This window comes from Silurus meridionalis, chromosome 18, assembly GCF_014805685.1.
Source record: "Silurus meridionalis isolate SWU-2019-XX chromosome 18, ASM1480568v1, whole genome shotgun sequence".
Classification (NCBI taxonomy): domain Eukaryota; kingdom Metazoa; phylum Chordata; class Actinopteri; order Siluriformes; family Siluridae; genus Silurus; species Silurus meridionalis.
Window position 1 is genome coordinate 20947184 of NC_060901.1, and position 59144 is coordinate 21006327.

Genomic DNA, 59144 nt, shown 5'->3' on the forward strand with positions numbered 1-59144 from the left:
AGCCTGCCAACCTCGACTCTGAACACGAACAGTTGGGCATTACGGCTGAAAGTCATTCCATTCACCTGCTTTTTCTAACTGCTGGTCCATAATAAGGTCTAACTGAGCTGCACTGAGCTGCACTGAGCTGCAGGTTCGAGAAGAATGAAACATCCACTCTAAATGAAAATTTATATTTACAAATTATCCTGTGATCTTCATTGAAAGATTTATTTGAGATTTATATTTAATTCCATTCATGAAAAAAAATCAATGCAACATAGGCACATCTGCACCCCTGCACAATGCACACTGTACTCCTGAAACACGACACACCTGTAACACTGTACTCCTGCAACAACACACCTGTAACATGGAACACGTAACACGGCACACCTGTAACATTGTATTCCTGTAACACCACAAATGTAATACGGCACACCTGTAACACGGCACACCTTTAACAACACACCTGTAACACAGTCCTTTTTTAACAACACACCTGTAATACGGCACACCTGTAACAACACACCTGTAACATGGCACAAATGTAGCACGGCACACTTGTAACACTGCATTTCTGTAACACCACTCCTGTAATACGGCACACCTCTAACACAGTACACCTGTAACAACAGACCCGTAACATATCCAACATTGCACATCTGCAACAACACATCTGTAACACTGCATAACCATGACAGTGCAAACCTCTAATGCAACAACAATAACATGGCACACCTGTAACACACATGTAACACTGCACACCTGTAACAGGCCACAGTTCAACATTACATATGTAACATGGCAGATCTGTAACAAGGCACAGCTGTAACACTGCACATCTGTAACACTCCTTAACCGCAGCTACAGCTCTTGCGCCATCTTCACCTAAAGAAAGAGATGCAGCAGAGCTTTATTCCTATAATCTGTCCGATCTCATGTGTGTGCTCAGATTCAACAGATCAAACATCCAAACCCCTTCAGCTTTGAGACTAGTCTCATAGTCTTGTTCATCGATGACTACGGATCATATTTCCTTTCACATCGCTGGAAACCGAGCAGCAGATTCACACCGGAATTGTTTAACACCTACAAATATTTATTTTCATCGATCCAGTCGTTAAACCAAGAACGGATCCATTTTTGTTAAGGAAAGAAAACTAAGCATTAAATTCCGACATTTCTCATGCATAGCTCCTGAAAGAAATATTGTAGATTTGCGGTTTGTCATGAATAGGTTTTAGTGATCATGTGCGTATGCTTTACTTTAGGTTCCTATAGAAGCGCCATGTGGTTTTGTGTGAAAGTTGTAAGTAGATTTAGATCACGGCTCCATGCTGTCCCTGAAGGGAGAAAAAATCGGTCCATTTGAATTCCCAGTGATGGAGGAGATCCAATTATTTATTTAAGCTCTCTGTAATTTGAGGGGTTTTTTTTATTATCTGTATAAAGTATAAAGCAGCCTTGGGGTCTGCACTAACCTCCTGCTCCATCACCATCACCGAGATGAGAATAGAAAGAGACAAGAAAAAGAAGAGGAAAAAAAAAGAAGAAGGGATGCAATTCCCGAAAAAAATGCAACTTCTTTCATCTCGTTATTTATTTTTTTTCGTTGTTGTTTTTTCACAGGGTCGCTCGTGTATCGATCTCGCTTTGTTTGGAGACGTCGGTTATGTTGCGGCTTGTGGATTGTGTACACGCTGCGTTAGACTTCGAGGACCCTATCAAGCGAGAACCCTTTGCCATCCTTCGTGCGAAGGCTCACGTCCGATCGCTGCAGCTTCAGATCTTTTAGTTCATTGATTTCCTTTCAAGGCACAACAACTAATGTGTCACTTTATTGTCTGTCCGATGTCCTGTTAGGTAGCTGCCATCATCTTGCCAGCTTCCTCTTCCTGTGTGTGTGTGTGTGTGTGTGTGTATGTATCAGGTATGGGGTTTTTAGTTTCGATTTGCGCTTCTAATGAGCTCCACTCCTCTGAGAAGATGTTCCACTAGACTTTGGCACTTTGCGAGATTTCAAAGACCATTTTCACGTTGGAACATGACAATGCTGCTTTCAATGGCTTCATTCTCATTCCACATTCCATGAGCAGGATTGAAGCAGGCCAGAATCGAGTTTGGAATTGAGCTTCAAGATCTGCATTGGCTTTTAGATATTTTGATTAATGGTTGCGATTTGTTTCTAAAGCAAATTATAAGAATGTAATCTGACAAAAAGATTTCCTTCTTGAAGATCATTTAGTCTCCATTTGCTCCATAAGTTCCATTCTTCTGTAGATTTTGTGAGATTTTATTCAGCCACAGGTAGAGGTAGGTGAGAAAGTGAGAAGGTCCGATGTGGTGTTCACATTCATCCCAAAGTTGTCCAATAGGTTTTGAGCTCTATAGCTCAAGCTCAAGATCTTCCACACAAATCCAACTCATTGGAAAAAGTATGTCTTCAAGGAACTAGCTTTGTGCAGAGGAGCACAGGTTTGAGTCTTCTAGTTTGGTGCTCCCTGTGACTGTGCGTGAAGCCTTCTGCTGCCATCTGTTGGCATGTTACAAAACTAGTCGAGACTTTTTGATACCACCACGTATCATGAATTTGTATATAATGAAATCGAAGCTGTCGGCTTTAATCACGCTGATAAGGAGCACAAGATCTTGGCCGTGAAGCTGTGGATCTCCACGGAGGAATTTTCACCCGATTATTCTTCGGCTATGCAAAATGAATCGGCTTGCTCTCTCAAACACAAGCCATAAACATCTCTCTCGGAATTCTCTCGTCTGTACTTCACTTGAGGACTGAATGGGGACGATGACACTCGGGGTAAGAGGACCTTAAGAGCTGCACCGAGTCCCTGCAGTGCAGAAGAATCACATCCTCACACCCGTCGTGCCACAAATTATCAATGCGACTCAGTTCCAATGAATTTCTCTCCGTTGCTTTTTTCGCCCCGAAACTCGGAGCTTCAGCTTGAACTGCGAGCTCGTTTAACTTCGCTGAAGATGATGTAACGGAAAAGCAACCGCATCGATCCCGAGCACCTTAGCATCCTTTTCACACACATCAAATACGCTGTTGGATTAGACAGTGAGTGTTTATTGATCCAGGATAAAGAACACGATTGTCCTTTAAATGCTCCAACCTGCTTTTCTTTCTGCAGGAGAATAAAATATGGCATGTAGATTTCTCATTATTGGAATTAGACTGTAGATTGAATCTTCTGTAGATGTTTCCCCAGAATGTTGATCTGATGGAGGGCAGGTTTCCTGGAATATTCCTCTCAATCATGGATGTTTTGCTTGCCAGCTAACCAGAGCCAGGAGTGGCCATGAAACATGTGTAACAAATTCAATCCATGTTTTGTTTTCTCACAAACATTAAGTGGCAGACCTCAAGTTTGTTTAGTCTCCGCCTCGTGTCACTGCGGCTACTCGACCCGTAACGTTAAACACATTAAAACATTACCAATTCCTGTCATCCCCAACGTTTTTACGGCATTCTAGCGATATGGATTTGTTTTGTGTTTTATTAACAGCTGGGGTTAATTTAACATAATAATTGTATGACACACACACACACACACACACACACCTGTATTACCTAAATGGGGTCTAAAAAATTTTAACTTAAATTAATTCAATTGGCACAAAGTAAATTGTTTAAATAAAATTAAATAAATTGAAAAATCACTCAATTTAATAAAAAAGAAACAAACAATTATTGCATTAATTCAATTTATTTAATTGTAAAAAAATTGTAAAAAAAAATTTTGATTGTTGATGTTCATAATTGTTAATATTATAAAAAAAAACAACAACAAAAAAATAATCATTTGTTTTGCATGTCGCTCCCTAGCTGTACCGAAATTGTCGAGGACCGTGACTTAAAACCGAGGTACATACCAAATGGTGAATTTTGTGTAAATCTAACCAGGTTATTTATTCATATAAATTCTGCTTAATGTAGATAACTGAATATCATGATACATGACCAGTATCTGCCAGATGTTCCTCCAGCTCATTTAGGTTTCTTGGAGGCCGATGGACATCCTGATTTTGGGAATGTCGCATCTATGATGCATCTATTTTCTTTCACAATGATACATATTCTCGAGCTCTTGATGGACCACGCTTTAGCATCAGGATTAAACGAAAGCGAGATGTTTTCAAAAGATTCCTACAGAATTGCAGCAGATATATAGGATTATTAAGTGTTCATATGCTTGAACGTAATTGGTGGATTCAGAAAGTGGACTCATGGCTTATTATGGAACCAGATTATGACATGCAAACCTTTTTCTGGTCCTCAATTGATCATTTGTGGTCGTTAGCTCACATTAACAATGCTGATTTTTGGGATCCTGTGTGTCGATATATATTGCTAAAATGAATACAAATACAAATTAAGTACTTTGAATCGATAAACCCGATCGTATTGCCCTGCGTCGAGAATCGCGGCAGAGAAACACGTTTCGAATGCAGTCTTTATGCGAGCGGAGCAGAAGAGAGTCCACCGCTTTCCTTCTCGTCATCGTGAGCCGGCTCATTTGATTAAAAAAAGCAGAGAACTCGGCCCAATTTCACAGCACCGTGACCCCGTATGCGCCATTAATGCAGAGCCCGTAGCATCTTCTACGTGGTGCGCACTCAATTTATCCAGCGAGTTCTGGCCTGACGGAGAAAATCAGCTTTCTCTACAACACCCCCACAACCCTAAAACCCCCCAACCCTTCGTCATAGAGGCAGAAAATTAACGGTTTAATTTCCGCTGAGCTCGTAGTGAAGGAGGAGGAAGAAAAAAAAAAACGTGCAGCTACAGATCGACAGTCAGCACTTTTTCCTGCTACAGCGTTAGAATATCCAAACGGAAAACGAAGGATTGCTGGCAATAGAATCCACGCTGGCGGGATGGATTTATAGCTTTATAATAATTATAATAATAATATCATTATCAGATAAGAAGACGGAGCTCTGCGAGGATGAAATGAAACTCTGATCATGAAGTAATAGTTTTTTAGAGGATAGTGATGCATGAAGGACAATGGATCCTTCAGAATTTTCTCTGAACCTCAAGATGATGTTCCACTAAATTTTGTGGAGATTCGCAAGATTTCGTTCAACCACATAGTGAAGTACTGATGTAGGCGAGGAAGTAAGAAGGTGGCATTCCAATTTACATTAATGGCATTTTAAAGACACCAATATGCCAAAGGGCCCAACAGTGACCCTTGGTGGTGCTGAGATTCGAATTTGTGACCTTCCAATCCAGAATCCAAAGCTGAGCTGCCACCTTCCACCCTAAACCATCCCAAAGATGTTCAATAGCATGCCACTCAAGATCTTTCACACACATTTAACCCATGGAAAGCAGATCTTCATGGAGCTGGATTTGTGCACAGGGTGTATTGTCAACTTGTCTCCAAGTTCACATGAAGGGAACATGTCAAGCTCCTGCAACCAGAGATGTCCTACACGACTGTGTGGCTCTAAAATTGTAGTTAGGAGGACATATTGCTGGAAAAATCAGGCGTCTGCATACTTTTCGCAAAACCGCGTAGGTCTTTTAGCTTCTCCGGGCTGCGTTTCTGCAGCTGCATTCATCTCGTTACGTCTTCATCCTGGACTGTAAGCTTTAATTGCTTCATATTGATTTTGTCCTCGAGCTGTGCTGCTTTTCTTACCTGTGTTTGTTTATTACTTTCTCCAGGACGCTGTGTTACTGCTTAACAGTCTGCCCAGGAACGGGAACAGCTGCGATGGTATGCTAACTGCGAACCGAATTGTATACACACACACAACGTGACCAATTACAATCCCGAGATATTGACGTCGGGAAGCCAAGCGTGGAAGCACGGAGTGAATCAAGAGGGCGTAGGGAACAATCCATGATTTTATTTATTTATCTCTTTTTTTTCTTCTTCTTCAATGGCATCAATACAAATGAAGATGTAATTGCGTCTCTCATTTGCAGGGGTCTGATGGAGGTGTGTTGTCCACAGGAGCATATTTTCTTTTCCTTTTTTTTCTTAGTGTTATTTAAATAAAAACCTCAGCTTTTTTATGTTTGCGCATAAATTCAGGTTTCGTATCTCGATCGTGGGAAATAAACATCGTGTAAAGTAAATATAATGTTTATTTCAGCCTCTGGCTAAAAGAGTTAATTAGCTATGCTTTAGAAATAAATATATAAATAAATTTGTAAAGGCTTCAGATTTGACACGGTTTTCCCCGCAGAAAAAGGATTCCTAACGTAGATGTGCCTTTTTTTCGTCTGAAAGTTTCTTCCGTTTAAACACAGAGACCTACAACTTATATATTAAAGCCTAAAAGTATTAGGACACCTGCGTTTTTCTTCCCATATATGCTCTTCTCCAAACTGTTCCCACAAAGTTGTAGGTACACAATTGTATTAGAGGTCTTATGGATGCAGGAGCATGACATTTTCCCTTCACTTGAGATGACTAGGAGCACAAAGGCAGCTTAATGAAGATATTGACAAATCTACACAAAAATCTATTGAAACATCTTCCCAGAAGAGTGGAGCTCATTATAAAAGCAAATGTAGAATAGGATGATCAAAAAGAAACAATTGTATGGTCAGTTGTCACACAAGTTTTTGGCAAAATATAGTGTATAATGATATAAAATTAATATCTAATGAACAAATGCATTTCCATTTTGGTTCCGCAGAGGTTCTTCATTCTTTTTTTTATCCATCTTAGGCTGCCCCCAGGTATGGCGCTGTCCAGGACAAAGTGCTGAAAATGAATAAATGTATAAATGTTATTCCTCTGTGGGTGTAAAGAACCTGGTGAGATTTCTACAGCGGCGTGTGAAACATTTTACTGTAAAAAGATTTCAACGTGACAACCCGCAAACTCAAACGCGTTCGCAATTCACACCTGATCTCATTTGCAGGCTCATTCTTACAACCTTTCATGGATTAGTTTTACCAGGTGAGTTCAAAGCGGGAAAAAAAATGTTCAGGCAAATTTTCAGTCCCTGGACTACGAGTGAGAACAAGCGCATTAATTAATCGAACAACGTCTCCTAATTGCAGAATTTTGTAAAGTCGGGTTGTGTGAAGACAGCGACGTAGAAACGCTTGTAAAGCTAAAATTGCGGTGAGATGGAGCCGCCTCATTAACATTTCTGCAAGTCAGTGAATAAACGCTGTCAGATTAAAACAATGCAATGCTCAATGGATGGCTTTTCTGAAGACCACTTCCTTCTTGCTTCTTCCTCTCTCACCACTGCCTCATTTCTCACACCAAAGCCTCATTGTCTCACACCACTGCCTCATTTCTTTACTGCCTCATCCTCTGCCAAACCCACTTCCACACCACTGTCTCCTCCTCCTTCTGTACCACCCCCTTTCTCACCATTGCCATACCTCCACTTGCACCACTGCCTCCTCCTCTCATCCTCTCACACCACTGTCTTATCATCTCACTTCACTGTCCTATCTCCCCTAGCATCACTGCCTCCTCCTCCTCTTGCACCAAACCAAACTTCCTCTAGCACCACTGCCTCATCTCCCCTCGCACCACTGCCTCGTCCCCTCACACGTCTAAAATGTCTGGAAATCCTGTTTCATCTGAACAGTACCTGAGCCCAACACTGTTAAAAGTCCTAAATAAGCATTTCTTCAAGCAATGCTGCCATTTTAAATCGGCATCACCACACACACACGAGTCTGACAGCATGACTTCCGTATGACTTATTCTCATTCTCTCCATCTTTTCCTATTTACGTACAATCATCCGTGCGCTCGCTGCCGAGCGAAACGTTTCAATATAAAACTCCACAATTTCCTGCAGCTCAACTTGGACCCAAATAAGTGCGAAATATCTTGAGCGCCGTCAGCATTTTTCATTGCTTTAATATTCATCTCTTTAGTTACCAGCTTTTTTTCCCCATATAGTAAATCAGATTCTGTACGTCTCAGCAAGCAGAAGTATAAATGCTTCAATTCTTTGGTTGCCATATTGCTTTAAATGAGGTATAGTATGTTTGCTAGTAAAGAAGTTGGCACTAGGACCATGAAAACTCATTATAGGGCACAGTGCTAGCTTTTTATTTTGAAGGTTATTGAAAGTTTTATTTACTGTGCGCTCCTGAATTAGTTGCTGTATTCTATACAGCACAGTAAAATCTATTTGCATACCCCAGTGATGTTAGGAAGCTGGGGTCAGAGTGGAGGATCAAGCCATGATGCAGCTCCCCTGGAGCACAGAGGCTTAAGGGACTTACTTAAGGGCCAGAAAAAATGGCAGCTTGGAGATACTGAGGCTTAAACCTTTGACCTTCCATTTAGTTAACCAAAGACTGGGTTTCTGCCCAGGTCTGGAACTTTCTAAACCAGTTGTTGCATTCAGTTAATTTTTCTCTTGCCAATTATCCATTACAAGTGACGGCCACAACCAGAGCTCTTTTATCTAGACACTTATCTAATGAATAATGGTTCAATAAACTTTTGAGCTCAAAAGTATATATATATATATATATATATATATATACTATAAGTATATATATATATATATATATATATATATATATATATACTATATATATATATATATATATATATATATATATATATATATATATATATATATATATATATATATATATATATATATATATATAGTCTTCACAATTTTAGTATTTTGACATTATGAGCATCTTTTATTTGTTTGCCACCTACCTACAGACTCCAGGACTGGGTTAAACACGCACAGCATCCTCAGGTGCTGGATTTAGGCTCCTGAAGTTGTTCACATCAGGTCTTCACCGAATCCTAAAGGTTTCTTCTAAAAAAAAAAGGGCATCGTATGGCAGTTGGCAGACGTCCTTATCCTGACATTTATCTCAAAATAAATAGAAATAAAGACTCATGTGAAACAGAGTGTGTGTATGTTATATTTAAAAAGCATTACTGCCGTTACGATGTTCGAGTGTGAGAGACGCGTCACAGGGACACTAAACATAGTAGGCTTAATTAGCGGATGCTGTAAACATCAACCCATTCGATTTAGTTCACGCAAAACACTGCAGTTTTAGAGAAAATAAGAGAAGAAAGAAAAGAAGCTGGAAATATATAAATAAACTCAAACCAAAACATACCATAGATTTATACCTGTTTGTATGGGGTGTATACGGTGTGTGCGTGTGTATATATATATATATATATATATATATATATATATATATATATATATATATATATATATATATCAGGTTAGTGATACTACAATACCAATGGAGTAAATATAATATTTACAGTAGTCACAGTAGGTGAAAACATATGAACCCATTTCGCACGTGTGTGTGTGTGTGTGTATGCAAGTGTTAATATTAAGTGTAAGCAGTAGCTGTGAGAAGAAAACAATGGTGCCATATTCGTTGAATATACACTTAGAGTTCCCAGTGCTCACCTCCCACTGTGTTTGTTTATAAAAAAAAAAATTAAAAAAAAGGAAAGAAAAAAAAAAAAAAAGAACAGAGAGGCAGAACTTCATCTGTAGCTCTCATAAAAAATACAATTCAACAAGTGTTAAACAAGTGTTTTCCTCCAGGTAAGTCATCTTATTACATCACACACTTTGATGCAGGAGATGTTCAGTTTAAACAAACTAGCTTGCTAGCCAGAAAAAAAAATAAAAATAATAATAATAATAGGCATTTTATAGAATTTCAATGGCTTTACATTTTCATTTACAGCATTTAGAAGACACTTTTATCCAGAGCGACTTACAACTGAGCAGGTGAGTGCTAATGGAAGCTCAAGGGATTTGAACTCACAACCTTCAGATCACAAGTTCAGCGACTGAGCTACCATCTGCTCTTTCTAGGAGTTTTACATTGTAGCGGTTTTTATGGAAGTGTCTACCAGGATCATGCCATTGGAAACCCAAACTTGCTCCAGCTACAGGAAGATCTGCTCCTCAGGGGTTGGATGTGTGTGAAGGATTTCAAATGGTGTATCTGCTATAGAGCTCAAACCCTATTAAACACCTTTGGGATGAACTGGAACGCTAAGACCCAGGCTTCCTTAAATCTCCACAAAATCTCAAGGAACATCATTCAAGAAGAGTGGAGTTAATTATGAGTACATAGGAATGTGGAATAGGATTTTCAAACTGCAATGAGTAGAAGATCTTGAGTGACCTGCTATAGAGCGCAAACCCTATTGAGCACATTTGGATGAATGCTGAATGAAATCTTCAGAAAAATCCAGTGGAACACCTTCCAGGAAGAGTGGAGCTTTTATTAGAAAAGCGAATGGAGACTTAACGTGGAATGGGATTTTCCAGGAGGAGCACATAGCAATCTTATGGTCAGGTGTCCACAAAAGGTTTTTCATATATTGTACAATCAGAATTCAAAAACATCTACAAGCCAAAACAAATCTCAAGACCAACCTGAAATTCTTGGCCTGAGGTCTACACAACAAGCACATACCCTCACGCTCTCCATCATCTGTGGAGTGAGAATGAAGCCATGAAGAACCGCGTCGTCTTGTCCCACCGTGAAAACGGTCTGCAGCGTACCTTTAATCTGCTCGCTCTTTCACTTTGGCTTTTCATCTCATCCTGGTGCTTTTCCCGCCACCGCATTTCAGTCGCCGTAACACGTATCATCCTGACATCTCCATCGGTTTCTAGTCGGGATCCGCAGCTTCTTCGCTGTAGAGAGCGTTTTATGTGGGAGCCATTTTTCACGCTTCGGCTGCTTTGTTGATACAAAACCTCCTGTCTTTTACCATCTGCGTTCAGATGCATAAGACTTTTCATTTTGTTCCTCAGATCGAAGCTCAGTTATGAAGCCACTGGCAGATGAAGAACATCGATTATCTTGTTACGAAGGCACGAGTCACCGCATGGGATATCAAGTCAACTGTCACTTCTCAAAATTGTGAGCAGCAAAAATGAGTGAACATGAGGATCTGAGCGACATTGAGATTTCTCGAGCATTGGGTCAGAGAATCTTCAAAAAGAGAGGTCTTGTGCAAGAGTTAGTATCTAACAAAGGTTCTTCAGAGAACTGGTGCAATTCTGACTTTATTGTTTGCAATTCTGAATGTATTTCAAAATTCCAAGAAAAAGTCTGAATTGGTATAAATAATGTCGGAATTACAAGGAAAAAAAAATTTGGATTGTAAGAAGTCAGATTTGCGAGAAATAAGGTCAATTTTGATAAAAAAAATTAAGATTGGGAGATAACAAAAATCAAGACAAAGAAAAAAAAAAAAAACAAGGATTGTGAGTAAAAAAATATGAATTGCAAGAAATAAAATCAAGATTGCGAGAAATAAATTCGAAATTGCAATAAAAAAGTCAAAATTGTAAGTCGGAATTGTGTGAAAAAAAAATCAGAATTTTAAGAAAAAGTCGAAATTGCAAGAAAAAAAGTCGGAATTGTGAAAAATAAAGTTGGAATTGCGAGGGGGGAAAAAATCTGTATTGTGAGAACTAGAGTATGAAATGCGAGAAACAAAGTCGGAATTAAGAAAGAAAAATCAGGATTGCGAGAAATAAAGTAGGAATTGCGAGAAATAAAGAATTGGAGTTCATTTGAGCTGGTTTTCAATTAATGATGACAAAATCGAATGCGGAATACAGAATAAGGAGCATTTGATGGTGCTGAGGTAAAGACCTGGTAAAAACATCAACAAAGGAAACGTAGCAAACTTTAGACTTTTCCTGACGTTTACAAAAAAAAAAAAAACGAGCATCTGTTATCCGATATCCGAGTTGTTTTAAATCAATTTTCTTTCTGTCAGCATTAACAACTATATGTTTTTGTATGGCCCGGCCCTGAAAGCACTCTTTGAGGGGGAAAAAAACCCTGACATGTACTTTGACGTACTTCTGAAGGAGAACATGCGAGAGGCTGTCGATAAATAAAAGGCATCGAGTCGGAAAATATGGTGTGGAAAAGCAATAAGTTTCCATCGAAATCACAGGGGTCCGATTGCAGCAGTGCGTCAAAACAAGACTGCGGTGAAGAGCGCTGAAAAGGCATGACGGCACTATCGAAATGAAATCTGCTGTGAGTCATTAGAGCTGGTTTAATATTTCACCATGAAGGTGCTGCATTAACATCTGCTAGTGAGATAAGTGTCTACTGGTGGGATACACAATATTTCAGTCATTTACTAATAATATTCTGTTCATTAGTGGAGAGATTGTGGTTATTTCCCAAACAGTATTAGACGTCTTTGGATGATAAGCTTAACATTTTCCATTCAGTTGAACCAGTAGGTTGTAGCACTTTGGATCCGAAAGTCATGAGTTCAAATCCCATCCACACCAAGCTGCCACTTCTAGGCCCCTGAACAAGGCATTTAAATAAAATGTTTGCTTGGTTAAATGATATATAAAATAATATTTGATAATACTTTATAGAATAAAATTGGATAATTCAAATAAATGCAACACACATTTTTATTATTTTGATTAAACCAAGTTATCAATTAAATTGGCACAAATCACATTAATTAAATACAATTAATAAATAGAAAAATTCAATTAAATCGTTTACCCCCACGTAGACCCCCATTTGGGTAATACAGATGTGCATGTGTGTGTTTCACATTTATTATTAAACATTCTGAAGATATGATCTACTTAACCGTTCTACTTATTTCAGCAAACTTAGACAAACGTCTTCATTCCTTCCATTAATCATTCATTCACTCCCTCGATATGTGGGTTTAACAGGATTTTCTCCTTTTAAGAGAAATTCATGAAGCTGGACATAAAACACGAAAGAATCCATAGATCTAGCATTAGCCGTTGTCCGCCATTTAATACGTTCCTGAAGAAAATCAGACCCGTAAAAAGGACCGCATTCTGTATACATGTACCAAACTGAAAGCCCTGTTCTGGAAAGGTTCTGTATGAATACTTGTACCCTTACACCCCTAGAGAATATACATACAGGGGTGCATGTATGAAGATTTATATGCCACAAAGTATATAGCAAAAAATTATATAGGTTATAAAACATGTTATACATTACAGGGGTTTTAGAAAATATGAATTATAGTCATATCCCATTTTAAAAATTTTAAAGTTATACAGTGTAGGTAAATGTGTAGCAATGAAGATTATACAGTATAGTATATTTACACATTATATAATGGAATGTATGAAGGTTTTAATATATATATATATATATATATATATATATATATATATATATATATATATATATATATATATATATATATAGTAATGTATAGAGGTTATACAATGTATATGTATATAGAGTATATGCATGATGTCTAAATGGGTAAGGAGATAGATAGATAGATAGATAGATAGATAGATAGATAGATAGATAGATAGATAGATAGATAGATAGATAGATAGATAGATAGATAGAGACAGACAGACAGACAGACAGACAGATATAGTATAGAAAGAAAAAAAAATATATAGGATTTATAGAGCATATGTATGACTACTGTAGACAGACAGACAGACAGACAGGCAACTGTAGACAGACAGACAGACAGACACAGACAGACTACTGTAGACAGACAGACAGACAGATAGATTACTGTAGACAGACAGACAGACAGACTACTGTAGACAGACTGACAGACAGATACTTTATTCATCCCAATGGGAAATGTATAATTTATAATTGTGTGCAGGTTATACAGAATATATGAAGGCTGTATATGTTGTGATATAAAGGACATGTATGAAGGTTATATCAGTTATAAAAACTATATGAATGTTAATTTTCATTTTGTAAATGCTTTAGTACATGTTTATTCTGCAGTGGACCGGCGCTGCCTAAATTAATATATTCTAGTAAGACGTGTTTAGTGTACCGGCGAAAGCTGTTTGTAATCAACAGGTTTTCATATTCATGAGACGTGACAGTACATAAAGTGAACAAAATGTTTTAGCATTGAAGTGGGATTGTATAAAAGCCTCAGTGAAGTGTTGACTCTTCAAAGCCTTGACTGCGTACGTCCGCTTAAAATGTTCTTCCCTCCTGTTAGCAAGCAGTTGTCAGATTTTGTACATATCTTTAAGCAGCAGTTTATGCAGCGGAGGATTTTGTTTATGTTTTATGAATGAGCACTGGTCATTAGCACGGCCTGTTGTTTTTAGTTCAGAAGAAATTGTTTTTCGTTTGTTGAAATGAAGTGCTAATGTAAGGTAATGGGAAGAGGGATGGGAGGATGAGCTTTCATCAGAAAACAAAATTGCACTCAACAATTCAAGCAAATATCATTTCCCATCTAATACAGCTGCCTTTCAAGATTAATCATGACTACAATGACCCTATCATGGACAGTGGAGCTTCTCCTGGACATTGTGCTGAACTCATTATTACACTCAACAGAATTCATTCTACTTTAAGTCCTGAGGATCGGCTACACTTCAGATGGAGGCACATGCATTTCAGAACATTCCAGAGAATCTCAGGTACGCTCGATCCAGCGGTATTTTAGGTGTTAATCCAGACAAAATGTATGCACATAACTATGACCTGAAACTTTTATATAACCTTCCACTCTGCTCAACATATTCCGTTTAGAGGGTTTTCCCTCCGTCCTTTAGCTCTAGGAAATAAATCTCTGCACTGTAACAGACACAAGAATGAACAAAGCGAGAGCCAAAAAGCTAACGAGTACAAGAAAGTGAATTAATTGGACAATCTGAAACAAAGACTCGGAAACATTAATCACTTTTGTCTTCTGCGCTCAGATTTTTCTTTGCACCACTTATTCGAACTTCTTCCAGCTCCGTTTTCCTCCATCTGATTTTAACTGTTTCTCATGTAGCTGCTGTTTACGTAAGCTGTACCATCAGAAATGATCAGATTCCATTTGCAGATCGGGAGTTACCACACTGTCTGGACAAAAGTATTTGGACACCTGACTTTTCTAGCCGTATGTGGTTCTTCTTCGAACTGTTACCATAAAGACAGAGGCACACAATTAAACCTGTTCCAGCATGACTCCAAGCTCCATGAAGATCTGCTACCCATGGGTTGGGTGTTTGTGGAAGCTCTTGAGTGGCCTCCTATATAATATATTCAACAATCTTGACAATTTCACTGCTAAAGCCTTAATATTTATTTGCTGTACATATATTTGAATATATTAACATATTTATCTGCACTTGCCAATTTGCAAAATTGCCACAATTTGCATTTCTGGTAGATGCTAAACTGCATTTTGTTGCTGTGCACCTGTACAATGCAATGACTAAGTTTTATCAGTCTATCCATCTATCCAGCACTTTACTAAGTGGCTGAATTAAATCTTAAACAAATCTCCACAAAATCTAGTGGAACATCTTCACTTCTTCTAGTGGAGCTTATTATACGAGCTAATGGGGGCTAAACTTTTGTCCGAATAAACTTTTGTCCAAACACTGTATACATGCAATATAATTACTTGAATGATACCCATGAAACCCTGATGTTTGAAAACCATGAAGTTTGTGTAGATGAAGCTCTGCATGTACTCAGGATGTTCTCTTCTCTGAAATGTCACCAGCAGGCTATTTTTGAAACCTGAAGGCCTACAATTGTAGCCTTAAATTGCTGTCCTTGGTTGACAGAACTGGAACCTGATCTGTTTTTTTGGCTCTTTTGGCGCATCCATGTTTCTGTGCACCACCGATTCCGACACAGGAAGTGCTGATGTTAGTGATCGATCTTGCAGTAATGTGATGATAATTAAAATGAATTAATTATGGCAGTATATCCTGCAGGAACTGTCCTTCAATTAGACTAAAGACTGATGCTCAGGAACACCACCAAGTGTTACTTGTGCTAAGAAACAAAACCAAACATGGCAAACTACACAAAGATACAACCATTTACACCAACATCTGTAAAGCATGGTAGTGGCGGGATCTACTTTTTTGGCCAAATGTATTGGGACACCTGATTTGTCCAGCCAAGAATTTCCATTCGCTTGAACTAGAAGTTCCAAACCTGTTAAATTGGATGTGTTTAAGCTAGTTTGAAGAAGCACAAAGAAACAGGGGTGATTGTGCCGACTGTAGACATTAAACAGCCCCAAAAATACAGCCAGTGTCATTAAGAATGCAGAAGGTGGGAGTTTAGTGATTAAGGCACTGGACTTTGGATCTGAAAGGCATGAAGTCCAATTCCAGCCACACTAAGCTGCCATTCCTGGGCCCCTGAGCAAGGCCCTTAACCCTATAGGTTCTGGATATAAATGTCATAAATGTAAAATATGTCTTTAGCACAGAGAAGAACAAGGAGTCCTGAAGTAGGTACTGTAATAGTTTTGGCTCCCACAGAGACCTGATCTCCACAGTGTCGAGTTTGACTAGGATTCCATGAAGAGCCAGAAGGGTGTGAGGCAGGATACATCCATAGGAGATCTACGGTTAGTTTAACCCTACCTGCTGAGTTCCTTCAAAAACTGTGCAAGAAGGAGAGCAAATGGAGGTCACAACAAATATGGAATTTATCCAGATTTCTCTTCTGTTCATTTAATTAAAAATAATCGGTCAACGCATACATCTACCACTTATTAATGCATTTTATTTATTTATTTATTTATTTATTTATTTATTTATTTATTTATTTATTCCCCCTTCTCTTTCTGTTCAATCGTTCAATTTCTTCAGACTGCTGTGTTTGGAAATCCCTGGAGATCACCGTTTTCAGAAACGGCTCATCTGGTGCTAACAACCATGCTACAGTCAAAGTCACTAAGATCCCATTTTTTTCCTCTCTTGTTCTCTCGCGTTTAATGTGAACCTTAAATGAAGCTCTTGAGCAGGGCTCTCCGGGTGCTCTTTTAAAGCTTTGAAGGGAATAGATAGCGATCATCATTCCTATAAATATAAAACAGTCATCACGGTTGTTCAGAAGTACGTTCAGAAAATAGCTGGTGGAAAAAGTGGCTCTGAAATAGAAATGGGGCGATAAAGGCTGTGTGGATACGGCAATCTGCGAGACGTGTGTGGAAAATCTGAAACAGCTGCACATTTGTGGAACAAGGGTCTAAATTTATAGCTGGACTGAAATCACAAACTCGAACCATAGCAAGTCGATAGTGCTCAAAACTACAGTAACCCAAACGATGAACGTACACAATGGAAGTCTCTCAAATGGTAAACGCAAATTCAGGCTAATGCAAACTCCAGGATGAGCTTCGAAGAACCGAACAATCCTGGATCATGTCAAATAGTCATTGATAAAATTCAGCTAATTGAGTAAAATGTACAGAGATGGTATGAACCTACAAATGAACTGCATCTAGAACGTCATTCTGAACCGGCCTGATTTATCTGGACACCTTATATCTAAATAAAGCGCTCTTCAAATGGAAACCAGCTGAGGATGTTCTCCACCTGAACAGTCTGAAGAGGTTCATGAGGTTCCATAAGGGCCTTGCTTATGGGCCCAGCAGTGGCAGCTTAATGGTTCTGGGATTTAAACTTGTGACCTTTCAATCCAGATCCCAATGCCTTAACCACTGAGCTCCCACCTCTCACTAGTCTTGGAAGGTTAAACTCAAGAACCATGAAGATGGAGTTGAACTAGAATTAATATAAACAGTCTTCTACAATCCCCGTGAACATGATTTTATACTCAAGTCTCCATCACGCGATAATCTCAACAACGATGGAACTATAATAAATGGACCTTCAGTGGTAAAGATGAAGATGGGTTCCATCCTTGAAAGGTTTCTTTCTCATCAAGTCTCAGGGACATTTTCCTTGTTTCTTACAAGAGATAAACTTATAATGACTCATTTATAACCCTAACATTTATATTTGGTATTTAATTAAGTAAAGCTGCTTTGGGAGAATGCGTGTTCTTAAAAGCGCTGCAAAATGGCTCATCTTCAGGGAGATGTTCAGTAAGTGGTTCATTCATTAAGTAACGAGTCATATGAGACCTGAACCTTAAATATTAATTATAAACCAATATTCTATACAAAGAACAAGCATCAAGAAGTCTCTGCAAAAGTCACTGCAACCTCTACTTCCTGGAAATGTCCATCGAAATCTCACCAGCCAATTAGAGTAAAGCAGTGTTAAGCACAAACCCCTTTGAGAGGTTTGTGCCAGAATGGCAACGTTCACTTGCTGAGTGTTAATGACGACCTTGAAGATGTAAATCAGGGGTCCCCAAAATACGGCCCACAGGCCCGGACATTTGGAACTATGCCAGATACATTTTATGGAAATGTATGTCCACCTACTTTTAGCTACTGGATGATCTTGTGCATCATTTCACACTAGAGAAGATTCAGTGTTCCACTAAAGGCTGTCATCATTTCTTTTTTCCTTCTGTTTTTCTCTTTTTATTAATTTGTCTTTTCTTTGTACATATATGTAAATGCATGTAACAATGTATAATAATGGTGCACTGGTAGGGGAGATCTGTTGGGGCAAAAATGGTTTTGCCCTTTTGTTCTTGTTTTTCATTACAAATATTATATTATGTAAAATAACAATAAAAAGACTTTGCAAAAAAAAAAAAAAAATTATAAAATCTCCACAATAAAACTGGTAGTCACTCTGGCCTCTCATTTTCTGTTACAGACCCGGAAAGAAAGAAACAATTATGAGGCCCTCACAGAATAAAGTTTGGGGGCCTCTAACGCAAAGGAAAACTAGGGCAGCGTCTATAAGCCATGATGGTAGTTTGAAGACCATGCTATATTTTTTGCATTTTGGGTTCATTGCTTTAAGTTTCAAAGTCTTATTCTTTAAGTCCAAATGTAATTCTATAGTCTCAAGGTCGTAAAATGTCACATGCATCGGCTCAGTCACTTTGTAGCACCGAGTTTGTAGCTGCCTACTCTTTGAAGTGGGACACCAGGAATTGAAATTCAGAAGAAATCCAATTTCGGGAAAGTTCACTGCAGCCGAGACCTACTTAGAGGAACATTTGTGCTTTTTAGAAGAACACATTCGAGATCAGTGTCAAACAAAAGTCTCCTGATAAGGGAATGTTAGTGGTCTATATGGCTAACTGCAGAGGATTATGAGGACTGAGAAAATGGTAGCCAATAATTATTCTCAGACAGAGGGGTAATGAAAGAAAGTCTGAATATAGCACCTTGAGAGTGGGAGAGTGAAACAGAAGGGCAGAAAAAAAGAAAGAACGATATACTAGGGTTTATTAAAGTCCTGAACTAATCTTGAATGAAAAGCAGTCTACAAAGAAGGTGAAACAAAGGGCAGAAAATAGTTTTTTCTTTCTTTCTTTCTGTTAGACTTTAAATTTTCTATTTGAAAAATCAAGTATTTTTCCTCCCAACATGACATTTTACATTTCTAAGAACCAACTTAAAGTAAAAGTATATAAATGGAGTTTCGTATTAGTCATGTCGAGGTCATTCAGAGGACCAGAGAGTGAAATGGATAATCTTGGTAACTTTTTTCCCTTTGCTTTAATCCCACCTAAAAAAAAAAAAAAAGCAGAATTTCCAACAATTTGAAGATATTGTTTGTCTTAAATACATACGCTTGTAAAGGCATTGGTGTAAATTCTATAGGCATGCCGTAGTATATCCAGAGATAGAAAGATCTCACAAAAGAACATCACATAAAATCTATCATTGTGTGGTAGATGAAAGATCTAGCCCACAAGATACAAGGTGGTATCAAACAGTATCAAGATAAGCTCTGTATACAAAACAGTACTTTCCTATGCATCTATTTTTACACACCTTCACCTTTAAAAGAAACCTCTTGCACAGCAATACAGCGATCCTGCACTCCTGTGACTTGTCCTGGAAGTCTTCTTTCCTTTTCTTCTGCGATTCATGCTGGATCTTCACAATGGTGTCAAGACGGTGAGCTGGATCTTAATCTTTGCGAAACTCCACAAGAGCGTGGAGAGAAGGTTGAATGTCGATGTTTTTGTTCGTGTTGAGGTGTGAGGAGGTGAACATGTGGTCAGAAGAGCACCCTTTGCTCCCGATATAAACAGGACGAAGTCTTTAAAGGTCGGTGCTCCCTATGACTCTGCATGCAGCCTTGTGCTGCCGTGTTTCCAAACTTTTTGATGCCACCTCGTAGTTTCACCAGCTAGCTGACTGGGTCACGTGGGTGCTTTCCTGGCTCCAGACGGAGGTTTCTGGTGACCGTAATCTGTACAGAGAACTGTCATTGTCTGATATCTCTCCTGAGACATGTTGGAACGAGGCTGTTCCAGGTGGGAGCTATAAGTTCTTGCTGAGATACAGCTTTATCAGGTATCCCACTGGACTGAGAGATTAGAACTTTGTCTGGTAATCTGGAACTGAGGAAAGACCCGACCTGAACACACATTTATACAGAGCCTTGTTTTTTCAAGTGCTTTGCATGGGTTTTGTTCATTTTCTCAGTCCATTTTTCTTCAGAGGGCAATCAGATGCTTGTTCGGTCCTTTATCTACTCGAGACTCTCTTGTCTTTGTGCATAAAATCCATAAGGTCCCTTGCAGAGAATGCAGGGTTTTCATGTATTAGGTGTACTATTTATAGTCTACTGACTTTACTTCTCTACTATTTGTTTCCATTCACATTATAATGGATTCTCCCACCCTCACCTTGGCCTCCTGTTTTTTCCTTTTCCTCAGTTGAATGTGGGTCATGTTTACACCCAACCCTTCCATGCCTCCTTTGTTCCTGACTCGTGCTCTGCTTAATGGTGATCACTTAAAAGACCACAGTTATAAGAGTAAATAAATAAAAGTTATACTACATGCCTTACCTTTTTGAACACACACAGTCAACTAATGATGTTCTTATCATAAGGATATAATCACATATCCAGCATCCCCGTCCAGCCACAAAAATGCTTTCAATACCTTCTTTCTCTTGTACTACATATATTTGAAAAAGATATATTCTGTGTTACAAAATTTTAAGGTTTAAAAAAGCGTTCGTTTTCTCTATATACGGAGGCATTAGAGACTTTTGTAGATTTTTTTTCTCTTGCTCTAAAACAAAAGCACTATTATAGGCAAACAATACAAGATCAATAGTATAGCTAAAAGATTTTTAATCCTATACATGCATGGGTGGGAATTTGCACATGAAAAGAGACGTGTCAATGAATCATGCGATCCCCACGGCGCTTCCGTTATAGAAATGTATTCAAAGCAATCATCTGGAAACACTATTGGCTGCTAATAAGTCTTACAATTGGAGAAGCTTGTTGAGTATTGAAAAAAAATTCATGCAACATTAAATGACAGATTATTCTTTTTTTTTTATCCAGTTTGGACTGCTTATTACTCTTGACATTTTTTTTTTTTTTTATCACATCCCAAATACAATGCTGAGATTTTGTGCAAATTCCTTACAATGAAGACAACTAAGCATAACTAAAGTCTATTTTGTTGCATTGAAGACAGGCAAGAAGATTGGACCTCAATAAGAAACCAGTAATGGGTCATTTACCACTTAAACCATCGTTTTCTTTAACTAGCGCTGTCCATGGTGCTGACAATTGGAAAAAAATGAGTTTTTGAAAAATCTAAAATGGACTCTTCGTTTCACTTTTCTTGACATTTAAATATTAATATGTATCTTGTGTGGCCTGCTAAAAAGCCCAAACCCTATTAAGGCCTCCTCACCTCACTTACATCAGTATCTGACTTTACTTACACCCTTGTGTTAAAATAAGCACAAATCTCCACAAGCACATGCCTTTTTTCGTAGGTACTAATCACTGCATACTTGGAACAACCAAAAAAGACCTGCTGTTTTGGAGAACGTTCTCACGCAGTGGTCGAAATAGTCATCTTGAACCCTCCTGATCTGCTCCTTTACCTAAGAGAAGCCTATTCACAAAAGGTTTGACTGAACGAATATTATTTCAGCCTAAACAATGACAGTGTCCAAATTCTGAACAATAATTGGAAGACTGGTGGCTCTGCCCACTTCTGTAGCTGTAACAAATGAAGGAACCAAAAAAAGAAAATGCACTTTTCTAAATGGGATTGAAGGTAAAAGGTCATCACTTGACCTAGAACTGAATCTGCATCTGCTATGTACCCTATGTCTCCCTGGAGATATCTCCACAAATCAAGATCTTATCATTTCCTTGAAGCACCCTCTCCTATTTAATGGACAATTCATGGTTCTTTTCATCATTTTCATCAATTCATCATTCTTGTTGCTAATCTGACTCAGTCACATAGATGTCTTGTTTATGATATCACAAGGACCAGGCAATTTATCTTCATACAGTGCAATCAGGAGGTTGTTCAGTCCCTTGTCTTCTTCAGATTGGATTGCTGCACCCCACTGCTGGCAGGTCTTCCGTGCATAAAATCCTTAAGATCTTTGAAACTGATCGAAAATGCAGCCGCTAGCCTTGTTTTCAATCTCCACAAGCTACCCTACACCATCCTATCATCCACTGTCCATCAAATCACAAAGGAGACACACATCAAGCTTCTTCTCTGGGCACCCAGATGGTGGAACCACCGAACTCTCCTTACTAAGCGCTAAACTCTGGCTGAACCCAGAATTTAAGGGGAAAATTTAAATTTTGATTGTTTCTTTATGAACACAGCGTCTAGACATTATTAGACAGTTTTAGGTCTTTCAAGAGAAAAATAGCCTACACAATCTATTTTCGTTTTCTCTAAGGAGAATGAAAGGAGCCGATTTCGCCTACTTTCTCCGCTTAACTCCTTTAATCTCAGATGTTCCTGATAGCATTCAAACCCTAGATTTTTTCCGGTTTCAACTTACAAATGTCTTACAATTAAGACAACCAAGGATTGCTGGTGTTAAGCTTGCAGGGAGACTCGTATCTTGGTGATGCAATGAGACCTAAATCCTGAATGATACATTTCATGAATGTTATTCTTATGTAGATATTCCAAGCTAAATATGTCGTGTGGATACCATCATATCCTCCTAACCCTCTTTTACACATGTATACATTCTCACATTTAAAATTCAGTACACAATTTGTTTTTTGCACACATGGTGATTGCCAGCTTCTGATTGGTCATCTACATGATGTTTTGCTGGGGGAAAATCTTCCTTTGTAAACAGGCAAAATTCAAAAGGCCGCCTGTGCATTCGAAAAAGAAAATGCATACAAATTTGATATAAAACAGTCTATCATCGTGACATTCTTCTGGAATCCATGGCATGAAGAAATGATGAGGGGAATATATGAGGAGGAATTGTGAATGGCAGTGGAACATCACTGTATCAGAGTGCTGTGCATAATAGTGGATTTTTTTTTTTTTTACCTACAACACAAAATAATGGTTAATTTAAACAATTATATTTAAATAATAGCAGCTTAATTACCCACCTTAATAACATTAACAAACATCTGAATTCCCTGCAGCATCCACTCCACTGTATCTGGTGTTTATTTTAGCATTTAGGCAAGTCTCAGAACCTCAGGCTCATTTGATTTGAGCTCATGTGTCGAATAAGCGCTCATGATTCGAAGCAATTTTTTCCCAGTTTTGTTGTTTTTCTTCTTTCTTTCTCCACATGATTGCTCAGGTAGAGGCAGCTCAAGTACTCAGATGGCTGGAACACCATCAAAAAAAGGCTGCCATTTCATCTGTCAATCATCCTCTCCATTCACTTCCTGGCTGCTAGAGAGCCTTGTGTGCATTTATGCCACAGTGATTTGCATCATTATTATTCCACTTTGGGCTGATGCTCTGGCTGAGGAACCCATGGTGCAAAAACAGCTATGGATGCACACACACAATCACACACACACACACACACACACACACACACACACACACACACACACACACTCTCACAATCACACACACACAAACACAGGTTTCCACTTCGCTCTGATCTCTGCACGCCTCCTTAATAGATTGCGTTTCTGTCACAGTTCAGAGGACAAAAGCATCGAATAATTGTAAACTTGATTAAAACAAGGTTATGCAAATCGGCTACAGAGGCGAGAACACAAGAGCCATGTAAGCTCATGCAGACTCTTTTCGATCACAATTAGCCAGCGAATCAAACACTGATTAAGCTAGAAAAACAACACACACACCTATTCTCTTTCACAATTACATTCCAACTACAGGCAAATATCTGCTTCCTTCTGTCTCCCATTCTTTCGTTTACATTTTTTTTTTTAATTCGTCTTTCTCTCTTTCATTGGAGGCTGTGCGAAGGACATCGATCTGCCTGCGAGTTCTAATCGGCATTAGGCCGAAGTAATCTGCATTCATTCAATAAAAAGAAAGAAGTCCTTTAAGTCCCGTAGATAAAATTCAATCTCTGGCAATGAAAGCAACCATGTTTGTTACAGAAACGAGAGGTTTAGCCTGATGCTAGCTAACTTTGGTAAATACTCAGCATGAGGACCTCTAGTGTAAAAAAAACACTGTAAATAGTAGAGGTTGACCGATTCATCGGTTTTGCCAATTAATCTGTGTCGAATGTTAATTGCTGGAATACCTGTACTGTAACTGTACACCTAGCTAAATATGATTAGCTGGGTAGCTGCCTTTTAATTGCAGAATTAATATGAAGAATAATGCTGAGGATAACTATTTATATCATCTTTTACAATTTCAAACGTGATTTACTGTGGCTTTACTACGTTTAAATGCTTTTCAATGTTTGTATATTTACTTTATGCACATATCTTTTCATTATTATGCAAAATTACATTCATTAATATATAATAGATGCTTATATCTTCACAACTAAACAAAATGTGTATTTTAACAAAAATAACACAAGCACGATTGTCAACAAGCTACAAAATACAATACAAATGTTGACTTACACAAATTGCTTCACTTTGCATACTCAAATGCCTTTTTTCGTTTGTTTTTTTTTTTTACAGAAAGAAACAACCCAGCATGAGTGAATTTGTCAAAGTATAAATCCCTCATGCACTCCACAAGCAGCCACAAAGTGCTCGAGAAACAAGGAGAAATTCGATTTACATTGAAAATATTGATCACAAATTATTGGTCGCTTTCTAAATACTAAAAGTATGTAGTACATCTACAAATAACCATACATAAATAAATTGGTTTTGACCGACGCAAATATGTTCAAAACGATGCATCGCCATCGGAATGCCAACTTGCATCCAATGCACACTTTTTAAAATCGATGCACCACATCGGTAACTTTTACGCCAATTCACCTTTGCGATGAGTCTTATCATCCCAAATATGAACACATGCACACAGTGATACAATAATATAACATCATAGCAAAATTAAGTAAGCAACTAAAACATTTTACTTCCTGAACAAACCCAGTACAAGCTACGTTCACATTGATAGGCATTGTGGCACATTTCCAGTGTAACCAAACACAGTGCGCCCCCTACAGGTAGTTTCAGGTTGGGTACCATTGTGTGCTTAAAACTGCTACCAAATAAAAATCTGATGTCATGACATCCAACATTACAGTAGCTCTTATGCAAAAATCTGCACATGAGATCACGACATAGGGTTTATGTCACCCATAATACACCGAGATCAGGTGACTAAGACCACGTTACCACAAATATGACTTCTTAAATATGGAACCATGGTAGTACTTTTTCGTGTAAAAATCAGCCTTTTTTTTTTTTTGATTTGCAGTATTCTCATCTCTTATAGAGGTAGGACATAAATCAGATATTTGGAACTTGTCTCCAAAAAGGAGAGATATATGTGCATCCTGATGAATCTTATATAAATGAATGAAAAAATGCTTTCCGTGTGGTCGCTGACGAATGCAAAGAATGCTGTGATTTATGAGTCTCTTCCTGGAGCTGAGGCTGCAGAGAAGCTGAGAAAGTGGAAGAGAGGGAGAGCGAGAAAGAGAAAGAGAAAGCAAGAGAAAGAGCACCACAGGCTTGTCAATAAAGTAATCATTAGTACTAGATTGAGTTTGTGCACCTCGGCGACCGAAGCCACTTTAAAGTCCGAATGCCACCGGGCTTCAGATTCAATATTTGGATGTGACACATGTTCAACCAGTCCTGGTGATGTAACAACAGTCACATTGGCCATGTTTTTACACTTTTTTTATTTCTTCAGTTAGCGGATTTATTGTGTATAAGGTTTATCAGTCAACCCACAGAACCCGTTTTTTCCAACCAAAATGCTTCTTAATTAATATCTCAGGAAAAGCATTAAGAAAATCACAGACACGGATCTACACGCATGTTTAAGGTTTTGCATTGGGATCGAGTGCTAGTGTTTATGTGAGTCTCATCCAGTGGATAGTTTTCTTCTTAAGTCCATATCTGGGAGTCTGAATGCACAAAAGAGTCTAAAGATGAAAGTCGACATCATACAGACTGGATATTTGAGTTTGAATCAGAAAATGCGATACGAGAATGTGAAATCATGAAGCCTGAATTAAAAGTTTAAATCGTAAAGAGTCTAAATACAAGAGTCGAGATCTGAGAGTCGGGATCAGGGAGTCTGGACCTTCTGGGAGTTTGGACCTTCTGGGAGTCTGGACCAGTTGGTAGGAAGGTGGTACCTCAGAAGGTCATGAGTTCAAATCCTAGCACCACCAAGCTGCCACTGCTCAGCCCTTGAGCAAAGACCTTGAACCCGAAAGTTCCTCTGGACAAGAGCATCTACCAAATGCCATAAATGTAAAAGGAGAAAATCATGGAGTCTGAATCAGGGATCTACTCTCCTTCAGTTTGAGTCTCTGAATCAGGAAGTGTGAATTCTCGATTGTCATGCATGTGAGATCAGGAACTTGTTCCTTGGATGTTCCATGACATTAAATTTATGTGCAAATTATCAAAAAAAAAATTGTTCAATAAAAAAAAAGGATCACTAACACTGGGATGTGAACTAAAAAATATATATTCAGCTCCTGATCTGGTTGCGTTACACAACTATGTTAATTAATAATTAAACACTGCACACGTGCAAACACCAGTCGACCTCCAGGCGGAATAATGATTTCAACGAATTTATGGTCATTTTTTTGAAACGGTGTTTGGAAGTCGAACCAGTCATGTCGTATTTCCTGCGAGATTGTGACTGGTATCTGTCTTTCATCTGCACTTGTACTTTCTCCTCCTGTCTGTGGAATATAGAGATAAATAATTCATCATCACCTGGTAAAGAGATTTAAATTCTGTGTGTGTGTGTGTGTGTGTGTGTGTGTGGCAGAATATCTAAATGGCTCACTGTAGGAATACCTCCACTGTCTGCTACCTGCTGTGAACTCCAATATTCTGCTAATATTCAGGCCCTCTAAGAGCTTTACCTTTGCCGGGGAACGGAGCAGTTATGACTCATAGCCTTTTTAGCGAGACAGAAAAGGAGAGGAGGAGACTCCAGAAACAAGCTCCAGAACTTTTTGACATTGATGAATGTGAAAAAGAACGTACTGTACAAGAAAGTGATGAACGTCTGCGTCTAGACGTCAAAGCCTTTACCCCCTGATGATTATTCTTTTGACTTTCTCGACTCCTCTGTGTGCTGTATGTGCTTTTGGGTGGCCATGCTTTAGAAAATCCTCACTTCCCACAGGGATTATAAAAAATAAAAAAGGAGAGACAGAGAGAGAGAGAGAGATTTCATCAGTTTAAAAATTGTATTTCGTTTCACAATCGGAATGAATTTAATAATCCCGTGTGATGCACCGACTTTGGCAGCAGCACTAAATCATTAGGCGAGACTTTTAAGTAATTAAATTTGTGCCAAAAGTATTGAACGTAACTTTGCGAGAAATGAAAGAAAATATGCAACTAGAAAGAAGAAAAAACAGTCAGAAGCTGAAAACCATAGACTTCAAATAAACACCACAGATGTTGTGTTGCCTTCACATTGAACTACACTATACAGACAAAAGCCTTTAAAAGCTCCTTGTGCTTAACCCCCCTGAGCCTCCTTGAACCTTAACCACTTGAACACGGGAAACCCTCTAGAACTTTAGATCCTAAAATTAACTTTAAATCCTGATCAATGAAACGCCCGTGAACCTTAAACTCTTGAACCATCAGGACCCTGGAACCCCCTTTAAACATTTTGAACCCTGGAAACTCCCGGAACCTCCTGGACCCCTGGAAAACCCCTCCATCTTAAACCTGGAACCATTTAGCCTTTTTGAATTCTTGACCCCTGGAACATCTTGAACAACCTTGCACTTTAAACCTTAAACCCCACCTGAATCTTGAACCCTTGAACCATGAACCCTTTTAAACTTTAGAGCTTGGAACCCACTTAAACTATGAACCAATGAAACCCTTTGAACTTTGAAGCCCAGAACCCCCTTGAACCAAAAAACCTTGAATCGTGGAGGCACCTTTAACCTTGAACCCTCTTGAACCACCTTCACCTTTAGACTCTGGAACCAATGTAAACTTTGAACCGTGGAACCCCCTTGAACCATCATGAACCCTGGAGCCCCCTTGAACCTTCAACACTTTTAAGCCACCTTGAGCCAACTTTAGACCCTCGAACCCACTTAAACTTTAAACCGTAAACCCTTGGACCATCATAAACCATGAAACCCACTAAAAACCTTGTACCCCATTTAAGCAACCTTGAGCTTTGAACCTTGGAACCCACTTGAATCTTGAACCTTTGAAGACCACTTGAACCCCCTTGAATCGTTAAAATTTAAATCTGCATGTAGAATTAGATCACTAACAATAAACCTAGATGCAACCTCTTCAAGAAATAACTTTCTGAATCTTTACTGCAGTGTACAGGTGTAAAAGTAAAGATATAGAACTGAGCAAACATGCAGTGGATGAAAATGAACGAGTGTGGGACGTTCTTATCATTTCATCACCGTGGGTAGGTAGCTGTAGACACTGAGCAACTGAACTAATCACGAATATGGTCTGTGGAACACTCGAGAGGCTGCATGCGAGAGAAAGATAATACAAAATAGTAACAACAATTATAATAATAATAGAAAGAGCCGTGCGAATGATAATTGCGAAAGCCCTGAGAGGCCATGCTTTCTCTTTTTTGTTCTTGTTTTCTCGTGAACTCGACTTAATTTTCTCATGAGGGTTTGTGATTTTATGAATTTATTTGTCCTCGACTGTAGGAGGCATGAGATCTCCTGGTCTTACCATAGCTTTCACAAAGACGAGATATCAGAAACGTGACTTTTAGTCTGTAGGAATCTCACATACTGTAACGCAGCCTCTTTCTGATGTATCTTCTGTCTAACCCTATAACATCTGCTATATTGCCGGAGTTGAAATGTGCTAAAGCGTAAATGCTATCCATCAAGTCCAAACAAATGAGCAAATAAGAAGCTTTGGTTTGGAGCTTCTCAGCAATTATATATTTGAACATCTTAACCGTTTAACGGAAATAATAATAATAATTCTAATACTGAAAGGCAGATGGTGTGGCCATGGATTCTCTTCTTATACCATGGTCACTTCACAGCATTGACGAGTTCAAGCGGTCATTGATGTTCTCAGAGTGAAACCTACCGAATTCATCTTAGTTTCCAATTACGCATTTTATTTACACCTCCTTACATCTTGAATCACACCCAGAGATAAACTAGTGCCATCAGATTACATTTATTTCCATGAGAAAGACAAAGTGTATTCATTACTAATAATTAAGCTTTTGGAGTTATCTGCTGGAGCTGTTTTTCCTTCTAGTTCTCATTTTCTTCTCCAATTCATCTTTTGCCTCGAGCTGTTAATGGAAATCACCGTATTCACCATATACTCTCAGAAATCCTCCATGGAGCTTAGTCAGGTCATTTATAAATATCTAAAAGCGCTGTCTCACTCTGGATGGACCTGGAACTGGATGGTTTTCAGAAATACCGACCTCAAACTTCCTTTGAAAAACACACCAGCTGAACTTCCAGACAATCACAATCCAGTAGTTAAACCAACCGAGGAGGTAATCTAGATCTCTCCACAAAACTCTAGAGTTTAAAGTGAGCACTATCACCACTTCAGGTTCCGTGGATGCAGCAGTGACCTGAATTAGCAGTCTGAAGACTCAGTTTGTTTGAGGAATCTGGCCTGATGACAAAAGAGCTGCTAAAGGATTAAAGGATTGGTATAGGATTAGGGAGTTGGATCGCTTGAAGCCTTGGAGCAGCCACGATTAGCCGCGTAGGTGATGTTATGATCACGGCAGGATTCGTATTTAAATACCGTAGCTTTCCACAAAATATCGGAAATTAAATGCATGAGGTAAGAAGACAAAAACATGTCAAAGGCACAAAATATACAAAATATTTTATACTACGTGGACAAAGGACTTTTTCAGCCGTATCTGGTTTTCCCCAAACTGTTTTTCCCTACGCTTGAACCAAGAGACCCAAACAAAGCTTCTATGCACCAAACCAGCTTCATGAAGATCTGCTTTTTATGGTTTGGACTGGAAAATCTTGAAACCTATTGAACACCTTTGAGATAAATTGGAACGCCAGCACGGGTTTCCTCATTTCCTCACCTACATCATTATGCAGCCGATGGAAATCTCCAAAATCTAGTAGAACATCTGGACATATTGGTGGTTATTATTACAGCATATAGGGACTATTCTGATGAGCAGCCTTGCTTTCTAATATCCATAACCCTTCCTTGTGATTTTCTAGAAGGAGCCAAATCATGGACCAGGTGAAACATTTGCCAAAACTCTTCCCACTCCTCTAAATTGTTCCACGCAGCTATTCCTACGCTAATGTGGACCTTCAGAAGAGATATGGATTAGTGTGTATGGCGTAATGAAGGAAGAAACTGCAGATGGAAGTAAATGCAGAAAAAATGCAGATATTTTCCAGAAGGCCATATCTGGCTCGAATTGGCTCTGCGTTCGAGGTTTTCATCAACAATGTATTAATAATGCACCAGTGTGTTTTAAGCTGTGTGTTTAGACCTCTGAGATGGTGTGTGTGTGTGTGTGTGTGCATGTGTGTGCGTGTGTGGCAGTTAGGAAGATGCTTTATTGTCACGAGTGCTCAGAGACCTCAAGGCACAGAGGGGTGATAGGCATTCCCAATGAGCAAGACCAAAGAACTAACAAGACTCTATTTCACCTGTATTGAGCTGCGCATTTTCTTTTCTTTTACATGCATCTGAGACACAAGTTACTGGACCTCTGACCATTAGTACAGATAGAATGAGACACACGTGGCCCTGGAGCACAGAGGGTTAAGGGCCTTGCCAAAAGGGGCAGCTTGGCGATACTGGGGTTTGAACCCTGACCTTCCGATGAGATACCCCAAACCTTAACCACTGAGCTCCCACCTCAGATTGAGCTTTAATATACATTTTAAAGTTTTGTCAACTTGACTTCTATCTGGTTAGACTGAAACGTTTCACTACTCACCTGAGCAGGTTCTTTAGTCTGACGGAAAGTGGCAGAATTTCACAAATGTGTATGTTCCAGGTTCAAGAATCTTCTCCTCTTGGGGAGTTAAGATCAAGACCAGAACAAAAAATAGTCTTGATGTAGACCTTTCTCTGAGAGAGGGTGGGACTGGTTGAGCAGTGGATGAAGATCTGAGGGAGCGTGGGACAGTGTGAGGAGTGAGAAGAGCTTTGAGGTAAGAGGGGTCCATTTTTTTTGGCTTTGTAGTCAAGTATCAGTGAACTGAATTGAACTGAAGCCAGTGGAAGGACAAGCACCTGAGCACCGTGTGGATAAAAATGTCAGAATTTTTCTGTTGTTGCATAAAAGAAATCGGCAAGAGCATGTCTGATTAGCAACATGTCAGGAAGTTGATTGTCTAAGGTTGTGAGGTCCAGCTTGGTGGTGCTGAGGGCTCAAACCCCTGACCTTCTAATCAATAGCCCAGAGGCTTCACTATTGAGCCACCACTGGCCTTTACACAAACTAGCGAGGCTCAACCTGGGGGTCTGGAAGAAACTAACCTGCAGAGAAGGAGCACACGCACAAAACTTCCTTGATTCTGCTTCCTTTCGCACAGCATAACAGCAGGATCACTCTGGTTGTAAGTACATCAGATCCTGATACAGTCAGCAACGGCATTGAGAACGCACAGCAAGCATCGCTCTTCTTCTTCTTCTGATACTGTTTATTCCAAAAGGAAGGCGGTGTTTTGTGGTGTGTGTGTGTCTGAGGATTACTCGCTGTGTCTGGGAAAGTGTGAAGAAGACTCCTGTTGAGGATGACAAAAAAATAGCAACCTTCCCTTTACGCACTACAGGAGGAACACAAATTTGTGACAACCTCCACACTTCTAGAAGTATTCGGACACCCAACATTTCCACCCATATGTGGTTCTTCTCCAAACACACAATTTTCCCCTTCACTTAAACTATGAGACCCAAACCTGTAAAAACTCTGTGAAGATCTGCTTTCTATAGGTTGGATGTTTGTGGAAGATCTTAAGTGACCTCCTATGGAGCTTATAATAAGAGTGAACGGGGACCAAATGTGGTGTGCACATTGCAATATGAAGGTCAGGTGTCCACAAACCTTTGCTCATATAGTGTTGGGGTCATGCCCAGCCTGTTATTTATGAGTTGTTATAGTAGTTAGTCATCTCCAGCATTTCTCTCTATGAGTGTTTTTTTCCTATTAGTGACTAACACACATCCTTCCTGGTCAAAAAAGCAATTTGTTAATAATTGCACCTTCCTACTGCTGAATCCTCGTCCCTCTGCAGCACAGGATTAGCACTTATTAGGTTTCACCATGTGGTTAATGAGGTTCATTTATTAGAACATGAAGAACACTATAATGGACGTTCAAGAGCCAAATCCTTCCTCCTCTCCTCCCTCTCTCCGTGCTCATCATCTAATATTGTCGTTCATTTCCCCATCCTACATTTATCCAACTCATTAATGCATCATAGCGCTCATTTCCTGCCCTATCAGGTCCTGACTTTACTAACACATGCTTGTGGCTAAATGAAATCTCAAAGAAATGTCCACAAAACCTATTGGAACATCTCCCGAGAAGAGTCAATGACCAAATAATGTTCAAAAAGAAGCAGAGAGCAATCTTTTGGTCAGTCTTGGTGCACAGCGAAGCCAAACAATAGCCACAGGAGAGCTAGCAAATCATGATAACTAGCTAACAATGATAGCAATAGAGTGGAAGGAAATGCCTGAAAGCTTATTAGCGCGATATTGAAAGTAATCTTACGAATCAGCAGGAGCCCAGTGTTCCACTTCTAAAGCGTTATAGCTTGATTCTGATGCTAAATCGCTTGAGGTTGAGGTACTACAGTATAAAGGCGAATTATCAGATGTGGATTCTTTAAACCAGGGGTCTCCACGACACTGCCCCCACATTTGAAGCGGCCCTCTGCACAATGCCAGAGACATATTTTGAAAAATATAAAGGGTGGCTTTCAAAACAAAAATGTCAATTAGTTACTAATATTAATAATCAGCAGTCAGCAAAAATTCATACAGATAGTTTTTCCGGCTTCCAATCCTCTGTCATTACGAGAGCAGCCTCTAGAGGCAAACCACTAACACCACACGCTGTTTGTTTTTACATACCAGGCAGAGCGGTATATTATTTTTGTTTATTTTTAATGTATTTATTATATAATTATATTTATTCATTAATATATTCAAATGTATTTCATTAAGCACATTTTCAAGATTCAGTACCTCTTTCTTTTTTTGTAATAAAATTCCAAACTATTTTCCCCTCTGTTGATTATCGGCGAGTACGAGCCAAACTAGCTGAAAAATGATGTGACTTAAAGAAAAAAGTTGAGGAACCCCTGCTTTAGACAAAAGTTTTGTAATTTTTGTAATTTATTTATTTTTATCAGCCGTGTAGCAGCTACCACCGGATAATCAGCAGCGCTAAATTCGCTAGCACTCTGATTAGCAGAGTTGAGTAGCACACAGGAGCAGTCAGGGGTATTTAATCAGAGGTAATTATGGAGTGATTACAAGAGGAGTGTGTGGACCGACTGCGCTCAGGTTGGACGGGACACAGAGGAAGGTTTTGTGTTTTCCTCCTCGAACTGTTGTTTCTCCCTTTGATGGCTAGTTCTACAGTATTTGTCTGGTTCGGCCTGGCTACAAAATTAGATATCAGAAGACTACAGAGAACGTTTCGGACGGCTGAAAGGATTATCGTTGCTCCTCTGCTCACTCCTCAAGAACTGTACTCATCCAGAGTGAAGAAAAAAGCTCAGAAATTCACTCTGGATCCATCACATCCACGCATCTACTATACTTTTTGAACTTTTGCCATCTGGCTGGACCAACAGAGCAGAGGAAGTTTCTTTCCCAGGCAGTCAGCCTCATGAACGTTTAAATGCTTATACCATTGTGCAATAAAAATAATGTGCAATACCAATTTTTATTTATTATTTTTGTAATTTTTTTTTTGTGAAATAATACCTTTTTTTTTTTTTACATGTACAATACCACTTTTTTATAATCTTATTTTATTTCTTTTTTATTACATTTATTTATTTATTTATTTATTTATTTATTTATTTATTTATTATATTATATTATCAAAATGTGCAACTGGAAGCTTCACGAAAACTAATTCCTTGTGAAGTAAAAACTTGACAATAAAACTCTTTCTGGTTCTCATTTTCCTACCTGGGACGTCCCTCAGATGGCCGTTCTTGGTTTTTCATCTCACACTGTTTCTCTTCTTATACCGCTGAGTGTCTCTCGTTCCGGGACAGTCACAATATCCCGTTTCCTGCCAATGAAAAAAAAATTAATAACCAATTCAATCATGATATTCGCTGTTCTTTTTTTTTTTTTTTTTAACACTTTTTCCCGGAGCAGTCTGGAATTAATTTATTTATTCATTTTTTGGGGATGGAGAAAAAGAAGAACGGACTAATATAATATAGTCACCGAAAAAAAAAAAAAAAGTGTTCCGTCCTAATTAACACTTCCTGATGGGTTTTTATATTGTGCAATGGGAAATAAATGCATCCGTAGCTTCAAATCAGGTGTCACCGTAAATTATTTCCTGCCTTCATTCCTTTTTTTCAGTCAGCATTAAGTCGGCTGCAGTTTGGTTGAAAATCCAACAGAATCTAAACACAGATCTTGAGACACAGCACTTTAAAGCGTATCCACCGACTAATGTTTTGCACAGTTATACTGTATATTAGTATGTATACACAATATCTTCTTACCTACTGCACCTTCTGTACACATGGACCAATTGAATATATAGTTTTTTGTAATAAAGTAGTTCAAAAAAGAACAGAGGATATAAATCTCTAACTTTTTAATTGAAGAAACTTCTTCTTCTTCTTCTTTCGGCTGCTCCCATTAGGGGTCACCACAGCGGATCATCCGTCTCCATACCACCCTGTCCTCTACATCTGCCTCTTTCACACCAACTACCTGCATGTCTTCCCTCACCACATCCATGAACCTCCTCCTTGGTCTTCCTCTTTTCCTCCTACCTGGTGGCTCCATCTTCAGCATTCTTCTACCAATATAATTCATGTCCCTTCTCTGCACATGTCCAAACCATCTCAATCTCGCCTCCCTCACCTTGTCACCAAAACATCCTACATGTGCTGTCCCTCTAATAAACTAATTTCTAATTTTGTCCATCCTCGTCACTCCCAACGAAAACCTTAACATCTTCAGCTCTGCTACCTCCAGCTCTGCCTCCTGCCTTTTACTCAATGCCACTGTCTCTAATCCATACAACATCGCAGGTTTCACCACAGTCCTATAAACTTTCCCTTTCATTCTTGCAGATACCCTACTATCACAAATCACTCCTGTCACTCTTCTCCACCACTCCACCCTGCCTGCACTCTTTTCTTTACTTCTCTAACACACTCTCCATTACTTTGCACTGTTGCCCCAGGTACCTGAACTCCTCCACCTTCTCCACCTCTTCTCCCTGCAACCGCATCACTCCACTGCCCTCCCTCTCATTCACACACATGTACTCTGTCTTACTCCTACTGACTTTCATTCCCCTTCTCTCCAGCGCATATCTCCACCTCTCCAGGCTCTTCTCAACCTGCTCTCTACTCTCACCACAAATCACAATATCATCTGCAAACATCATAGTCCAGGAGACTCCTGTCTGACCTCGTCCGTCAACCTGTCCATCACCACTGCAAACAGGAAAGGGCTCAGGGCCGATCCTTGATGCAGTCCAACCTTCACTCTGAACCAGTCTGTCGTACCTACTGCACACTTCACTGCCGTCACACTGTCCTCATACATGTCCTGCACCACCCTTACATACTTCTCTGACACACCTGACTTCCTCATACAATACCACAACTCCTCTCTTGGCACTCTGTCGACGCTTTCTCTAAATCCACAAATACACAATGCAATTCCTTCTGTCCTTCTCTATACTTCTCCATCAACATCCTCAAAGCAAATAAGGCATCTGTGGTGCTCTTCCTCGGCATGAAACCATACTGTTGCTCACAGATGGTCACCTCTTCTCTCAGCCTGGCTTCCACTACTCTTTCCCATAACTTCATGGTGTGACTGATCAACTTAATTCCCCTGTAGTTACTGCAGGTCTGCACATCTCCTTATGCTTAAAGATCGGTACCAGCACACTCCTTCTCCATTCCTCAGGCATCCTCTCCCCTTCCAGAATCCTGTTAAACAATCTGGTTAAAAACTCCACTGCCATCTCTCCTAAACATCTCCATGCCTCTACCGGTATGTCATCTGGTCCAACCGACTTTCCATTCTTCATCCTCTTAATCGCTGCTCTCACTTCCTCCTTACTAATCCTATCTACATCCTGCTTCACCAACTCCACATCCTCCAACCTTCTCTCTGTGATTTTCCTCATTCATCAGCTGCTCAAAATACTCCCTCCACCTTCTCAACACACTCTCCTCACTAGTCAACACATTTCCTCTCCATCCTTTATTGCTCTAACTTGCAGTACATCCTTCCCAGCTCGGTCCCTCTGCCTGGCCAATCGGTATAACTCCTTTTCTCCTTCCTTAGTGTCCAACCTCTTATACAGCTCCTCATATGCCTTTTCCTTGGCTTTCGCCACATCCCTTTTACCTGCTGCCGCATCTCCTTGTACTCCTGCCTACTTTTCTCATCACTCTGTCGATCCCACTTCTGTTTTGCCAACCTCTTTCCCCTAATGCTCTCCTGCACTTCCTCATTCCACCACCACGTCTCCTTGTCTTGCTTTCTATTTCCAGATGTCACACCAAGTACTTTTCTAGCTGCCTCCTCATCACTCCTGCAGTAGTTCCCCAATCATCCGCACCTCTTCACCACCACCGAGCCCCTGTCTGACCTCTTCCCTGAACCTCACACTACACTCTTCCTCCTTCAGTTTCCACCATCTTATTCTTCTTTCAATCCTTACATTCCTCCTCTTCTTCTTCGCCTCCAAAACCATCCTACAGACCACCATCCGATGCTGTCTAGCTACACTGTCCCCGCCAACACCTTACAGTCTCCAATCTCCTTCAGGTTGCATCTCCTGCATAGCACATAGTCCACCTGTGTGCACCTTCCTCCACTCCTATACGTCACCCTATGATCCTCCTTCTTCTTAAAATACGTGTTCACCACTGCCATTTCCATCCTTTTAGCAAAATCTACCACCATCTGCCCTTCCACATTCCTCTCCTTAAAACCATACCTACCCATCACCTCCTCATCACCTCTGTTCCTTCACCTACATGCCCATTAAAGTCTGCCCCAATCACCAATCGTTCTTTCCTAGGTACACCATCTACCACTTCATCTAATTCACTCCAGAATCTTTCCTTTTCCTCCATCTCACAGCCAACTTGTGGAGCATAGGCACTGATGACATTTATCATCATCCCTTCAACTTCCACCTTCACGATCATCACCCTATCAGAAACTCTCTTCACCTCCACTACACTCTTACTGTACTCTTCCTTCAGAATCACACCTACACCATTTCTCTTCCCATCCACACCATGATAAAACAGTTTAAATCCACCTCCAATGTTCCTGGCCTTACTCCTTTCCACTTGGTCTCCTGAACACACAGCATATCTACCTTTCTCCTCTCCATCATATCAGCTATCTCTCTCCCTTTACCCGTCATAGTACCAACATTTAAAGTACCAACCAGAACCTCCACTCTCCTACACTGCTCCTTTCCCTGCCGTCTCTGTAGACGTCTTCCTCCTCTCCTTCTCCTCCTCGGCCAACAGTAGCCCAATTTCCACCGGTACCCTGTCGGCTAACGATACCTGTGGCGGTCGTTGTTAACCCGGGCCTCGACCGATCCGGTATGAAATTCTCCTTTGTGATCCACATATTTGATTTGGCACATGTTTTACGCTGGATGCCCTTCCTAATGCAACCCTCCCCATTTACCCGGGCTTGGGACCGGCACTAAGAGTGCACTGGCTTGTGCCCCCCTAATGGCTGGGTTTTTTTAATTGAAGAAACACCTTTACTAATTAAAGCACAATAAAACAAATCAAATGAAAAACCCACTACAGTCAATGACTTGAGTTGCAAGGTATGCACTTTTACCGCAAAAAAAAAAAAAACTCCTGTAATGCCATTCATGATAACAAGAGAGAACACCCTGAATCACTACACTCCCAAGTTGACGTATTTCAAGACTGCAAGCTGTGTATAAAACAGTCCAATGCCTGTGTTTGGGCAAAAAAATACTCAAAGACCTGTGTTTAGACTCAATAAGAGTCAAATTCCTGTGTTAAGTCTGTCACATTGAGTTCTCAAATCTGACTCACGCCTCAAAAGGTGTTCAGAAAAATCCAGGCTGCAAGGTTTACATTAATGCTCTTGTTTAAATATGTGATCGTTTCAATACATTTTATAACCATGATAAGCAGAAAAACATCACACGATTGAGATGGATGAGCTACCAGAGCAGATCACTACATCAGGTGCCTTTCTATTTATCAGCCAAGAACAGGAACATGAGGTTATCATGAAAACAGACTCATACAAACATTACTTGGTCTCCTACCTGTCTTCAATTGTCCAGTTTTGAAGAGTTTGTGCCCATTGTGGACTCGGATTCTGATCTTTGCGCTGTCCAACTCAAGAGTAGCCACATTGTGTTAAAATTCTTTTCAGATCATCACAAATGTAAAAAGTGGTTGTATACATTTTCTGAGTTCTTTCTTCACCATTTAAAACATCAGCAAATACAGCAAAAGAAACAAAACACAAAAAAAAAAATTAGAAGCATGACCTAATCCATGATCATGGAGAACATCATCCATGAATGATATGAGTAAGACAATCCAACGTGAAGCTCCCTTTTAGCTACAAGTACTAATTAACTGAGAGGGTGCAAAGATCATGTGACATGACACATGGGGAGGTACAATGGAAAATGTAGTCGCTGTCCATTAGAAAAACACGATCTCACCAGGTGGTGCTGGGATTGGATCTCTTGACCTTCTGGCATCAGGATATGGAAGTGCAATTTCTTAAACACTGAGCTACCACTTCCTAATGTGTTTCTAATAAAGTGGGAGAGTCTGGTATCTGAAATGTCATCTACTCTCCTAGTTGTATATATATTATAACAGCATGATGTATGAATGGAGAGTAAAAATAGCCTGATGTCTGAAAGCCTGTTACCTGGGCTTGGGATATGTTTACCTCATTGGTGGTCATAGACCATACCCTGAGCCCTTGACCTGCTCAGGTTGATGGAGAGGCTTTGTAAAGGCTGTGCAGCTCATTCCCCCCTGAGAGCTATACCAGGGTAATGAAGTGGCTGAATCATGGCAATGGCTCACACACCCAAGCAAGCACATGTCAGAAAACCCCTCAGGCATGACCTATACATCCCTCTGAAACTAAGTGGCTGGAAAAGAAGTTCTCCCAGACCGGCTGGACCAAGCCTGGACTGGATATGTCTTATTAATAAGTATAGATGTGGCCTATATTGACTGAAGAAATTACATCTTCCCTCTCCATCGTGGCATGTATACGTTCCAGCCCGTCTCCCAGTCGCTGATCTAGAACATTCTCTGTCTTTCCAAGGCCCAAGTCCGCTTTAATGTGGAAATTCATTTCTCAGCAAGCGCCGAGGAGGAAACGCAGAGGAGCCACGGAGTAATGAGTAAGAAGGTGCAGATGACAAAAGCAAACCATCACGTCTTAGACATATATATATATATATATATATATATATATATATATATATATATATATATATATATATATATATATATATTTCCATTGAAATCAGCTTGTCGGTTTCCTCCACGAATTAAAATCCTGTTATCCAGCTCTCGCCACGAATGAAAAGGAGCTCATTTGCGTCGTCTCTCACCATCTGGTGCAGAAGCACAAGGGTGTGAGGAAAGAGCCATGGATCAGTGTAATTGCGTGAGACTGAGCCTCACCGGGGCGCAAGAGATTTGAAGTCTGCCAAAAAAATATTTGGGAAAAGCCAAAGCAAATGTTTTTTTGTTTTACACACTCAATCACACAGCTTGTTTTGTTTCGCTTGACTTTTCGCCGCATCTTTTTAACATTTTACTTGCACGTATTCGATTGAAATTGCGCTGAAATGTAAGCTCTTGTTGTTGTTTTTTTCCCTCCGAAAGAACAGAGGTCTCTCTCTCTCTCTCTCTCTCTCTCTCTCCAGATTTGTGCCAAAAAAATTGGAATATAATCCGGATAGTCTTTTCTTACTTTTTATTGCCTTGAAATAATAATAAAAAGTCACTTTCAAATAATACAATTTTGTGGTGATGTTCACATTTGCACCTCGTACACTATTACTGTAATATATATTTTTGCACTCCCATCATCTGTTTATTGTATATTTGTGTATTTATTTATTTATATTAGATTTATTTATGTACATTGTTATTTGCACTTCTGGTAAGATATTCACTGCATTTCCCTACTGCTGTACTTGTACTCTGCACAAGTTGAATCCGATCTGATCTAATCTAATCCAATCTAAATACTAACAATAAAGAAGGAAAAGTGCTTTATACACTTTTTTACAGCACAGTGAAATTCTTTTTTCGCACATCCCATCAATGTTCGGAAGCTGGGGTCAGAGCGCAGGGTCAGCCGTGATACAGCGCCCCCGGAGGCAGCTTGGAGATACGGTGGCTTGAACCCCCAACCTATATACTGTATATTTGTGGATACCTGATTATGAGAATAGTGCTTATTGAAGAACCCATTCCAAATTTAGACTCCATTCGCTCTTATAAAAAGCTCCACTCTTCTGGGAAGATGTTAATTTTATGGAGTCACAAAGATTTCATTCAGAAACTTAGTAACGTCAGGTAAAGATGTATGTGAGGAAGTAAAGAGGCCTGGGAAAAATTTATCCCAAATAGGGTTGGAGCTCTACAGCAGGCCACTCAAGATTTTCCACACACACATCCAATCCATGGAAAGCAGATCTTCATGGAGTTGGTTTTACACACTTTTTGTCATGCTGGAACAACTCTGGGTCTCCTAGTTCAAGAGAGAATTTCATAGTACCGCATATAAAAAGATTTTATACAATTGCCTCCAACTTTGTAGGAACAGTTTGGAGAAGGACCTGAAAAAGTCATGTTCTCCATGTATCATAACTGTTTCCATTGAGACTTCATATTTCACATCCAGAAATCCCACTACAACAGGTTTAGATGTTTCTCAAATTCTGTCGACTTAAGCGCCATCTGGGCAGACATACGTGCAGCTGTAATGTAATCGCCGTTAATCCGGGAATTTACTGTTAAATCGTTCGTGGCTTGGGGTATTTTCACAGGATTTTAGTTGGATTTGAGGTTTTAACAAAAGAACAATCAACACACCCACATGTTTTTGGCTTATTCACGTAGATGTGGCTCTTACAGAGGAATTGCACAGTAGAAATATCGAGAAATATCGCACTCATTTTCTCGTTCCTGCTCTTACCGTCTCTTTAAATGCTGATTCCGAAAGGCCGATCAGATGGCGCAAACCTCGCAAGACAAATTTTCACAATGTGTACGTAATACACATTGTTGTTCGATATACTTTAATAAATAATGCTACGTGAAAAATAGACCTTGTGACGTAACAGTTTCCAGAGATCGGAGATCAGCCACAAAAATCCATATTCAGAGCACCCCCTACTGTACATCTTTCACATTACAGGTTGGCACTAGAATCATTTGATGACGATGTAATAGTTAGCGTAAACTCTTATCTTGACCCCTGGTATAACTCAAATTTTATTTCTCTTCTAATTTCTCCTTTTTACTTGAACTAGGAGACCCAAACCTGTCATGAAAATACCCCTGTGCACAAAGCCAGCTCTATGAAGATCTGCTTTCCATAGGTGGGAGTGAAAGATCTTGATTAGCCCCGATGACCGCAAACCTTTGAGGCTCAGACGTGGAGCACCTCATGCATCGTAATGGAGAGGAACGATTTGGAGGTCGTGAGAAGAAATGCTTTTCATCCAAACTGATTAAATTCAAGGCTACGGATCAAAACAGACATCTCAACATCTCTCTCTCTCTCTGTGCAATAATAGTTTAATAGGTTTTCATAGTCAGTAACTTGATGCACAGTGGTGAAAGAGATGTCTTATAATGTACATTGACTTATTAGAATAAGGAAAAAATAAGAGAGAGAAAGAGGTTTGAATACACCTGTGCCCACATGAGTGAATCTGATCTCTCTCTCGTCTCATCTCATTCACATATTCATACTCCTCTCTCCCAAGGTGCAGATCTGATGGGTTTTGAGTCTGGTTCCTCTCAAGGTTTCTTCCTCATATCATCTAGGAGAGTTTTTCCTTCACCACAGTCACCTCAGACTTCATCATCAGGGATAAACACATCATTCACCTTAACTGTTAAAACTCTGTAAAGCTGCTTTGAGACAATGTCTGTTGTGAAAATCGCAATAGAAATAAACTTGACTTTTTTCCTTTTTTGTGACTAACACGCGTCCTTACTAGACAATTTCCAAAGCTCGTTTCCTCTTTTCCCTCAATCCTTTTAAAAAACAAGCAATATCCTAATAATCGCACCTTCCCACTGCTGAATCCTCGTCCCTCTGCAGCAGAGGATTAGCACGTATTAGGCTTCACCATGGGGTTAATGAGGTTCATTTATTAGAACATGAAGAACACTATAATGGACGTTCAAGAGCCAAATCCTTCCCCCCATTTCTCCCTCTCTCCGTGCTCATCATCTAATATTGTCGTTCATTTCTCCATCCTACATTTATCCAACTCATTAAAAGAAAGGAACGCTCAGAAACCATGAGGGATGCATTATAGTGGTCATTTAATCAGTGTGTTCCACTAGAGGGCTAATGAGAAAACCCCCGAGGACCGTCATGCGTCCTGAATGCGAACACTGGAGCACACTTTGAAATCTCGAGAAGCATTTTTGCTGGAAGAGTGGAAAATATTATAAAAGCAAAAGTGGATGATGTGGAATTAGATATTCAAAAAGAAGCACATGGCAATCCAGTGTATGAGAGGGATTTATTTATCCTGTTACGGATCAATTCATGGATTGCGAGGTTTGTGAAGTGGAAAAGGCCGCCGTCAGCATCGACTCCAGCACTGATTCTTCACCTCGGTCATTCTTCTTGTTTTGTGCGCCACCTGATGATGCAACTCCTTGGTGTTGAGTGCAGCGTTGCAGTAAAATGGAAATCATTTTAACCCCCCCCCTTTTTGTGAGCCAGACAGTCCAAGGAAGGAAATGTTGCCAATATGGAATGAACCATTTAGTAAGGAATTAATGCTAACAACGTTTTTTTTTCTGTTTACAATGGACAATAAGACAAAAACAGCTACTAAGAAGTCCAGAAAAGCTCCGCAAAGCACTGACACTGGAGACTCCTTCAAAATCTCTCAGGCTTCACCCCATCAACAATTTTACACATTTCTACCACAGAAAAGTTCATGCAATTTATCATAAGTGGAGATCAACCGATAGTCGATTTTGGATCGTACTTACCAATTAATCAACCGATGGATACTTAGGAAAAAAAAAAAAAAAACGCTTTAATACTTAATCTTATTACAAAAACCAGCACTGATTCATGAAAATGTGCTAAATGAAATATGAATATACCAATTAATAATAATATATAATAAATATTAAATAAATATAATAAATATTAAATAATTAATAATAATATCAATTATAATACACATAATATAGCGCAGTCTCAGGGGTAAAAACAAACAGCACGTGCCCTCAGTGATTTGCCTCTAGAGGCTGCTCTTGTAATTACAGTGATCCGGGAACCGGAAAAACTATCGTGCGATCAACAATCGATGCCAAATAATCGTCGATCTGTAATTATAACCCAATCATTTGCCTTGGAATCTTCAAAATACCTCAAAGGTCTTTTCTTTTCTCATCCATGTGGTGACTGTATATTTCTACAAGTGTATGTCTCGATTGTATGTTTATATCTGTCATGACCAGAGACCTTATGACCATGTGTCTGGAGGATAAAAACTTCTCAAATTGTAGGAGGCACATAATTGTACAGGACGTCTTTGGATGCAGGACTCTTTACATCTCAAGCCTCCTCAGTTCCTCACCTGCATCAGTACCTGACTTTAACACCCTTCTGGCTGAATGAAATCTTATAAATCTCCACGAGATCTAGCAGAACATCTTCTCAGAAGCTTATAATAAAAGGAAACAGGGACTAAATGTGGAATAGGATGTTCGAAAAAACACATGGTCAGATGTCCACAAACCTTTGTCCATATATCACACACACAAACACACACACACACACACACAGACAGAGATATAGAGGATCAAATAAATAAAAAAGATAAAAAAATATATACAATAAAAATAAAACAAGGAATACAATATAATACAAAAATATATAACTGCAGCTATATGAGAAATTAGATAGTTTTTTTTATATAATAACATCTCAAATATTTTTCACTTTCTCTCTCACACACACACACAAAAGAAAGAAAACTATGACACATGACTTGTCAACACCTATGTGGCCGAAAAAATCTTTTTACAAGTATATTTTTAGCTTTGGTGGATGTACATTTCTACCTGCAGAAATCCATCATATGTACCTGCCATGACACATCACTACCATTTCAACACAACCGAGCGTCTGATCTCCAGAGAAGATCCTCGAAAACACCCGGAGGGCGCTGTCCAGTTCTGAAAGTCCATAAACCCTAAAAGAACGTCATGATCGTGAGAGGTTTTTATAGTCCCCCCTGAGAAGAATAAATCTGTAGGACACCTTCGTGGATGTGGATATTGCTGTGACTTGACTTGGCCTTTATCTGTCACTAATGGAAGTGGTGAATGCACTTTCTCCAGGGAGAATAGATTTCGATCCACAACAGCCAGAACGGACTAAATCATCAGCCTCTGATGGAATCCGAAAGTGGATTTCCAGTCGTAGAGAATCCAGGCTATACTTGTTTAGTGATGCTACGTGTTCTGTAGAAGAATGGAGGGAATGGGAATTGAGGTTGTATATGTATATATATGTATATATATATATATATATATATATATATATATATATATATATATATATATATATATATATTGTATATGTATATATCACCTGGAACTCTTCTTAATGCCATATTTTGCTGCAGCATTATAAAGTCCTGCATTATTGTACACCATAATGGCTGTATATCACTACCTCCCTAGTATAGGTTTTATTTTTACTTTGCTAACATCTGCCAACAAACACACCTCTGTGTGTCTTTCGGCGCCCTCCGTCCCCCCACTTTGGGCCAATCCCGGGACGGAGCACTATTTCTGAGCACAGCCGATAAGACAACATCAATGCTTACAGTCAGAACGAAAAAACCAATAATGATGGGGGGGGTGATGGTTTGGGGTGTTGTCTGACAACCAGACACCTTCTCACTTGTTTTCCTTCAGCACCGTTTTGAAGTGCAAATTGGGCCGATACAAAGTGCTCTGGGGTCCAGGTTTAAGTCGGTTTTTATTTACTTATTTATTTATTTGATTCCAAGAAAAGCCCCGATGTTCCTTGGTGATAAGATAGTAGCAGGAGGAAGCCGCCACGAATTTGCCGCACACACTCGCGCAGTCCGATAAGGCTATTTTACACGAGCGCCAAGCGAATCTAAAAAGCGTTTTTTTTTTTAAAGAGTAGCCTAAAGGGCTGCCCACGTGGTATGTGTGGATCCTTTCATCCTGTTCAGCTCAGCCTCCCACACAACCTGTTTACTGGCTGGGAATAGGGGGAAGTGATTTTTTTTATGGAGGAAAGAAACTCTTTTTTTTTTTTTTTTGAGTCTGCAGCGGTGACAAATATATCAGCTTTAGACGGCTTGGTGAAGAGGGAGCATTCGGAAGGAAAAAAAATCAGTGTTTACTATTTCATATAAAATTCATCGAAATCCTAATGTACGCAGAACCAGGGTGATTTAACTGCATTTTACCAAGTATGAAAGCAAAGCCGTGACTGTTTACTTAATCTCTCTGGCTCGCTTCAAACCGTCTACATTTGCATTTCTGAGCCCGGGTTATATGTTTAGATTTAAATGAAAGTCAAAATGTGGCTGCTGAAAAAAATTGGTCAGATATTTAGTCATCATAGCTACTTTATTTCCTCCTCAGCACTCAGGTCCTTTAGAAAATTGAGAGCTCGATAAACACAACACACTGGAAGCATAATGTAAATGACATTTCCAGATGTATAGGGTTCTTCCTCAAAAAACGTAAGCATGAAAAGTTTCCTTCTCTTAAACTAGGAGACCCCAACCTGTAACTCCAGCATAACACAAAGTACACAAAGCCAGTGACATGAAGATAAGCTTTCCATGGTGTGGAAGATGGTGTGTGGAAGATCTTGAGTGGCCTGCTGTCGAGCTCCAACCCTACTGAACACCTCGGCGTATAAAATGGAACCTTGTGCTCGCAAATCCCAACAAACTCTACTGGAACATCTTCCCTGCACATTGGAGCTTATTATAAGAGTAAATGGAAACTAAATATTTAATGGGATGTTCAACAATATTCACATTCACATTATGGTCAGGTGTCCACAAATGTTTGTCCATATAAATACATATGTACACAATAACCTTCAGGTTATGGCTGTGGAAGAGTGGGTGTTGGCCAGTTTTCTGGCCAGTCACCAGTTTGGGAACGGAAACACCTGTGTACATTTCGGTGCTGTCCTGCTTCTACAGTTTTTAGATGTCTTAAGTTATCGTGACAGGTTTTTGTCCAGTGATATGAGACATGTTAGCTGCTATAGGATTCGAAGTCATGACAGCTCATATTTTGACATCATACCTACACCAAGAGAGAAGAAACCTTCAGAGGAACCAGTATTAAAGGAACCATCATTATCTTCTGTAAAGACAATGATCACACATTTATTATATTATATTATATATTATTTTATATTATATTGTAGTTTGAAATACAATTTTCCCATCTCCTGATAATACATTTTAAAAATGCTGTATATTAAAGTATAATGTAGTATATTATATTATATAATATTATATTATAGTAAATTATAGTGTAGTATATAATATTATAGTAAAGTGTAGTATATGATATAATAGTATAGTGTAGTATATTATATTATAGTAAATTATAGTGTAGTATATTATAGTATAATACAGTAAAGTGTAGTATATGATATAATAGTATAGTGTAGTATATTATATTATAGTAAATTATAGTGTAGTATATTATATTATAGTACAGTAAAGTATAGTAAACACCAGATTGTACCCACAAGCCCCAAAACCAAATTATGTTCCAAATCAAATTTGATTCTTTATAGTTGGGAAGCTTTAGAAAAGCAGTAAGTGCTAATCCTATCACTCACAATGACCTTAACACACCAAATCAACCAATTTTCATAGTAGGACCTTCCTGAAGGACATCCTGAACCAGGACACAAGTCATCCCACGAATGGAAAATGTAGTTCCAGATTTTACCATTTATAGTGTTTCCCATTTCAATCCTGACTCATAATACTGCAAACTATACCAGAAAATCTCAAAATGTTAATTTTACAGTACGTTCCATGTTTCACAGACATCGCTACCAAAACAGCTCGCTATAACAAAAAGCTTCCCGAACCCTGACTCCCAGGGACTCCACGTTGCCAAAGCTGACTTTGAAAACTTGAATGCAAAAGCGGAAAGTGTTAACGCTATAAGATTTCTTTCCCACCACCAGAGCCAGCAGTGTGTGTGTGTGTGTGTGTGTGTGTGTGTGTGTGTGTGTGTGTGTGTGTGTTTAAAATAATTCCACAAATTCTCAGTCCAGAAACCATTTATTTTCTTTATTTTTTATTTCTTTTCCTGTCTTCTTCTTCTTCTTCTTCTTCTTCTTCTTCTTTCAGATTCTCCCATAAGTAATTAAATAACAAGGTGCTGGCTGCTGTAGTAAGAGATAAGTGCTGGAGGGAAAGTTTTTTAGCATATTAATTAGCGGTGATTTAGTATCGGCTTCAGCCGCAATAACGACCTGAAATCAATTGCCTTTCACAGAGGACACACTCTCTGTGTGTTTGGGCCAGCTTGGAAACATTACGCTTTAACCTCTTATTCTATATAAAAAAAAAGTGAAGTGCTTTTCCCTTCCCAACTTTATATATATATATATATATATATATATATATATATATATATATATATATATATATATATATATATATATATTTATTTATTTATTTATTTATTTATTTTTATTTGAAGCATGTGTTTCTCGCCTTTTTACCGAAGTACTTCTGGCAATCGTACATTTACACACTATCTCACTACTCTATCTGTTTTACGGCGGATTTACGAGATTGTGCATCAAAATAAAAATACGGATGCCGTAGGGCCAAAAGTACCCGACTTTTCCAGCCATCTGTGGTTCTTTTCTGAACTGATAGCTCAAAGCAGGCCACTCAGATTTACATGGATGGAATAACAATCAAATTGACTAGTGAGGAGCCTATCAGAGCCGAATGGAGCCAGGAAGGAAACTTTACAGCAGAGAGAATCGCAGGCAAGTCTATTAACACGCTCCTTCTGTTTTAATGAGGATCGATAAGGAGACGTAGAGCTCCTCAGAGCACAGGAGGAGAAATATCAGCTTTAGCAAGAAATAAAGGCATGCATAAAGTATGCACACACACACACACACACACACTCACACACACACAGGTCGTTTATACACCGGCTTATTGATGGTGCGTGTCACAAAGTGTCGAAGACAAGTTACAGGCCACTGCTGGCTACATGAACACTTTTTTTTTTAGTCAACATCCGATCTGACCTGCTGCTGCTTTAAACATGTTCTCTGATCAAATAATTATCAACATTTAATTCACACACACACACACACACACACACACACACACACACACACACACACACACACACACACACATATATACATAAGTATGTACTGTACAAACAAATACACACCCTGATCTCACCCTGTTTAATGCTGCCACACACTGTTTTATCCCTGTCTTGCCCTCTCACTCTTTTTCACCCTTTTTTTTTGACGTGAGATGTCAGTGTTTTTTATCCTGGCCTCACCTGTTTCACAATGTCTAATCCAGTCTCACCCTGACCTTAAACTGTCTCACTATCATCTCACACTATCTGATCCTGTCTCACCCTGATCTCAATCATTGACCAGAAGCACAAACACACAGACACACAGCTAAATGTAGTTACACGTCTCAGTATGTCTTGATCAGATATATCATAATTTCAGGAGACCTGACTGTATCTGATGGCCGGAGTAAACACCTCCCGACTCATGAGGCCGTCATTTGATGATTCTGGCATTAAAATGTGGCCTGTGGGAAAAAAACAGCTCTCTCTATTAACACTCGGGCGCTGACATTTTTATTCTCTGCATAGCTACTCTGGAATAATTCTTTCAAACTGTTGAATCTAATCTCCCAGCTCAGGGACCAGGCTGTGGGATTAAAGCCTGCCCCAGCTCATCCGGAATCATTTTGTGCTACACCCAAAGCCTCTCAGGTGAAACCGGAGACGGCGAGGAGAATTGTACCCGTCATTTCCACATATGTAAAACAGATCTTCTTTTTTTTGGCATTTCAATTAAAGCTGAAGATCGGGCCTCTCACCTCGGCTGACTATGCGATCAGCGCTTCCTCTGTGAGCCGGATATTTCTCCTCCGGGTTTTTGCTATTGCGCAGCTCCTTCTGGAGCCGAGATCGTTCACGGCGGATTGTTCACACGTGCACGTGTTTGTAGACCAGCTGTAGTGTCAGCAGCGGTTATTTCCGTCTGCCTGTGCACCTTTGTCTCAATTTAGGCTTCACCCAAGCACTCAGAATCTCACGTTTTACAAAGAATGTTACAGATGTACACTATATATACACACTATTCCAACACGTGACATGGTCGGTGAAATCTGATTGGATAGAAACTCTAACGCTATAAAATAAAGAGATTTGACTATTGTGAATAAGTTAATACCTATTCATGGAAAAAGTATATTAAAAGGTAAGTCAGCAATTCTGATAGATGTTAGGCAGGCCCCCTTTTTCGAGCAAAAGGGGTTCTACAGTTAAGGACCAGGGTAACTAATTAGAAGATCAGAAAGTAAAAGATGTTTAGGACACATCATTTAATGAGAGTTTTGTGCTCTTACAGTCTCACCATAACCAAGATCAAAGACTGGATATAACACCTAAAATCTCGGTACAATGGCAGTAATGGACCATCACATCTGATCCTTCACACTAGCTTTGCCATCTTCCTGTTTCAGGATCGCAGGTTTGACGTTTGTTAGAAATAAATACTTCTGCAAAAGTGATAAATTTTTTAATTAGTCACCAATGAGCAATGTGGAGCGGCAACTTTGTTTCCAGGCTGCAGCGACATGCGATTTTTCGCAAGAAACATCTAGAAGAGAATATGCTGATTGCAAGGTCAGACTGGCGCTCAATCACTGAGCAGCTGTTGGGACGTAAACGTGCAGCCGGGAAAAAGAAAAACAGCAGTAATTAAATAAATAAAATAAATAAATGATTTGTCAGATTGTGAAGTTTCTGAACATCTCATACTGAGCAGGTAATTTATTAAACAAAACACATGGATGGGCATCACCTGCCTGTTCTCATCAAATCTGAACAACAAGAAGGAAAGAAGGACCAAAATAGTTGCTAGTGTGGTCATATGAGGTGGTATCAAAATGTGTTGAGACTCGCTCTGTTTACATTAAAGTACTTAATTTATGTACGTTTGCTCACTAACACCTTCAAAATAGTCCCCATGCACAGCAATACAATCAATCTCTATGCCGGATCTTTATCTTTGGGAAGAGGGTGAAGTCCGCAGGAGCCAAATCTGGTGAGTAGGGTAGGTGCGTAAGTGAGATCCAGTGGATCATATTCCGATGATCATCATGCACAAGTTGCCTAATGACTTCGACGGTGAGCTTGAAGGTCTGCTCTCTCGTCGCTGTGCTGCTCAAAACACCTCAAACGTCTTTGTGGCGTATTTGCCCAGTTGCACGCAGAATTTCACGTATGTTCTTTGTTCTAACCGTGATGAAATCGCAGACGTGGTAACGCACGTGGGTCCGAACACCACCAGTTACACCATTAGTCTCAAACTTTTTGATACCACTTCGTATGTAATATAAAGTTATATGGTGGAGTTTCCAGTGTTGGAACAGCTGTTAAAATGTACAGATGTTTCATAATAAAGTTTGATACAATCAATTAAAAGGTCATGACCTTGTATATGCAAAGCAAAATATCTTCCAATCGTCACTTCTCTTGCAAGAAAACGAACTCATTATCACCACATCCCTCACAGGTTTCAGTGGCAGCTTGAGCTGGAACACAACAGCCTCACAGCCTTGCTCCTTTTTTCTCTTTATCTCTTTACCTATCACCCCTCTCTCTCTTTCTTTCTTTCTTTTTTCACATCTTGTATGTAAATAGCTCAGGAATCAGTTCTTTCAGACCTGGTCTGTGTAAATCACCTGAACAAACCACCGGTCTTTAGAGACATACGAGCACACATTCACGCCGTCACGCATCGGATCCATCAGTGCAAGAACAGACGTTATTCTTCTCCCACCTATTCCTCTCTTCTGCATCCTTTCTCAATGACCTACATTTATTTCCATCTACTCAAAACCTCCATAATGTTCTTCTTAATTATCCTTTTAAGGTACATTTTTTATAGAAGCATTTTCAGATTTGTGCTTCTTTTTAAACATCTCATTCCACATTGAGTCTCAATTTGCTCTCATAATAAGATCCACTCTCCTGGGAAGACGTTCCGCTAGATTTTGTGTGAGATTTGTAGGATCTCATTCATCCTCAAAGGCATTAGTGGCGTTCCAATTCATCCCAAAGGTGTTCAATAGGGTTTGAGCTCTATAACAGATACACCACTCAAGATCTTCTACACACATCCAACCCATGGAAAGCAGATCTTTGTGGAGCTGGATTTCTGTGTGTCATCTCCAAGTTCAACTGGAAAAACGAAAGATTACATGCTTCTGCATCCAAAGACTCTACAACTGTGTGCCTCGGGCTTTGTGTGAACATTTTGGGGAAGAAGCACACAAGTGGAAATGCTGAGTGTCCAAATACTTTTGGACGCTCGATCTTGTGAAAGTTATTAAGCCGTGTTTTTCTGCTGTATTTATTTTTAAAACAGATTAATGAAACTTTCACACAAACATTTTTTATGCAAATTCTTTTTTTTTTACTCCAAATTGCATCATATCATGAGTGGAAAAAAAAGCTGAAACAGCATACCTTAAATCATAACAATAATACAAAATTTAAATAATAAATAAAAAAAAAATCACCAAAAAATTAAGTGCAAAACGTATTTTATTTTTCCCGAAAAGTTTGTTTCTGACCACACAACAGTTACACAGATTCGGAATATTGCGTGATGAAAAGGTAAAATATATAAATAAAAATATAATTAATATATTTTAATTTTTACGGTCTAGAACAGTATTTTTGCATAACAATTGAAAGTGACATACAGATTATTTATATTGTATATTTATATTTGTGTTCGTTTTTGAATATATTTACATTTATAATTATTTATTGTATAAAGATATTAAATATTATTATTATTTTTGTTATTAAGTAATCAATTAATAAAGTTTGGAAGTGATTTACATATTATATTTTTCTAGAATATAATCAAATAAAGTATGTTTTGTTTTGAGTTAAAGTGAAAGGGTTAATACATTGTATTAAATGCAATAAAAAATAATAAAACGGACATCAACAATTATTTGTTTGTTGTTTAATAATAATAATAATTATATTAATATTTATTTATTTTATTTTTTTTACCTCATTTCAAAACAGATATTTTGTGAAATATATACGAATCAGTAAAAGTGCACCAAGATATAAATATGAATCCCACAAAAAAAGAAAAGAGAAAAAGAAGAAGAAAACAAAACACCAGGAACATGACTCGTACCTACGGCAGGATGTTTTTGAGAAGATGTTTTTGAAACTGTCTATTGGAATACAGTTCTAAACGATTATTGCCCGAACAGCAGCACGAGGAGTGTGAGGACGGCTGCTGGGAAGTGATGACATATTTCCCCATTTGGCTCTCCGTCTGTCAGCACCGATAAGCGACTTCCCCTTTCGCAGTTTCCGTCTGCTTTCCCTCATTTAAAAAAAAACATCTCCAGGAGCATTCGCCACCAAACACAAACTAATGTGGCAGAAGACACTGCTTTGTCGAGCCCCATGAAGATGAAAGAACTTCGAACCGTGAGGGGGAAAAGCCAGACAGAGCTGCATTAATGTCCTTAAATAACACACACACGTCATTTTCGGAGTTCCTTACAGCCATATTCTTACCATGAGATGGAGAAATGTCTTTTCTCCAGTAGAATGTCTTACAAGCGTTTACAATGTCCGTTGTGAAATAAACTCGACTTGACATTTAGCTTTATTTAGTTTGTAAAATATATTGTTGCTTACTAAGCTGATGATCACATGACTCCTGGGTTAAAGCAAATCAGCTGCCTTTAAACCAGCCAACAACATATACAAATGAAAGCACCACCTACCCTCTTCTACACACACAAGCTCATAAACACCCCTGATTGCCTACTTTTACTGCGACTCACAGGAAGCCTCATTACCCCATCCAGAGGTATTTCTCAATATATACGTGCGATACGCAGTAGTGATCAGAAGTTCGGTTCATTTTAGCGTCTTTGAATCTCATTCATCAAAACGAACAAATCTATTTTTGAGTCATTTCGTTGCTTTGATCATAAAATGTTAGATGTTCAATAAGCAGATCCCCATCACGTCTACATACGTCAACTTTGACGATCGTTCCAATCATTAATATATGTCTATAGAACTGCGTATATGGGAGTCACGTGACAATAGAATGAGAACCAGAGGTCTCATGGGACGAGCTACTCAATTCAGTTTTCTGTGTAATGCACTGCAAAGCGTCTATAGGAGTCACGAGACAAAAGAACGAACGACTCGGAGTAGATTAGAGAGCAGAGAGATGAACTACTGAATTTTTGAGGATGACATTTTAAAAAAAGTCTCACTTTTTCTTCCTTGCTAAAAAAGATGGAGAAATGAATGACACGTGCATCTCTTAGCAGTGACTCAGCAAATCTAGATTCATGTTTCGTGCATTTTGTTCGACAATTCAGTTTGTGAAGTTTGACCAATGTATCAAAAATCTTTTTTATAAAATATGAAAATTATATATTTATAAAAAATATTATATTTTGTTAAATACTGCGTTACAAACAAACAAAAATCATGACTTACATTTGCAGCAATCAACTTCCAGTTCTTTGTGGTGCTTATTGTGTAGAGTCATGATCAATCTATTTATTTATATTTATATTTATATATGTATATATATATATATATATATATATATATATATATATATATATATATACCGAAAATTAATTAGAGTTCTGGGACTTAATTGGGACTGCTCGCGCTCAATTCGCTCAATATCTTAGCTCCGCCCACTTGACCGTTCACTGATCACTGATTGGTTCATTCAGCACCAAGTCCCGCTCGATAGGTCTAATTAACGAATCACATGCTCCCTCACGAACACTTTAGTAGTCACGTGATTTACACGGTTTGGGGCGGGTATGAGTCCCGGAAGTGATCAGGAACACTGATTCGTTGACGAAAAATAATCGCTTAGTGTGATACCGGCGGTCACATTGCTCCACCCAGTGGTGTAAAAGTTATACAGACTGCAATTTACTGATATGGATCATGTCAGTATCGTGAGATCACGACAATGAAGAGATCGTTAGGCAAAAGATCCAATGGATCAATTAAGCATTGGATCAATTCGGCGTTCACGTCCTACTCATTAAAAGGGAATGAAAAGTGATAAAGTGGGAGTGACGTAGGGAGTACGTCCTACAATTTACAGCCCTGTAACTTGCAGTAGATTTTTTCCCCTCAAACAAATCCTTGTTTATTTACCATAACAGTAAAATGCTTTTCCTACTGTACAATTACATTTAAATATGTGCAATACCATTATTTATTTATTTATTTATTTATTTATGTATTATTATTTTATTTTTTGCAATAATGCTTTTTATTTATTAAAACATTTTTAAATAAAAATGTGCAATACCACTTTTTTATTTATTTTATTTATTTTCAGTAAAAAAAATGTGCAGCTGGAAGCTTGTCACCAAAACAAAATCCTTGTAAGGGCAGTCATACCCACACACACACACACACACACACAATACATTTTATTTTTTTATTTAATTTAATAAAAAATTATAAATGATTTAATGTGTTGATTTGTTTCTAATGAAATAACTTCAACCAAACACTAAAGACTTCACTTTGTCCCAACAAATGCCGAATATATAAAACGTATTAAAAAATCTCTACCTTGTCAAACTTGACGATCATTTCAAAATGTTACTTTAATACTAGTGCTGGATAGAAACGCGTGTGAAACAAGAGCGCCCCCTGTATGTCAGAATCCATTATAGCACCATCCAAAAGCGCATAGACTGCAGTGAAAAAAAAAATGGATTAAAAATAATAATAAAAATTTTTAAAAAAAGAACGTGTTTGAAGCACAAAAGATATCTGAGCATAATGGACAAAAGTGTGATGTCTAGACTCCTGGATCAAAGTCTTGTGTAGTTTTTCTTGTGTTTTTAATACTTATCAAAAATACTCCAAGGATGGATAAACAATGGACTAGAAATACAGTCCTGGAACACTGCAGAGAACCTGTGCTGACCCCTGTACACTAACCAAAGCTCCTACAATGGAAATGTGAGCATCAGAAGTGGACCAGTGGAAGAAGGTGGCCTGGTCTGATGAATAACATTTTCTTTTCTGTCATGTTGATGTTTAGGTGTGTGGGCATGGCTTACCTGGGGAAGAGATAGCACCTGGATGGCCTGTGGTAAGAAGATGACCTGGTAGGTGGAGGCAGTCTGCTCAAATCCTTGGGTCCTGGTGTTCACATGGATGTTACGTACCACCGACTTAAACATTCGTACACAACCTATTCATGGTAACAATGTTCCTCAATCTAAGTTTCCTTTTTCAGCAGGATGAAGTTCCTGGCAGATCTGTACTGCATCACGATGTTCAGGAACGGTCTGAGGAACATGTCAGATCTCAATCTTATCAAGCTTCTATGAGATCCAACCTTTATTATTTAAAGAATCTGCTCCTAACGTCTTGGTGACAGGTCCAACACACACTTTTACACACTTTTAATAGACACTATAGATTGATTTTAAAAGTATAAAACAACTTGACGTGTGATTCAGATTAGTAAACCGAGGAGGTGTTAAGTGTTTAGTCATTAATGCTTTATTTGGGTGCTTTTGTAATTCTTTGTATACTGTATAATCATCTCACAAACACACAGACCGGACCAGTGGCCTGCCTGCGATCACAACATTTCACAACACTGACTGAAGCCACACTGTAGAAATCAACAAAGGGGGAAATAAAACGAGCTGTGGGTCAAATTAGTCATTAAATACGATCATATTATAGCACCAAAAAAAGAATGATCCATGTTGCAGCCTCCCCACACACACACACACACACACACACACACACACACACACACACACACACACACACACAAAACATTGTCTTTGAGTTAAATATATCTCTAAACATCACCGGGCGACTCTGTCTATAGTTGCATTCGTAAACATGAACATTTACACGATGTATTATACAAAATATGACATGGAAAAGTGACGACAAAGTTCAGGAGGACATGAAGATGTTCTCCAACTGTAGGAACCCCAACAGAAATGCCCTTTTATAAGGCTTATACAAACCAGACTGTTACAGAGGCATACCAGCACCAAGGGTGAAGTACGATGCCTTCCTGATTTAAAAAAACAAAAACAAAACAGCACCTTTATGATTTTTTTTCCAAACTATTTTACAGTAAGCTGTACATTTCATTCTCCTATCTAAATATTTCAAAAGTCAGGTATGACTCTATGACCAACTGCTTACCCTCTCCTTCTAGTTACAGTATGGTGTACAGTACATGAGCTATGTTCAGTGCCATGTAGTAAGGATCATTAAAAGAAACCTGAAACACCTGGAAAAACGTACACTATATGAGCAAAAGTATTGGGACACCTTACTTTGCCACCCATATGTGCTTTTTTTCCATAGCTCGACACACACAATTGTAACTCAAACTCCATCTTTCTATGCGGAAGCAATGAATTTTTCCTTCACCAGAAGGGAACTTAGGAAACCCAAACCTGTTCCAGCATGACAATGCTCCTGGGCATTCTCTGCTTGAGTGGTCTGCTCTAGAGCTTAAACCCTACTAAACACCTTTGAGATAATTTTTTTCACACCATCCCAGACCTCCTCACCTACATCAGTACCTGACTTTACCCCTTTATGGCTGAATAGAAATCTCTTACAAACCTCCATAAAATGTAGCAGAACATTTTCCCAGAAGATGGGAAGAGTGGAGCTCATTAGAAGCGCAAATGGAGACTAAATGTGGAAGAGGATGTTCAAAAAAGATGCACAAAGCAGTCTTATGGTAAAGGTGTCCACAAAGTTTTGACCATTCGGCGTATATAAACTCGTGATACATCTTGTGTGACCTTTTGAAAGAATGTGCCGTCCTGATTTATCTGCCCTCCTACTCATACAATTAGGGAAAATTTGTAAAAGGAACATTATACACAATAATAAAAAAAATTATAATTTAAAAAACAATAAAAAAAAAAAAAAAGAAATAAAAATATAAATAATGCAAAGCACTTGCCAGGAACTGATGTTGCCGTGTCTTGGTTCCCTGGGGTACAGAAATGAGGTAACACGTAAAAATCCCTTAGTCATTCAGGCATTTTATATATATATATATATATATATATATATATATATATATATATATATATATATATATATATATATATATATATATTTATATATATATATATATATATATATATATATATATATATATATATATATATATATATATATATATATATATATATATACGTGTATATATATATATATATATACATACACATATACACACAATATTGTCAAAAGTATTGGGACACCTGACCTTTCCTGCCATATGTGATTCTCCTCCAAACCTGTCTTTACATGGTTTGGAGAGGAAGATCTCCTGCTATAAAGCTCTTATCTCAAACCCTACTGAACACCTTTGAGATGAATGTGAACACTGACTGAACCCAGACCTCCTTACCTCACCTACATCAGTACCTGACTTTACTAACACCCTTGTGGCTGATGTCCACAAGCACCTAGTGACATATCTAGTAGAGCAAAAGAGTGAGGAAATTATAATGTGGAATCCTATGAACAGGTGTCCACAAACTTTTGCCAATATATAAACATTTTGGCTTTTTGTAACATCAGCGAAAAATACATATAAAATATGCATCTGGATCACTCATCTGTCTTCATCTGTCTTCCGACTGATGACATCATGATGATGGTCCAAATCCCTGGTTACCTCTTGCAGGTGGTTCAGGTTTGACCATAGATAGTTTTAAAGAAACAAAATGTACTTCTGGAACAAAACATCAACACCGAAATGTTTAAAGAATCAAAAGAAAACTCAAAGTGTGCTTCTCAAACTTGCACCTCTTTTTTGAAAACGCTGTGGTCTGAGATGAAGACAGAGGTTTGCATGCATGAACCTCAGGAGGTTAAGAATGTTCCGGTTGAAAAATAGACTGTGTTACAGGAAGAGATTTTCTACCATAAACGTCGTCAGCATCGATTG

At 38.8% G+C, this 59144-nt stretch overlaps 1 long non-coding RNA gene across 2 annotated transcripts; it reads right to left on the reverse strand.

The window, feature by feature from the left end:
• Positions 1–3853: 3853 nt before the first annotated feature.
• Positions 3854–54718, reverse strand: LOC124400765. 2 transcript variants are annotated; one of them, XR_006928433.1, is made up of 4 exons: positions 54644–54718; positions 34470–34575; positions 8681–8786; positions 3854–6731 (listed from the first exon to the last, which is right to left on the reverse strand). It is a non-coding gene; the product is annotated as an uncharacterized LOC124400765 (long non-coding RNA). The 2 variants fall into 2 exon arrangements; XR_006928434.1 differs by lacking the exon at positions 54644–54718 and adding an exon at positions 38833–39014.
• Between the last annotated feature and the right edge of the window lie 4426 nt (positions 54719–59144).